Source organism: Haliotis rubra, unplaced genomic scaffold, assembly GCF_003918875.1.
Source record: "Haliotis rubra isolate DU_JTF1 unplaced genomic scaffold, ASM391887v1 Scf323, whole genome shotgun sequence".
Taxonomy (NCBI): domain Eukaryota; kingdom Metazoa; phylum Mollusca; class Gastropoda; order Lepetellida; family Haliotidae; genus Haliotis; species Haliotis rubra.
The window spans coordinates 191,187-263,275 of record NW_025766995.1 but is presented as its reverse complement, the minus strand read 5'-3'; the positions used below and the strand labels follow the sequence as shown (position 1 = coordinate 263,275).

At 40.5% G+C, this 72,089-nt stretch overlaps 1 long non-coding RNA gene across 1 annotated transcript; it reads right to left on the bottom strand.

Moving 5' to 3' along the window:
• Window positions 1-20,919: 20,919 nt before the first annotated feature.
• LOC124283868 lies at window positions 20,920-43,886 on the bottom strand. Its single transcript, XR_006900423.1, has 3 exons — window positions 43,875-43,886; window positions 29,140-29,146; window positions 20,920-21,008 (listed from the first exon to the last, which is right to left on the bottom strand). It is a non-coding gene; the product is annotated as an uncharacterized LOC124283868 (long non-coding RNA).
• Window positions 43,887-72,089: the final 28,203 nt, after the last annotated feature.

Here is a 72,089-nt window from a genome sequence, read left to right as displayed (position 1 = left end):
CATGCAGTCGTCATCACGGACACTGTTCCCGCAAGCCATGCAGTCAACATCACGGACCACTGTTCCCACAGACCCATGCAGTCGTCATCACGGACACTGTTCCCGCAAGCCCATGCAGTCAACATCACGGACACTGTTCCCACAGACCCATGCAGTCGTCATCATGGCCACTGTCGAATCAGTCATGTAGTATGTCTGCACTGTGCAAACAACTCAGTATGTAAAGTCCCATGTGGTCGGCCTATTTGAGATGTAAATGGAGGTAAACTTGAGATCTTTATTGATTAATACCAATTCAATATTTGCATTGGCTGGGAAGATGGGGCCTCTCGTGATCACTCATCTTCTCAACAGCGGACAGTAGGTTACAAGAGTGACTGGAGGTAACTCCCAGTCAAATTATACCCATTTTGGTAAATGGAAGATTTCATATCTGATGGGCAGTGTTGATTTTCATGGTAGGAGATTGTTTGCTCAAACTGTGGTTGAGGCCAACGTACAGAATATGTGTCCGAACTGATAACGACTCTCTGGCCAGTATAATCATAAGTCATATGTCAAATGTAACCAGTTTAGTTGGAATTAGGTGGGGCCATGGCTGGGTTATGTCCATTATTGACGGTCGTGAATAAGACGTGAACCACTAGTCGACATGAACGTGTTTACAGTGAGCAATTATTGATCGTCAAGCAGCTTTTCGTATTAGTTCCTAAGTATCCATAGACGAATAGAGCAAACGTTTTGTTACAGTTCAGTTTGATGAATAACTCTTTATGGAAACATACAATTTACGATTCTGTAGGCATTTAAGTTAACCAAGGTTTTTTTCAGACAATCACAGCAGGGGTTCCGGTTTGGCATGTGTAGCACATTCCCGAAACAAATCTGCAAAGCACGTGTAAGCACGTATTTGCCATATTGTAGTAAAATCGCAGTTTCACGAGGACTGGAACCCGAACCCGAGGACTGACATACTGTCACAAATGTATATTTTAAACAGGTCATTCACCCCTTCTTAAAGTATTTGACTGTTTTCAAAATGTTGTCCATATTACGTCCCTTAACAACAAGAGCTACGAACCTTTCATTTTGATTGTAATGAGCTGTATATTGTAACGACTTTTTTCAAAGATCTGTGTGTAAAAATAAAGGAGTGCTTTGCAGAAAGATGTTGGTTTCTCAGTAATGTCAACTTGGAACACATGATACATAATGGCGAGAAAGTCGGTAAAAAGGTCATCTTGAATTCAGCAAAGATATTTAACTGCCAGGAATTGAGTTGCAATCTGTGTTTAAAGAAGCTATGTCCTAGGCCTGCCATTACAAAGCAGAGAGAAATAGAAAACAGTATATCTGATTAAAAAAAATTGGTATGAACTCAAACACCTGAATACTAGACATGAAGCTCAAAACACTATCGAAATGAACGACTGGCTTGAACACGTTCGGACACTGTTTAACTTCGAGAATAAACACCCATCAGATCCGAATTCAGAGCTTACCGAGGTAATACTTGATTCCCCAATTACTAGAGATGAAATCTTAGATAGCACATTAACCAATTGAAATGTAATAAATCACAAGGAATTGATAAAACAATATCTGGTTTTTTAAAATACTCAGCAGATCTTATCGTCCAATACTTAGAATTGCTCTTTAATTTGATATTAGAAAATGGTACGTTCCCCAAATGTTGGGCAATTGGCATAATAGTTCCTATCCATAAATACGGTAATATAAATAATCCAAATAATTACAGAGGCATAACACTACTGAGCATATTTAGTAAAACTTTCACTTCCATAATAAATAAAAGACTTGTAAACTAGGGAGACTCAATGGATAAGATCAGCGAAACGCAAGCTGGCTTCAGACAGGGATATACGACAGTAGATAATATGTTTATACTGCAAAGTATTATTCAAAGGTATTTAAACTCTAAAGGGGGAAATTCTATGCATTGTTTGTAGATTTTTCAACATCTTTTGACTCCGTACAACGTAAAACACTTTGGCTCCTATTTAATACCCACGGTCTCAGTGGTAAAATGAGTAAACTTTTATGCAATATGTATGAAAATGTTAAGGCCTGTATTAAAAGTTATCATTATTTTTCAGAAACATTTGACTTGCAACTTGATGTAAGACAAGGCTGTATACTAGGCCCATTTCTATTCTCCTTTTATAAACGAGTTAGCATGACAAGTCGGACCTAATTGTGTACAGGGGATTCAACTCCACCCTGATATGGTTCATATTTTCCTATTGCCATTTGCTGATGACATTGTTTTGTTTTCAAGCACGGTTAATGGCTTACAGAATCAAATTAATGAACTTGAAAGTTACTGCGAGAAATGGAAATTAACTGTAAATAGAGAAAAACGAAAATTGTTGTATTCAGAAATGGAGGCAAATTGTCTGAAAAGGAAAACTTGTCATATAAAGGTATGAAGCTGGACTGTATTGGCTTTCATAAATATTTGGGACTATATTTCACCAGTGGCCTGTCATGGACGATGCATGTAAAATATGCAGCGTTACAGGGACAAAAGCATTAATTGGAATTATGAAACAGTTGAGTGTACTTGGTAATATTAACTACTCTTCATTCTTTAAAATATCTGATGCCAAAGTCAGTCAAATTTTATCATATTGGGCCGAAATTTGGGGAATAACAAAATTTGATGAAATTGAAAAAATCCATTTATACGCATGCAAAAAATTCCTCGGAGTTAAAATTAACACTATCAACGCAGTGATTTATGGTGAATTCGGTAGGTATCCAATGCACATTCTTACAAGCATTAAAGTTATTAAATACTGGCTAAAACTGTTGATTATGCCTTCAAATCGCTTACTAAAGAAGTGTTATAATGTGATGTTGTTATACGATAAAAGTGGTAAAAAAAACTGGGCAACTAACGTAAAAAACGTTCTATATTCTATTGGTTTTTGAATTACATGCAATACACAATATGTCGAATCACCTACATTATTCATACAATCCTTAATGGCAAGACTAAAAAATATGTATATTCAAACATAGTGTGAAAGGATATCCTTATCAAATAAATGCATGTATTATTCTTTGTTTAAAAATGCCATAGTCCTTGAGTCATATCTATTCTGTGTAAATGTTGAAAAGTTTGGAATAGCACTGGCACGATTCAGATGTTCTTCTCATGATTTGTTGATTGAAAGAGGCAGATATATGAATGTGAAAAGAGAAAATAGGTTATGTACACTTTGTAATTTAAACAAAATAAAAGATGAATTACATTTCCTCCTAATATGTCCATTTTAGGACCGGTTGCGAACCAAATATATTAAAAGATATAACTATGTCCATCCAAATGTGATAAAATTCTCCTCACTGTTTAGTAGTAAAGATCCAGTTTTTCTACAAAACATTTCAATATTCATTTACTATGCTTTGATTACCCGATCTAAATACCTCTCAAATGTAACATAACTTTATCTACTATAGGCCTGTGGCCTTTTCAGTGCAAATAAAGATTATTATAATGAATGCATCTAATTGTATTTCACAGCAAAAAAAACACTGACACTTCCCACATCAGCTTGGCGTTTCACGGATTTAAATAGCAGGAACATAGAGATTATTGTTCCAAATTGTGACAGAACCCTAATCACCATGCAGCTGGTTGTCAAAACGGCGTGAGACTCCACTGATTCCGGCGTATTATTCCCGCTGTAATGACAGGTTGCAATACTCTCTTGTATGAAAACTGGCGTCAAAATGTTCCTGAAAATTAATTCCGCTCCATAACGCTCGGCATGACAGGCTGGTGGAAACTGTAAGAGATTGCAGAGCTCGTCCAATTGCTATTTTCTGTCCGTGAAACTGTAATGTGTAAAAATTACCGAAATTGAATCCTCTTCTCATTGGTTTAAGGAATTTTACGACTTTCATAATGATCAAAGCCAGTACCATTTATTTGGTCAACAATTGTATAATCTGTCTCAAAGATGAGATATTTATTAGTAACCCTAGGCTTAATCACTGTTCTACCTTGTTCGACTGGAGATCGAATGTATTGTTTTTCTCATGTTAAATCTCCGATCTCAAGATCAAAGTGAAAAAAAATTCAAATCAGTTATGTTTTGTAACGTTAAGATATAAGTGCAGATCTTTAGAACTCAAGACACGGCTCAAGAATACTGGCTGGGATCGATCTGGAATGAGGTATGTTCCGAGACTTCAGCATCAGGCTAGTTACAATTCTCTTTACATCGAGGTGTGTGGTTCAGACTTGATTATTTACAGACCGCCGCCATATAGCTGGAATATTGCTGAGTGCGGCGTAAAACTAAAATCACTCACTCACACACGATTTTACATCGAGGAGGGCAATTAAACTAGTATCACTTTCTGAAGGCACTTTTGACTTCATGTTACATGCATAGATAATCATTCACCCCATTGTTGGTACAGCAATATTTCAGAAATGTATTTGTTCTTAAAGCACTCTATCTTAATTCATAATAAGTCTCCCCTTTTTGGTATCGACAAGTGGTAATCGCTTTGAATACATGTTGTAAAATTCCTGCCGGTTATAAGATCTTGAATCAAAAGTGCTTTCAGCGTTAAGAAAGGTTTCACTCCCGTTTAACACAGACAAACGAGAGCTGTGGCGCTAATATCGCTTTGTGGGGTCAAAGTCTAAAGTATAGTCATGTACAAAGCGGTGTCAGTGATAGAGTACTGTTAGAACTTAGAAGAGATGGTTAAATATGGTTCAAGGACCAACAGCTTTCCGTTGCCGCCTTCAACTTTTTTCTATGATATTCCGTAAGCCATTTTATCGGTAGAATGATTAAAAATGTCACATATGATGTGAGGAGAGTGAGTGAGTGAGTATGGCTTTACGCCGCTTTTAGCAATATTCCAGCAATATAATGGCAGTGGATACCAGAAATGGGTTTCACACATTGTGCCCATGTGGGGATTAGAACCCATGTCGTTGGCGTAACGAGCGACTAGGCTACCCCACCGCCCCACATAAATTAGTAGGAACATTCATACGACAACATCATGTTTGAAAAGATCTCAAAAGAACACCTTTTTAACTGTGTGTCACAATGTTTCATGAAAAAGTCAAATGAATTCACGTGATATATCTAACATATGTCAGTCACTAGGGAGACGAGTGAGCAGGTCGTCAAATTGATGATGAGTTCAGATGATTCAGGTTCGAGTCCAATTAATGCTAAACCGTTCATTTGGGTCTCCGTGTCTACATGGAATCGCACTGCGAGAACCAGACTAGTATAAATCACTGATAAGTCCGAGCTGCAAGGCAACCTTAGGTCCATGACGATCGTAAATAACGGTTTAATCATTGGAGTTTTCTGCCTGGAGTCCAAAGATCTCTTCGTGGGAAGAGCCAGTTGACCTTCCCGCAATACATAATATACGAAAAGGGATCTCAAAAGGTCACATAAAAAAAAAGAATGCAACACTTTTGGTTTCAGAACTGGCATTCACTATTTTCAATCATCTACTCCTCAGGGCTAAAGAACCCACCCTTTCAGCACTCATCAACGACTCACAACAATGTGTAACCCGGACCTAACGAAACAGTCAGGTGATAAATGACACCTGCGTTTGGCCAACACACAACCACGTCGTTTGGGAACTTCTTCTCCAAAACAGGCCAGTATTGTCAGATGATTCATCATAGAGAGCGATCACCAAGGAAACCTGACTTTATTTTTCCCTTCGCCATCTGCTTCAAGAGAACAATTCCCAGTCCTGAACTGGACCTGTTCAAGTTCAGCGACCAGCATCAGCATCCGCCTGGCGTCGCTGTTATCACTTTTGACAGTTAATATACTATATGTCAGACATCTGATCGTCTCCCGGGATACATTGCACGAATATTCCTTAACACGGTGATATAAACAGACTATTTATGCAGCTGCTTTTGGGGGACTTTCTATCTTTTTGACAACTGATGGGAACCTTAATTACATTACAGATCATTCACAACGCCGATTCAGCACCTTCCAGACAAAATATCAAAGCAAAAAGACATTGCCAGACTCACCTTAGCTGACAGAGGGATGGTAAGGGATTATCAGCCTTATCCTAATATGTATATGGAATGGATTCCCATTACAATAATTAGGGTATCTTAAAGAGGTACATACTGTGGTCCCCTCATGATGAAGACGTTCTGTGAAGTCATTTCGGAGTGTGACAGGCAGTGGTTGAATTTCTTTAACGCCACAGATTAAAATATTACGGTTTTAATAGCAGTGGTAGCATTACTTGTGTTAGAAGTAGTGGCAGTAGTGGTGGGCACATTAGTAGTAATGGTGGTGTTGATGTTGATGGTAGTAGTAGTAGTAGTAGTGAGTGAGTGAGTTTAGGTTTACGCCGCTTTTGGCAATATTCCAGCAATATCTCGACGGGGAACACCGAGCTTCACACATTGTACCCATGTGGGGAATCGAATCCGGGTCTTCGGCGTGACGAGCAAACGCTTTAACCACTAGGCTACCCCATCGCCCCTAGTAGTTGTAGTAGTTGTAGTAGTAGTAGTAGTATCAAAAGTAGTGGTCGTCTTAGGCGTGGACAATCCAATCACAGTTGCCATGGTGTTTTAGTGGTCGACGTGGTGATATACGTGTACACAATCACGGTGGGTGTAGTGCTGTTGTAGTGGTAGTAGTAGTGGTAGCTGTGATCGTTGTAGTGGTAGTAGTAGTGGTAGCTGTGATCGTAGTAGCAGATACACGTGTCCGTAAAACGTGATAATACAAAACTAAAAGGATGTTTATATACTACCCATCAAAGTTTAGACTCACTTAAAGCACTCACTATATGTTGTGTAAATATTATGGTTACTTCGAACATGAATTTCTCCACTAACATAGGGGAACCAAGTGCAAACCTTATGCAGGTGAATTGCACGAGGATCATGCATCAATTTTCTGAAAAGCATGTGCAAATATCGTTCATGTGAACAGCTGCGTTTTGGTGTAAAGCTTTGTTAAGAATGCGCCAATTTTCACTGAGTTTCATGATTTATTGAACTCATGACAATAATCTTTTCAACATTACGAATTTGTTTTACAGTACATCAGTTCATGTGCAAACAGAATCTTTATACAGTATGGAATATTTAGCAAAATCTAGTTTAGAACAGGTGGCTGAAGTAAGTGGCTACATTTAATCTGGTGAGTCTGAACTTTCGATGGGTAGTTAACATAATTGATTACGAGGGCCTCTAAAAATGCAAAGCATAAAAATATGCTATGTTTTGATTCATAACGAAATCACCGCAAAATGACTTACAACAAAAACGTTTTTAATTATCAGATTGATGACTTACAATAAACACGCTTTTATTTAATTAATATCCAGAAAATACAAGCAGCCATTGTTTTACCGACAACTTTGCAAACTCCCTGTGGTATCTCTATGTCAAACAAGAACGTGTGACTTTCCTTGTGCTATCAAAAGGTACAAAGCGTCAGTCATCAGTGGAAATCAAGAATCAGTGAAAAGATACCTTCGTCTACAAGATAATCACGCTGATGATCACGCTAGACACGTTAGATTCCACGGCAAGACATCTCCTGTTAACTCCTGTTGAGGCCCAGATTGATTTCCTTTTCATTAGCCCAAGTCCTGGGATTGAGGCTAACAATTAGCCCGATTAGAACGAGGGGTCTTCAGGAATTAGATTTTTACGACTTAGACTGTGGACCTTTGATAAAATTTACCCCTAAAATCTGTCGAAGAACCAATCCAACCACGCAACACCGGAGGTAAAGTAGGGGAAACGATGGTTGTATATTATAGCTGTCTCGAAGGAAATCTCATTACTCTCGCGAGAAGAGGATTTCATGTCCGAGATTTGGTAAGGCTGTAATTTGCATAGAGTGTCCAGCATAGTTGCTGCATTGAATTTTGGTGTAAAACCTTTAATGATGCTACTTTGCTTATTTTATTGCTAGTTTTATGTTTCCATTAAGGATATTTAATTATGAAAACATCTGTGTGCCTAAAGCTTGATGAAAGTAAGAAAATACTCTTGACTAGAAAGACGTTACCTCTTAACAATGACGTTACATACGTGTTCGTGGAAAATACAACTTTAATGGATACAAACTTCGACAGTGTCACATTCGTTAGATGTGTGAGTTTGTTCAATATTACGCTTCTTTTAGCAATATTCTAGCAATATCACGGCGGGCGACACCAGAAATGGGCTTCACACGTTATAACTATTTAGGGAATTGGACCCGGTTTTTTGGCGTGACGAGCGAACGCTCTAACCACTAGGCTACACCACCGCATCCGTCAGATGAATACTGATTAGCTTTATTGAGTAAATATATATTATTATAGATAAATACAAGCTCTCGTGCTTGGACCAGGCAAACTTAATGTTAGCCATGTCTGCGTGTTTGCGTCAACCAGGACGTACCCTTGGTCTTTACTGAGCTTGAAAAACATAAGGTCAAGGATTCTGTGGACATACCCCTCCCCAGAATATTTGTTTTTCAAAATCACCCCAAAAGGGCACCGACATATAGATAAAAAAAACATTTGTGTCGTTTCGGCGTTACACATTTCCAGAAATGTGTTTTCTCCTTAAAAGAAAATCTGCTCTGTCGGGAAAATACTTGTCTACCAGTGGACGATAACCCAGTAAATTGACGTATTTTTGCTCAACAAAAAGGTATGCCCCCCGTCCCCCCAACCAACCGTCACACACAAACACTCCGACCCCTGAAGATCCGGGTTAGAATATTGATCTTCAGTAACCCATGCTTGTCGTAAGAGGCGACTAACAGGATCGGGTGGTCAGGCTCGCTGACTTGGTTGACACATGTCATCGGTTCCCCATTGCGCAGATCGATGATTATGCTGTTGATCACTGGATTGTCTGGTCAAGCCTCGATCATTTACAGACCGCCGCCATATAGCTGTAATATTGCTGAGTGCAGCGTAAAACTAAACTCACTCACTCACACAAACACTCCTTTTCTTTTACGCTCTTTCAATAGCACGCCAATCCCTCCAAAACTTCCATTTCGTCATTGTGGCAAGTCTTTATCATTCGGAAACACAGCCACAGCTCTTGGAGCTAGCGTTAACATAAAAACATGAATTCTTCCTAATGTCAAAATGATGTAGCATGTCCTGAACAGACATTCATTCCGACACAGATCACACGGCTCATTAAGCCTCAGTCAACACGGGAGGGGACAAGAGGAACAGAAAGAGACAATGTCTCAATTCACATCTCAAGCTATCATGAACTGACCCACAACAACTGTTATAATGGACGAATAACGGGATCTGGCGGTCAGGCTTTATGAGTGAGTGAGTGAGTGAGTGAGTGAGTGGGTGAGTGAGTGGAAGAGTGAGTGAGTGAGTATGGTTTTACGCCGACTTTAGCAACAGTCCAGCAACATCACGGCGGGAGACACCAGAAATGGGCTTCACACATGGTACCCATGTGGGGAATCGAACCCGGGTCTTCGGAGTGACGAGAGAACGCGTTAATCACGGGGCGACAGAATCGCCCCGTCAGACTTCATGACTTGGTTGATGCATGTCACGTGCACCATATCCCAGTTGCCTAAATCGATAATGATGTCAATTACTTTGCTGTCCGATTTTTACTGGTCTATTTCCAGACAGCTGTCTATAGTTGTAATACTGCTGAGTGCCCCGTTAACGAGTACTTTCAAAATTTCAACAAACACAGACATTTAATATTCAGCTAAATCAAAACAGTCCTATCAACTTAAAATACCCCTTCCACGGATAACCAAGATGAACCTTACATCATTAGAAATCTATTACTTTGCAAACATGACAACACGGCTTCCTGTTTGAAACTGTAAAAGACCTCAATCACCACAGTGACATGATTCTATGTATAGTCGACAGTGGCTGTTTCCGCCGACCTAATAACAAGGCAGTTGTCCCCTTTATAACGAAAATAATAATTAGAGGGGTCTTATTTCTTAACTGAGCACCTTCTGGGGGGATTTGCCTGTTCATTATACTGGAGTTGATTCAGAGACACGTCGCCATGCTATATCCGTACGGAGGCGATTTTGTGCAAACACGTTGAAATGGATTTCGGATAAATTGGAATATCGGTTAATTAACTGAAAGTAATTTTAACCAAGCTTGTTGAAATAATTATGTTCTTTTAAGTTCGGTTAAATTAGAAGAAGGGGGCTATTGTGACTTCAGTGAGGTATTCGGGTGTATTTTCATATTGTTTTTAATAACAATTATGCCGTATTTCGTTTCAGAAGAACCTTGTGTTTGGTTAAGATTTTAACCAGATTTTTAGTTTAAGACGTAGTTGTGCTTTTCGTCAACGTTGCTGGAGATTTGCCTTTTTTTCTTCTCGGTGTTACTGGAACCGTTTCATGCTTGCAAAAGAGTGAGTGAGTATAGTTTTACACCGCCTTAAGCAATATTCCAGAAATATCACGGCGGGCGACACCAGAAATGGGCTTCACACATTGTACCCATGTGAGGAATCGAACATAACCTTCAGCGTGACGAGTGAACGCTTTAACCACTGGGCCAAGATCGTCCCGCTTGTGACAGAACCGTTTCATGTTAGTCACAGGAACTGTTTAGGCTTGTCACAAAATGTTTAGATGCTTGTCATAACAACTGTTTAGTGAGTGATTTTAGTTTTACGCCGCACTCAGCAATATTTCAGCTATATGGCGGCGGTCTGTAAATAATCGAGTCTGAACCAGACAATCCAGTGATCAACAGCATGAGCATCGATCTGAACAACTGGGAACCGATGACATGTGTCAAGCAAACCAGCGAGCCTGACCGCCCGATCCCGTTAGTCGCCTCGTACGACAAGCATGGGTTACTGAAGGCTCATTCCAACCCGGACCTTCACGGGTAACAGCTGTTTAGTGCTCGTAACAGAACCATTAGTTTATTTATCAAAGAATATGCTTGTCACAAAACCGTTTCATGCTTGTCAATGATCAGGTTAATATTTTTCAGAATACAGTTTCATGCCCGTTAAAGAATTGTTTCATTTTAGAAAGGCAGTTTTATGCCCCTCAAAGATATCGGATGACCCAGGAGTTGTATTATATCATTATGGATAAGGCCGAGTTCGAATCCCAGAAAAAACAACCTACCGTGACTCTTCCTGCGTTAAAACTACAGTATTGCAGAGCATCACTTCTTCTAAACAATGCCCATGTAAATCTTACCAAACTACACAAAAAATAACAAAATCTTAAAAGACGAGCCTCCTTTTGTCGTCATTTAATTATTCCATATTCTTTTAACCCCAGACACATAAATATGTGTAATAGCTGTGTTTACACTAATATGCCGACAACCTCTCCTGTCATTTTGTCCAGAAAGTTATTCCCCAGCAAGTTAATCGGTTCTCCACACGCACGCAGGCCATCGTGGACGCCATATGTCATTTCCTACCTTGTTTAAGACGCAAGAATCGCTGACACCGTTATTCTTCATTTATCCAATTTCGTATACTTCAATATTAGGCTTCCTGGCGAAAGGAGCTCCAATGCGTGACTGAAATCATAAAATTGACTTATTACCACTCGGGGATGGGTCCGAGCCCAGACAAAATATGCAAATGAAATGACAATACTGGGATGTAAATTAGTCGTGCTATGATTGGGGAGCGTGATATTCGTGCAAAGTGTTGCGTTGGGGGTTGTCAATATCAGGGGCGGGGATTTGATTGAAATATATAGTGATTCGTCCTCGATGACGTGGTGGGAACGTGCTTGAGGTTTGACCATGGGGAGTTTTCTGGGCGTAATAGGTCTTGAGACATAATGATAACTGTTAGGACATACTTTTCATGACTATGTTTTCTGATAGAATAGCGCAAGTGAGTCAGTGAGTGAGTGGAGTTTTACGCCGCTTTTAGCAATGTTCCACCAATATCAAGGCGGGGGACACCAGAAATGGACTTCACACATTGTACCCATTTGGGGAATCGAACCCGGCTGTTTCGTGTGACGTGAGAACACTTTAACCACTAGGCTACCCTAAGGCCCTACGCTAACGAGAAACAATTTTAACATGAGCAAATGCACAGCAGGCAAAAGGAAATGTTGAAAATAATCTAATGGTCTAACATACTCTGATTAAATCGAGAAAGGTTATGTGAAACCTAGTGATGCATATCGGCTGGGACACTTACATACAATATATTCTGGCAGTCTTGTTTGACCACGGCCTTAGGATCTCAACCGAAACGTCACAACGATATACTCTGCTTCATTTTTGAATGAGTGGGTTTATGAGTGAGTGAGTGAGTCTTTACTCCACTTTTACCAATATTCCAGCAATATCACTTGGGACACTAGAAATGGGCTTCACGCACTGCGCCCATGTGATATATGGAACCCAGGCGACTGTTTAACCACCAGACTGGCCAAGTGCCAATTGTCATCTACCGCCATAAGGCGTCAATATGTTGACAACGTCATTTTCAGTTGAAGTTACTTGTTGGTTTTGCTTATGTCACACTGACTGGACGCTGTATGAAACTCAAAACATGGGCAAGGGCTACTTGAAATAATGAAACTTGAAAGTTTTTTTTAAAGGGGATAGAGAAAGCAATTTAAACCGGGCATGTACGCAACCCATGATTTAGCTCATGCAATCACGAGTAAGTGAACGAGTTTAGTTTTACGCCGCACTCAGCAATATTCCAGCAATATCACGACGGGGGACACAAGAAACGGGCTTCACACATTGTACCCATATAGGGAATCGAACCCGGGTCTTCGGCATGACGAACGAACGCATAAACCACTAGGCTACCCAGCCGCCCCCATGCAATTATGACAAGCATCATTTCCTCATGGAATGTCAATGGGCTAGCACATTGTAATTTGCATTTGTCCGGACACTTGAAAATACACAAATTCTTAATATCATACGTACAAAAATCGTATTTTAATATTGAATGAGTGAGTGAGTGAGTGAGTTAGGTTTACGCCACACTCAGCAATATTCCAGCTATATGGTGGCGGTCTGTAAATAATCGAGTCTGGACCAGACAATCCAGTGATCAACAGCATGAGCATCGACCTGCGCAAATGGGAACCGATGACATGTGTGAACCAAGCCAGCGAGCCTGACCACCCGATCCCGTTTAATATAGGTCAGTGTTCAAAAGAATACCCAGTCTTGAATATCCTCAGAAAAATTCCTTTTGGTGTAAACGGAAATATTGCTGTGACAATTACATGAATCAATCACCGAAAATCAGTGAATCAGTTCGTTAAAAGGGTAACCCGGTCCTCCGCCATGTACAAGAGGACCCGCCATAACCCCGTTTTACCGTTCACCTCATCGTGGAATACAATGTCCGGGGGATATTATGCCCGGCTGGCCATAACAGCCAATACACCGCCCCTTGCCGTTCCGCCAACAGTTCGTAGCAAGCACAGTGTACGCTCCTCACGAAACCAAGAGATTTTCCTCTTCCAAAAGGCACAGAGCTCATCGACATGAAATATCACTTATGACTTCAGGGCAAGTGGCCTTTTTCCCAAGTCAATGCACATGCTATTAAATCTAATATTTAACACACATTTTCTACTCGCCCTCTTGCTTCTCAGCATGTTAAGACTTTTTGCGCCCTTTCATATCTTAAAAGGAGGCCGCATTTTTGCGAAAACTTTAAAAACGCTCCTTCTGTGAGGGCAAGTGTAAGAACGAAGCAGTTATCACATCTCCAAGCGCTGTCAAAGGCAATGCTTCCATGTGTAAACATCGGGAAATCGAGCGGGCTGATTTAAATGAAAATTACTCCCAATGTCCTCCCAGCAAAATTCAAAGTAATCGAAAATCCGAATGGGTACAAATTAGACTAAATGGCCAAGGAATTTGAGGATTTGCGGCTGACGTTCGATATTGGGAGAAAATTAAAGGTCCACGCAGATGCATTTTCGCTGGTTTAGATTCGTTCTGAGATTGAGATGAATAGTGCTGGTGACATAGGGTCTCCTTGGCCGGGTCACAGGCAATTGCTCGTTTAGTTACACTGATATATGGGTTCTGTGAACTATCAGTATCAGTTTGGTAAGAGCTAATAGAATACCGTGGCGGGTCGGCAGTGAGGGCCTAGGGACTTTATAAAGATTTGGTTAACAGATGATAAGAGTAAGCCCGAGAGCAGAATATAATCCCAATAAGTCAGTTAATTCTCTTGTTTAAAGTCGAAGGGCCATATGTCAGCTTTGTCAATAAGCACTCGAGTCTGGACTAGACAAACAGGGGTTTTTTAAGCCTCTGAGTGCACTGATCAATGTCGTCGGATACGATAACGAGTGACCAACCAGATCACCGGAGTGACCACAAAACCCACTAGGTTGCCTTTCAGGGTTTAAAAGTGGCACTCTTGAAGATCCGGGTTAGAATTGGTCTTTAACTCAAGCTTGTCGAAAAAGTCCACTAACGGAATTGGGTGGTCAGGTTCGCTGACGTGGTTGATGCTTGCCATCGTGTCCCAATTGCTTAAATCGATGCTCATGACGTCAATCACAGGATGTTCTGATAAAAACTCTCCTATTTACAGACCGGCGTCATATAGTTGGAATATTTCTGTGTGTGGCGGTAATTAACAAACCGTGGGTGAGTGAGTTTACTTTTACGCCGCTTTTAGCAATATTCCAGCTACATCACGGTGGGGGGAACACCAGAAATGGGCTTCACACATTGTACCCATGTGGGGAATTGAACCTGGGTCTTTGGCGTGACGTACGAAAGCTTTGACCACGCAGCAGGTGTCGACTCATTGGGACATTTTGAGGACCAGTTCCAAGATCCAGTGAGTAATATAAGTGAGTCTAATTTTACGCCGCTTTTAGCAATATTCCAGCAATATCACGGGGGCCAAGGTCGAAGTTTGCAATTGTAGAGCCAACAAAATGCCGACGTCGTTTGCTTTGAAGGGTGGTCCTCAAATATGCGTCAGCGACGTGACATATTCATGTATTGTAAACAACAGCACAAATACACATGCCGGTATCGTGACTTGAAACATCCGCACCCTGGTCGCGAGGGGAATATTAGTTTTGCACGGTAGTGTAGACGATGTCTCTGCAATGTTCCACTGTGGCTCCAATAGTATTTCTTGGGACAGCATCGTGGCTCCATCGTCAACACCATGGCTCCACCACGACTACATCACAACTTCACCGAATCAACGAAAAAGCTTCTCCATGATTGCTTTATTCATCACGTCTTACAGCTGACCCGCGGTCAAAACGTTCACACGCAACGCTCTATGTCACCTGACCTGTGGGGATTTTCAATTCATGGTGTTATAAAGGCCTGAGAGATTAAAAAAATATGTTTACTCTTTTTCCGTATATGTCGGTAGATTTTATAACAAGAAATGAATTTGAAACATCGAAAGACGTCCATCTTATCATTATATGGATATTATTTATGTTTAATTTATTTGATCTAGGCGGATCGAGGATTTTCAAAGAGGCGGGTCGAACCCCTCTCTCTCTCACACACACACACACACACACACACACATGGATCCGCCCATGAGTGGTAGTGGTTGCCGTTGAAACTGTTGTTGATGTATTTGTAGTTGTTATTTGCAGCATATAATTGAAATACCAGTAAAATACTGCTGTCGTATACACATGTTTGAACACCTCTGATTTCCCGAAGTGGGTACTACTGAAGAGTTATCTGCCCTTGTGGTGCAGATGATCATTACAAGCTTTGCCGCTCCAGAAGCTTCCAGAAGGCCGGCAGTTACTACGTCAGATAAGAGTGAGTGAGTGAGTTGAGTTTTACGCCGTACTCAGCAATATTTCAGCTATATGGCGGCGGTCTGTAAATAATCGAGCCTGTCAACCAAGCAAACGAGCCTGACCACCCGATCCCGTTAGTCGCCTCTTAAGACAAGCATGGATTACTGAAGGTTCATTCTAACCCGGACCTTCACGGGTCACGTCAGATAAGAACGATACAAGGGCGATTCGTAGGGTTTTTTCCCCCGACTTTCAACATGCTGGTAGGGAAACACCGAATTCCTCTCTTCAAACACTTTTCTAAATTCAAGAACTTTTTAAAACATTATATAAAACGTGATATTTATAGACTATTCATTGAACTTGTACAAATTTGACAATGTAGTTCAGTTCTTACGAACTAGATGATACAATTTGAAATCACCGTTATAAAAATTATATAAAAACTTAGTTGAACTTTGATAATCTGTTGAATGTTTTGGGTGTTAAAATTGAAAAAACATATTGTCAAATGATGGAAAAAGAAGATCCGGTTTAACTTTGAAAATCTGTCAAATGTTTATTATGTCATATTTGAGTATATTTCTAAATGAGGGATTAACATCTGTGTTGATGGTGTTTTTGATTGGTGTCAACAGATATCCCCACACTGAGCCTGGAATTTGCAGTTGATGTTTCTCCGCGGAGGATACTCGATATTCCAGTCAGTGCTTGTTATCGTCAAACAGACATCATCTCCTCAGCTAGTGCGTGTCCCGAGGCCCGTGACACGGGTCTACGTTCATATTGATATATCAACTAGACCTGAATGGATTCATCACCCCCTCCGCGGTCTGCCCTGGAGCCAGGGGGAAAGGTGTCGATTGGGGATTTTACAACCATACACACGTTGACCCACTTCGCGACGAGAATGAATCCGAGATTACTATTACATATCTGCGGGGCAAGTCGAATAAGATACGAAAATCTTTATTGAACTTTGAAGAATGATACGACTATTTTGTGTACCGTTGCCACCATCTCGATCATCAAGTCTGAAATGTTTGGACATTGGTCTAAATGTACTGTTAAGTGGTAAAAGTGTCTAAAGATCACCATTTATTCCGTTACTTGTATTTCATTTAACGGCTTCTGGCTGTAGGCTCTACATGGCATATTGGAATCGAACGTGGACGTGGTGCGAGGGCTAGCAAACAGAGATCCATATCCCACCACCTTGTGTTAAGGAAACGATCAGTTGATATTGCTCATAATGCGTGGGTGTGCGCGTGCATGCGTGCGTGTATATGCGTGTGTGGGGATGTGTATTTATACGTGTGTGCAGTGTGCGAAATAGCCACTGGCCCGCTAGCCCGTGGCTAGTAAATATCCAGTCGGGCCAGTAAATCTAAACAAATCACTGGCCCGATAGACTAGTGAATGTTCATGGGGTCATTTTGTAAATATAACACTCTCTCCGACTTGTTAAGTTATATTACATTTTTAAATCATGCAAGATTGTGGCCTTATAAAAATGTTCATCATATCAGCAGCCTAATGACGAAATGTTATTCTCATCTATTTTGGTAATCTTTTGCTTAGTTTCTCCATCCAAATTTCGGGCTAGTGAATTATTTTGTGGGCTGGTAACTTTCAGGCATAGCTAGCCCGATTGGCTTGCAAAAGGAAACTATTTTGCACATTGCGTGTGTGTAGAGTGAGTGAATGAGTTTAGTTTTACGCCGCACTCAGCAATATTCTAGCTATATGGCGGCGGTCTGTAAATAATCCAGTCTGGACCAGACAATCTAGTGATCAACAGTATGATCGTCGATCTGCGCAATTGGGAACCGATGACATGTGTCAACCAAGTCAGCGAGCCTGACCACCCGATCCCGTTAGTCACCTCTTACGACAAGCATAGTCGCCTTTTGTGGCAAGCATGGGTTGGTTGCTGAAGACCTATTCTTCACGGATCTTCACGGGTCGTGTGTGTAGAGGGGCTGGTGGAAAGAACAACACAAACATAACATTACTTCAGTATACAAAAAGTAAAAATGTTCAATGGCCATGCTAAATATAGAAACCTGTAACACGAACTGAACGTGTCGCTTGTCACTGAACAAACTCCATGTTTGTGGTTGCTATAGTCACCGATACTGCGCATGTCTGTTGGGAGTACATCCGTTGTTCAAAACTTGCTGAGTGTGCGTTTTTGATCGAGGACAAGCATAGTGTTTAAGCTGTTGTGACTTGACAGCCACGGTATTCATGTACGACCAGATTAAATTGGCGATTGGATGGCAAAAGGGTTTACTACAAGTGGAGAGAATATCGCCCATTTATTTTCATATCTTGTAAATGTTACCAAACAACTACAACATATCAAGTGTGAACAAAATCTACATCACAAACCGTACAGTAATCTTCCATTATCCAATGTATTAAGTCCAGTGCAATATCTACCTTGGACCTATTCGTTGGTGCAGCTTTGTTCAGGAAGTGACGTCACAATCCTCATTTCTCTTCTCATCACCTTTGTACATTTTGACTGTTGTTTCACGATGCGCTCACCAATATTTCAGCTATATACCCATGTGCGAATCGAACCCAGGATTTCGGCGTGACGAGCGAACGCTTTAACCACTTGGCTACCCACAGCCCTCTGATGTCAATAACCAAAGACGCAACCTATTGAAAAAGTTTCAAACTCTTTTGACATCGATCAATCAGCTGCATGGTAGCAATCAACGAGCTTTTCTGGTTTATGAAAAAAAACGGAAAGCCGGATTCTTGGGTTTAAACTGTGAAACAAAAGTCATCACTCCAGATCCCGTTGGCGCAATTATTAACTCACATAAATCAAAATATACTGCAGATAACATTTAACGACCACCAATATGGGAAGAACAGCTTCGCGACGATCACGGAGACCTATATCACGACACCGTTTTCCGTTATCGCCAAGGGCTGGCTTATCAAGGCGACCAGACTCGACTACAGCGGCGGGCTCATCTCCTTCACAAAATGAGTACGGAATGACTATTTGCCGATTGATTTCACGCATTCAAAACCAAGTCTCTCGGCTAACGTTTGGGTGTTTGTGCTTGAATGCCGGGACATTTCTATCTGAGAAGGCATCACATCCTATTTTCCACCCTCGCGAGTTCTTTGAAAGGAGACAGTGTGTTTGTCATCACAGCTGGTCGATACGAGATATTGGGACGAGTCGCAAGTGTCACAAATTGTTCTAAGATGAGCTATATAAAAGCGTGGCTGGCACACCGTCTAATTCGTCATCCCTGGCGTTGAATTAAAGTGCGGCCATAAACGTGGATCTTCATAACGGTGACAGCAGTTATAGTTGCGAACAGAGACTACTTCTTTTACCCGTCAAACTGTTTGCTGTTTTGTAAGAGTTATTGGGAAAAAGTGAGTTTTTGTTTTTTGGAGCATGTGCGCGTTATTGGGACGTGTACTTTGTTATAAAACGTTACATATATCATCGTCAGTTATTGATAAACAGGTTATTAATAGCTTGAATTAGTTGTGTGACTTATTGCAGCAAATCACTACGGGTTATTGATAGGGAGCGGGGGACACCAGAAATGGGCTTCACACATTGTGCCCATGTGGGGAATCGACCCCGGGTCTTCGGCGTGACGAGCGAACGCTTTAACCACTAGGCTACCCCACCGCCCCGTTGTTGATATGGGTGAATGAGTTGTGTTTTGTGCCGCATGTCAAATCAGGCCTGGATTTCTCGAAACAAACTTAAGTTTTTACTCAAATCTCAAACTGAGTTTCACAATTTGAAACAGCTGAACTCAACTGCATTTTCAAAATATAAAAGTCCAAACAACTTAAGTAATCTACCCACCAAACTCAAATTGTCTTCTATAGTTTGAGTTTAATATCAATTTAAGTTCATTCTGTGGAATGCATTTTCCTGCGTTTTCTCAGATTTGAGTAAAAACTCGAACTTAAGTCAAACTCTGAAGTTTGTTTCGAGAAATCGGGGCCAGGACGTGTATGGAAGGATTGAGCTCAGTTGTGTGTTAAAACGCATGTCAAATCAGGATTTTATAGAAGGACTGGGTGAGTTGTGGGTTGTGTTGCTTACCAAATCAAGATATGTATGGGATGACTACGTGAATTGTCTTTTATGGCGCATACCAAATCAAGATACTCATGGACTGAATGGGTGAAATGTGTTTTGTGCCGCATATCAAATCGTGTTATTTATAGAATGAATGGGTGAGTTGTGTTTTGTGCCGCATATCAAATCGTGTTATTTATAGAATGAATGGGTGAGTTGTGTTTTGTGCCGCATATCAAATCGTGTTATTTATAGAAGGAATGGGTGAGTTGTTTTGTGCCGCATATCAAATCGTGTTATTTATAGAATGAATGGGTGAGTTGTGTTTTGTGCCGCATATCAAATCGTGTTATTTATAGAAGGAATGAGTGAATTGTGTTTTGTGCCGCATATCAAATCGTGTTATTTATAGAAGGAATGAGTGAATTGTGTTCTTGCCGCAAGTCAAATAAGGATATTTATTGAATCAATGAATGAATTGTGTGTTGTGCCGCAAGAAAAATAAGGATATTTTTGAAGGAACCAATAACATGTGTTTTGTACAGTATATAGGCTGTATCACGGAGTGGCACCTGGACAACCCAAAGAGATACAGGTATTTGACGTTGAAACACTAGGTGTGCCCGGTTCTCAGAAGTGACGAGCGAACACTTTAACCACTAGACTACCTCACCGACCCTCTTGTTCAGCATCCCAAGGACATTTTAACAAGATAGCATAGGACGAGTGGCTTTTGTGAAAGCCAATTTGTCTTAAACATAATCGTCTACTCGGTACTGTATCAACAAGTTGTTGGTCGTGTACACAATACAACGTGAGGTGAAATTCAATATATAGTCTGTTTAATTTCATTTGAGACCGATGAATTGCTCACTAACACAAAATCTAATTATTGCAGCAAAACCAAATTTTGCACAGTCACATGAAATCGACAGACCAACTCAGATGATTTGTCTCATAATTTTGGACACCCGAATAAAAAAGTTGTTTAACGAACGATCATTATTTTGTTGTCACTTACCGCCATTTTCCACGATGGGCGACCACTTGCTGGTAGAACAGCCAGGTAATCAACAAGCGTATGTAGTGAAATATCAATTTCATACGTGCAACTTGCACACCTGGCTCTTCTACCAGAAAGCGGTCCCCCTCGTAAATGATATCGGTAAGTGACAACAAAGTAATGATCGTTTGTTAAACAACTTTTATATTCGGGTGTACTCGATCATGCTACAATCAGAGTTGGTCTGTCGATTTCATGCGACTGTGCAAAATTTGGTTTTGTTGCAATTATAAATTTTGTGTTAGTGAGCAATTCATCGGTCTCAAATGAATGAGTGAGTGAGTTAGGTTTTACGCCGCTTTCAGCAGTATTCCAGCAATATCACGGCGGGGGACACCAGAAATGTGCCCATGTGGGAAATCGAACCCGGGTCTTCAGCGTGACGAGCGAACGCTTTAACCACTAGGCTACCCCACCGTCCCCGTCTCAAATGAAATCAAACGGACTGTAGTGTGCGTGACTGTCTGTACTTTTCTGAATGTATGGCGGTAATTATTTTGAGCCAGCCCAATGACATACCATGCTACAGTTAAACATGGATACTACAATCAAACATCGTGACTGCAAGCCGACCAGTTCTTGTTTCACCCACAGAAACAACCTTCCAGGCCGGGTAACAACAAGTAGCATATTTTGGTACACCGCGACCATGATAGAACTAAGACCAGGTAGACGCTCTATCCACTACAACACAGAGACGGTAGATCAGTAGCAAGATTGATCAGTCAGAAATCCAAATCTGTATCGTTACTATCTATGAATTTACTTGTTGTTTAACGTCAAACTAAGCATTATTCCATCTGTCAATGTAAACATAAGTCTTGACCGCACGAACCGATGGTTGATACGATGAGCACTGCTCCAATCCTTCAATGGCACGTGTTATCTTGCAGTGTTAGTCATGGTGCGACAGTGTTCCAAGTATAATGCATCGTGGATAGTCAGCGAAAGACAGTGCTGTGCTATATCTAGACGAGCTTTATTTACAGTTGTTGTGAGTGAGTATGGTTTTACGCCGCTTTTAGCAATATTCCAGCTATATCACGGCGGGGGACACCAGAAATGGCCTTCACACATTGTACCCATGTTGGGAATCGAACGCAGGTCATCGGCGTGACGACCGAGCGCTGTAACCACTAGGTTACCCCACCGCCATTCTCAGACAAGAAGGTATTACAGAATACTATGAACCTCTGGGACTTTCCAGTATATGACCCAGGGTTTTGATGAATCTTTTGGAGTCTTTTTCCTAGGTGTCTATGGCACTGGGGGTAGCCTAGTGGTCAAAGCGTCCGATCGTCACGCCGAAGACCCGGGTTCGATTCCCCTCATGTGTACAATGTGTGAAGCCCATTTCTGGTGCCCCCCCCGCCGTGATATTGCTGGAATATTGCTAAAAGCGACGTAAAAACAAACTCACTCACTCACTCACCCACACAATTGCTGATCTTTTCGTATCTTGAGATGTACTGTGAGATGCGAGGCAATAATTAGCTTTCGATACACACCTAGCAGTGAGTTTAGTTTTACGCCGCTTTTAGCAATATTCCAGCAATATCACGGCGGGGGGCACCAGAAATGGGCTTCACACATTGTACCCATGTGGGGAATCGAACCCGGGTCTTCGGCGTGACGAGCGAACGCCTTAACCACTAGGCTACCCCACCGCCCCTTTGTGTGGGGATCATTCTTACCCTGAATACTAGGGCTGTAACGATACATCGAACTATTGATGGATTGCAACTGTTGAGTCTTCGATAGCAATTAATCGATGGCAGAAACGAAAACCTATCGATGCATCGATAGTATGTGTGACTATCGATAGTTTAGTAATTGACTTCCGTTGACAAATGCGCAGCTCAAAATACAGGACGTTTGGGTGCAGACTTGCAGCTTCATTGAGTTTTAACTCAGTCTGTTTACTTGATCTGGGTTTCAAGTTTATTGTCAGTAATTAAAAGAGACTGAAACTACTTCAACTTGTTTTTGTTTTTTCATATAAACTATACATTCAAGTAGGAAATGACTTCAAATGAGACAATTCAAGGAGAGAAAAATCTATTGCAATAGTATTGCAATAGGTGGCCGCAATAGGCTATCGCTATCACAATAGTAAAATGAACAACATTACCACACTAAAATGCACCGACACACCACACTAAAATGCACCGACGCACCACACTAAAATGCACCGACGTACCACACTAAAATGCACCGACGCACCTCACTAAAATGCACCGACGATGCTCAGATATCATGGGTACATTTCAGTCTGACGGGGATATTTCGTATTTTATGGGTGGTGCGTTTCTAATGTTGTTCAGTATCCAGTAGACTATCGCTATAGTTGTTTCCCCCCTTCAATAGTCACCCCTACTGAATACTCAGCCTGACCCTAGTTTAGGAAACTTCAGCATTGATACAGTGGGGTCAATATTGCCATCCATGTCGTGACTGCTTTAAGCTACTTTTGTATCATATTGTCTGAGAAGTTGTACTGGAACTTTGTTTTGCACTGACAGAATGTTATCTTTGTATTGATTTAAGAAGTTAATTAATTTTAGAACGCAGTTGCTAATTATATCACATAGCTCTGTTGTCTGTCAGTTCCTCACTTAATACTTTTACGGGCTTATTTCCGATTAATTACTGCTTTCGTTTCAAGATGGTAACAACAGACGCAATAAAACATGTCTAATTTGTCGCATCTGACGGACCGCCTCCGTGGCGTAGTGGTTAGAGCGTCTGCCCGGAGAGCGGAAGGTCGCGGGTTCGATCCCCGACCGCGTCATACCAAAAGACGTTAAAATATGGTACTTGTTGGTCCCTGCCTGGCGCTCGGCATTAATGGGTACAACAAGGACTGGTCGGCTCGGAGTCAGTATAATGTGTCTGAGTGGGGTATTCATGCTTCACTGCGGCATGGTATCTCAGTGGGCTAGCACTATAAAACCAGCTTCAGTCTGGGCTAGTACCAGCTGCCGCACATACACATACACGTCATATGAGCGAAATATTCTGAAGTACGACGTTAAACCAAATTTCACCTCACCACCTCACCTCTGACGACTATCATCAATACTTCAAGACCACGTCAGAATTCCCACGGATGTTAAGTTATCAATAAACGTATATGTTAACTTAACATTCCTGAATCTAAGTAAATATAATATCAGCACGAACTGTTTAAATAGACTAAAACGATGTCAGTGCCATTTTCGCAAGGCAAGTATTCTTATGTCTCCGAGAACGGACACATCTGGTCGATTCCTGTTAAATAAACATTACCTTAAACTGCTACTACCTCTGTAATCACCACTTCGGCTGTAAATTATTTCAAATAATGTCCAAATATCCCCCTCCAACACGTTCCAGACAGATTCTACCCTACCTTGTACATCTCGTACAAACTTGGGACTTAGAAGAACGATGTGAATACCCTTTGAAGCGGCTGGAGACATCGCAATGTCGATTCTTGTGGATTGTTCACATATCAAAGCAATTAGCAAACCCACATCGACAAAATGAACGCCGTGTGATTAGATCTATGCTTATTTCGCACACACTCGGGGGAAATAAAGCGCGGTCTTCTTGTGATTGTAACTAAGACAAATCGCCTGGGTGGCGAGGACCGCCTCGTGTGAGGTTCCCATGGGACGGGGAGATGGGTAACAAGCGTTAGTATACAGCGTTAGTGGGGCTATATTGGGCTTATGGGAATCTCTATAGGCTGCTTATTGCCGAGGGCTTCTGAAGAAATATAAACCAGACTACAGGTAATGTGAGATGCGACCGTTGAGACGTCTTATATTTACCACTGAATCGGGAATGTGTCGACTGCTTTCTTTGAAGGATTTCTGACTGGCGTTTGAAGTGGAGTTCGGTTTTACATGATATACGAACGATATATTCCCTGTAACGCTTATGTATGTATGTATGTATGTATGTATGTATGTATGTATGTATGTATGTATGTATGTATGTATGTATGTATGTATGTATGTATGTATGTATGTATGTATGTATGTATGCATGCATGTATTCATTCATTCATTCATTCATTCATTCATTTGTTCATTCATTCATTCATTCTTTCTTTCTTTCTCTCCTTCCTTTCCTTCTTTCTCAGTTTCTGTCTTTATTTATTTAACCTTTCTGGGTTGGAATTGTTCTCTACCATCCATGTTTGTCATAAGAGGCGACTTACGTAGAATAATGCTCATGCAATTGATCATTGGATTGTCTGGTCCAGAATCAATTATTCACAGAGCGCCGTCATACAGCCGGAATATTGTCGAGTGGGGCTTAAACAACAAACAAACAAAGCAATGACCATTAGTGTCATGAAGTCAATTTCAAACAGGTCTCAACAACAACATGAGCGATTAAAGAAACACATTTTATAACAAAAAAGATTCCTCACAATTTACACTGCCATTTCAACAAATTAAAAAAAAGCCATTATTTTGGACACCGTTATCTTTCAGTGAGAAAATATCAGGAAACGTGTAAAAACCTGTTTCAATTTGCAGTTTTTTTTCTTTGTTTATGACCCAATTAACTCTCGGGATATATTGCCACCATCCAATTTTGATTTGGAAGAGGATGATGGCTGTAAACGTGGAAATAAACCTCACCAAACATGGTTAAAATTTATATTTTGTCTTAAACACATCGCTTTTTGAAAGATCTGCCTATCGACTAACCACAACCAATAGAAAAAATCCCCATTTTAAAACTAAATTAAATTTTTAATTCTGTTAACGGATAGACACAGTGGTTGTTCACGAAAATGCTCCCGAGTATTCGCGGTATAATGAGACAGTATCAAGTATAACGGTCTGGACTATTTTGATGCCATACTGTTACAGATATTTCACTGAATCTTCACAGACCAGAACAGAACCACTGAAAACACTGTCCTCGTTGATATTGATTACTTCTCTGAAAAGACTTATCGTAAGAGGCGACTAAAGGGATCGGATGGTCAGGCTCACTGACTTGGTTGACACATGTCATCGGTTCCCAATTGCGCAGATCGATGCTCATGCTGCTGATCACTGGATTGTCTGGTCCAGACTCGATTATTTACAGACCGCCGCCATATAACTGCAATATTGCTGAGTGTGGCGTAAAACTAAACTCACTCACTCACTTTGAAAAGAACTATGTTTTCAGTTCTACGAGTACCTTTCTGAGATTGAACATCGGATGCAATAGCTACGTACTGTTACGTTTTCAGTTAGATCTCATTATGAAACCGAAGTCAGGTTTATTTACAAGTTAATAAAATTAAATCAGCAACAGCATACATTTTATATATGAGATTCAGTGTTCTTTTAAACTGCATTTCAATATTTCGTAAAAGCTAAATTTTTCCCACAATCGTAAAGTTGTTTGTGCACTAAAGTACTGTCGGAAATCCTAGAAAAATGCTTTTTGACTTACATTTCAAATTCAGAGGTATTACAGTTACTAAAATAACAAAAATCACTTTAAGAAACATCTACTTAATGTAGATCGAGGGAATAAATTTTGAGACATGCCCTAAAATGCGTTTTTACTGATGAAAATACCAAAAACTTAGAAAAATAAGGGGTAGTGGGACGTTATTTGATACAAACATTAACTGCTTGTGTTACGTCATCAGCATGCACGGTATCGACAGGTGAAATTGACACCTGAGCACACGCTCGGGCGAGGGGTCATCTCAATAGATGTTTTCTTCAAAACGTTGAATATATGTGTACGTATACGTATTGGTTATGTAAGGGATCATTTGTGTATGTGTGTTTGTTGTGAAATAAACATACGAATTACTGTACATTGGAAAGAATCCTATCACTGGTGTTATTTTATCGATTGATTGTAGAAATGTGCAACGTTTTAATAAATGTTTTGCATGTCAACAGTATATTTAGTTGCAAAAATAAGGATGTAATTCGGTCAGTTTAATCTAGTTGTGAACATTGGCCAAAACTTTAACGAAGTCACTGGTGTAGCTTCTTTAGAATATAAATTTATATATATTCTTCTTCTCATAAAGTTTGTAGACCGCCCGTCTAAGTACATGTACACCCTTGTCAAAGTTGTCAAGGATGGTTTTACGTCCCGGTTTGGCCTTTGAGGCGGTCCCTGTCTTGTCTGATTTGTTTACAATATTGTAAACTTGTTGGTAAGACATACCAACGGCTCTACAAGTTCTGTAATAAACCATTTCTATACTAATGAAAGGTTTACCTCTGTCTTTTTCAAACACAAAAACTTATAAACCTTTGTAACAATCGTCTGCAAATAGTTGGCCATAGTGGACGCTGTGATAAAGATGTGCATGCATGACGGGAAACTTATTTATCAAGACTTAACATTTTTATTAATATTTCTTCAATAAAGAAACGATAATTAAGTAAAGTAACACAAACATTCAACATTTATTTGTTTAAGAAAAACGTTAATTTACATTTTTACACCACCTGTATTATTAGCATAAATGTAAAAACAATTTCAGATTTCTGTTGTTGAACTGAAAAAATCATAAGTTGTTGTTTTGGTACCAAATTCTCTCCTGTAAACTGCCCTTAAAATGCATGGGAATGTTAAATCAACCGAAATAAAAATTAGGTACACTATAGGTGAGTTGATATATTGACAACATAATACATTTATCACCTTTCTAAAGATATTAAGGCTAAAAAGCATTTTTCTAGCATTTCCGACAGTACTTTTTTTTTTTTTAACTGACTAGTTCTAGGATTTTGTATTACAAACCTGTATTGCTAAAATCATTGCAACTCTTTTCAAACAAGTGACAGTGGGGTACCCTAGTGGTTTAAGCGTTCGCTCGTCACGCCAAAGGCCCCGCTTCGATTTTCCACATGGGTACAATGTGTCAAGCCCATTTTTGGTGCTCCTGCCGTGATATTGCTGGAATATTAGTAAGAGCGGCGTTAAACCCAACTCACTCATTCACTTTACAGTTCATTTCAATATTTTAAATATGTAAAGAATTTTTTTCACACAATCGTAATGTCATGCGAGTACTGCCTGACCAAAATCTACGCTTTTGTATTGCAAATCTGGATTATTGAATTCATTGCAGTTATTTTCAAATGCGTTCGCTTGTCACGCCGAAGGCCCGGGTTCGATTCCCCACATGTGTACAATGTGGGAAGCCATTTCTGGTGTCTCCCGCCGTGATATTGCTGGAATATTGCTAAAAGCTGCGTAAAACCCAACTCACTCACTCACTTTACATCTCATGCCATTTTTCTTTTGTAAACGCTACTTTTTTCCAAACAAGCGTAATACCATTTTTGCACTGATTGACCATATCTATGCTTAGGTATTGCAAATCTGTATTACTAAATCCATTTCAGTTCTTTTCAAACATTTGTTTCAGGCCATCAGATATCGCATAATGAAATCTACACAGTGAAATGTACACGCTAACAAAGACATCAGTCACGTGCAAAGTCACATTTCATGTCAAAGGCAAGAAGCGTGCTTGCTTTACCGCGCCGTCCCGGGGCCAACACTGTTGAACATCGCATATACTGAAGCCATTGTGTCGGTCTCACGGGATGTCGATTGCGGTCAACAGACACTTGATGGGCGCAATGTCGTCTCCAGATTCAATTACGTAATGTACAACCCCTGTCAGTCATATCAACAGGATGTCGATTTCAGTGCCGCTCCAGCAATGCGATCAGGCTACGCATATAAATCATTATTTGTGGGTTTTGACTTCGACATAAATATACTATCGCTTGATCATATTGCTGTCATAAGAAATATTGTCGATGTCATGAAAACTATATACCTACCATTAAGTCTGGTATAAGCACTGGAGGAAATGGATATTTGTTATGTGTTTCAGCTGTTTTCATTGATAAACAGCCGTCGTCTGATGTTGCCACAATCTCGTGGTTTATGCTTGGTGTATAAAACCTATTTCCAAACTAAATTCCCAGATTTGCCAGACTGTAAACCGATAGAGAAGTGTTCTGCTATCCAATGGGAAGGAACCAGTTCCCAGTGATTGCTAGCTCGTTGTATAACGCCGCACTCGACAATACTCCACCTATATGACGGCTGTGTGTACATAATCGAGTCTGGACCAGACAATTCAGTGATCAACAGCATGCGCATCGATCTACGCAATTGGGATACGATTACATGTGTCAGCGAACCTGACCACTCGATCCCGTTGGTCGCCTCTTACGACAAGCATGGTTGCTGAAGATCAATTTTAACCTAGATCTTCACGGGAAAGTCCTTAATGCGATAGGAACCCGGAAATCATCTGGACAGTTTATTGTGCATGAAAACGCTTCCTGGTGCGTAACGTATTAGTATCTCAAAACGAAACAAATACATCCTGTCATTCTTCTTGTTTAAATGGCTTCTGAATAAATGGATTGATTAAAGTTGATTAATATCAAACAGACCATTTTCGATTTTTATCAAATGTTCTTTCAGGTAACATGGCCTGTGGCCTCTTTCCGATATGTACACATGGTGCCCATATCAGTTCCTCATTTCTACAAATTATTTGTTTACTCATCAATTATAATATATAAACGTCAACACATTTAGGAAAACGAGTCACAAAATCATTATCTTCCAAGGAGGCATATCATGACATATCATGAAACGTCAAAAGAATAACGATTTTCATTTGTGCAAATATCACGTCAACAATGGATTTACTTTTCCACGTGCTGTCATTAAAGCCCTTCGCAAAATTGGTGTTTAGACTTTTTATGAGTACAGTATTGCCTGCTTCTCACTGTTGTTGAGAGCTTTCTCGCATTGACAGACAAGGATTTCCCAGGAGATGAGAGTTTCCTTAATTAAAGAAGATGTCGCACTTTCCCAAATGTGTTACGCTGAAACGACACAATACTGTCTGTAACCTTTTTCGTCAAGTCAAGAATATATTATTCCGGGATTGTCTGGTTCAGACCATTTTTTACAGACCGATGCCATATATATATATTTATACCGGACAATGGACAAAATAAGTTAGGGATATTGGTACTTTTATTATTGATATTTTATCAGTGTGTCAATGAATAATAGATCATTATTCATAATTTCAAAATTTACACATATCCCTAACTATTTTTGTCCAGTATATATATATATACCAGTTGTTCACTGGTCCCGAGGGGGACATGGGCTGATGTACCCCCGATGTTTGTTTATGTTCCCTGAGCCCGAAACAAACATCAAGGGCACATCAACCCATGGGCCCGAGGGACCAGTGATCAACGTATAAATTTATCTTACCAAACACCTCAATGGTAATTTTGAACTGTTTGAAGCACGGGTATCAGATCATAGTATTGAGTACCAGACAAGAGAAGAAAAAACAAATTTCGAGTTGTCTCCCTTCCTTCGATTTACATTCGCAAAACATCGGTAAGTTCCGTACATCATAGGCGATTCAATGCTATTTGAGATAAAGAATTACTACAACGAAGTACCAAATGAGTTCAGCATTCCCAGCAGGGTACATAGAAAATGTTACTCGCTTGTAAGTGGGGTACATTGAAAAGCCAATCAGAAACGACATTTATGTGTGAGGCAAGATAAATAACATTATTTTTCACAATTCCCAAAAGCATGTGTTTTGAGATTTGCGGGTAACATTTAAATATTATTATAAATACGCGAATGTATCGTCAGTATTTATGCAGTCTGTTCCACATCACCTTGGTGGGCATCAAATTGTCAATACAAATGGCAAGTCTGCAATTTCCAAATTAGCCAATGGTCGACGGTTCAGGTGGATCAGATGTCTGAACTCTCAGACAGTCATCATACAGAAATGAACCGTTTGCCTATGTTCTTACACCCGTGAAGATTAGAGCTAAAGCTGGTCTTAGGAACCTGTGCTCGCTGACTTGGTTGACACGTGTCATCATATCCTACCTCAGCAGATTGAAGCTCACCATTCCAATCACCAAATTGTCTGGTTCAGACTGCATTATTTAAAGACAGCGGCATACAACATCCCGTCACATATTATCATCAGTATCAAGATCTATTTTAACCTGTCTGGCTATCGCTATTTTGTGTTTGTGTGGCGAATATCTTTAACTTAATAACAACAGGCCAGATTCTATTTGAACAGAAATCACTAAAACTTAGAACTCACTGATATCGATTTTCTTCAGAAAGAAAGAAAAAATGTTTTCGGTTGAACGGGAATGTTCCCTGATTTATTGAAACAGCAACTCACTATTTCTTTCTTTACGTAATACGATATTTCCTTTAACAACTGAAAAAAATTAGATTAAATTCGTAAGTGCACTGGACGGCCTAGAATTGAGCTTGTTTTGTGTCTGAATATATTTCTGTCAACAGCAGCGTATCTGTTCCTTGCAACATTCTACATAAGCTGGTTCCGGCTCTCTTAGCGCACGCCGACATGGCAAGAAAAAGAGATACGCGAGACGGGGCCCCGCTCCTACATACCAGGCGGTTTCAGGTACTACGGAAGTCATATGACGTCATCTGTTGTACCATGACGTCATTGCATTATGATATGACGTCATGTTTTGAACAGTCGTAATATTAGTTACACCGTGTTTTGAAAGGGTGTACGATAAGCAGGGTGTGGTTCGTACACCCTGGTAAATCCGCCTACATGGTTTCGTATGCTTTGGCTATTGACCAATCAGAATTCGACAAATTTATCTTAAGGGTAATAAGTTAATATGTAAGGAGTTGCCTCCAAGCTCTGTTCTTGGAAATGAAAAAGTTGATATATTTGCAAAAGCTGCATAAGATTTTGATGCATCAGATCAGGATGAGACAATATCACCTTCTGCTGAATTATGCACCGTCAGTAAGATTCATGCTCTAACAAAATGGCAACAGAGGGGCCTCATCCTTAAAAGGACGCCATCTGGCATTCAGCCTTTTCTTTCTAAATTACTAGTATCTCGCAACAATCTTAAAGAAGAGGTTCTTTTAACCAGACCTCGTCTTGGGCAATGTGTTCTTGGTGCACATCTCAGTATTATCAATAAAGATATTTCAGCAAATTGTAAAGTGTCTAATCAGCTAGATAATGTGGCTCATTATTTACTGCATTACCAAAGATATGTAAATCAACTTAACCCCCTGGATGCCCAGTTTTTTTTCAGGCGCACATTTCCATCGGTTTGATAAAGTGAACGTTGTGCGAGAATTGCGCTCGCGTGGTCCTGGATCTACGTACGGCTATAAACTTTCACAGAAATGTAGAATATTAAATTTCCTATCCGTTGGTATAAATATAAGTGCAACTACCTCGGCGGTTTGAGAAATAGACCTTGCTATATATTGTCCAAACTTTTGTTATGCGTTGCAAAACAGCAAATATTACCGCTTTTTATCGCGCACCGATTAAAGCTACGACTTTTTTAATTTGACGTCTTTACGGAAAGTGTGAGCGAAGAAAATACTGCTTAATATCTGAACGACATAAGTGTATATGAATTGGGTTTACGTGCTTATGCATAACGTTATACGCTTAACATTAAAAATGACTCGCAATAAATGTCAAAAATGGATTTTCTTCTATGACGTCAAACGACGACAGAGAGGTCATACACCTATAATGATAAGGGGGCATAACTCCGTTATGCTGAACACTAGGTCAATGTACCTCAGACCACATGGAGAAAATTTGTTGTGGATACGGACGCTATATTTTCGTTATTTTTTGTTCACGGTGAACCAAACTATTCCAATTCAAAGTTCCCCAATGTGAGCGGATACGCTATGGTAGTTTCACAATTTATAAAAACAGATGACAATGTACTACATGTGAAAGCACGAAACAGCGATTCGGATTGCCCTATCCGGTATATTAACTTAGTTCTTAGATTCCCATATTCTCCTGTTTGTGTAGATGTATTTTGACTAATTTTGCATCTTTATTACCAGAGTACTAGCCATATCTTCAAATGTAATGGAATTGCTGAAAATAATACATTTTAGTTGACGTCATTGCCTGTTTTATGCATTTTTCGACGTTGGAAAAACACGACATTAGTATGCTGATAAGTACATATATCACCTAAGTTCGGTTAATTGTGTGAAAGGTCTCGGCTTCTATGTCAGAATTAAACACTCTTTAGACAAAACATAAAATGACTGATTTTTCCATTTAAATAGTGTCCTGAATATATCAACAATTAGACGGTCTGACTGTGTATGTTATTGTGAGCAACACGCGCACCTGTTTGGCATCAATTTAACGTAAATGAAAAATAATATTTCACAACACCCGAATATTTTGTTTAGGATAAGAATTTTCTTTGTTTATGATTATGTAGCTATTTTTCTTCATAAGTATGTAATGGAAGATGCAAAAAGATAGCTTTTATTTAAGGAACTATATATACTGAGTCAAAAAAGAAACTTCACATTCTTTCTTCAGGGCACTATAAAAGAACAAGAGATGGTAAGATGGTTAAATTGTTATTATTTCATTGCTGAGATCTGTGTGATGTACTCGATACACTGACAGTGCCATAATCAGTTCCATTAGGCTACACCGCCGTTCCAAAACATGGGTATACAGAATGTCAAGTCACAAGAATAAAAATGCGAAATTTCGCTGTTCAATATCGTGTATGGCCGCCCCGCGCATTCACCACTGCCAAACACCGTCTCCTCATCGACTGCCTGATGCTTGTGAACACGTGGTTGAGGATTCTGCGCCATTGCTCTTGCAAGGCAGCGCCAAGTTCCTGCAAATTCTGAGGATGGTTCCTAAGACCACGAAGCCTTCTCCCAAGTGCATCCCAAACGTGCTCTATTGGATTAAGGTCAGGGGACCTCAATGGCCAGTCCATGACGTTGATTCCAGCGTTGTGAAGGAAATTTCGTGTCAACATCGCGGTATGCGGCCGAGCATTATCATGCTGGAACTGTAGACCTGGGCCATGAGCCGCCATGAAAGGAACGAGTTCATGGGGTGAGCACCTGGTCGCGGTAAGCAGCAGCTGTGAGGTTTCCACGGATGACCAGAATTCGGGAACGATTGTTCCCACAGAAAGCACCCCACACCATGCAACTTCCGCCCCCGAATCTGTCGACTTCCTGTACACAACATTGGGCATACCGTTCACGACGTCGTCTCCAGACTCTATGCCTGCCGTCCGCGAATCTGAGGGTAAACCTGGATTCATCGCTAAAGACGACTCGATTCCAGTCCCTCTGGGTCCATCGGAGGTGACGTTGGGCCCACAGCAGACGTTGACGTTGATGAAACGGCGTCAATATTGGCCCACGATATGGACGTCGAGAATGGAGATTGGCAGCTCGCAACCGATTTCGAATGGTCTGTGAGGACAGTCGACCTCTAAACATCTCAGCCCTGGTTCGTGTAGCCGGCAGAAATCTGTCACGTAGGTGACGTAGGACGATTTGACGGTCTTCTGCTCGTGACGTCACACGTGGACGACCCGACCTTGGGCGATCAGAAGTGGTGCCAGTTTCTTGTAGACGACCTCGCAAGACATACACAGTACGACGGCTGCATCCCATTGCTCTTGCGACGTCAATAACTGATCTTCCCGCTTGCAACATGCCAACGGCACGTTCACGTTGCACATTTGACAATCGTGGCATTTCAAGTACCACTAGAACTGTGGTTTAAAAGTGTTTTTTTCAATTCTTGAGGCTAATGCAAACACGTGCATATGAAGAAAACTTCGATGCAAAGATCACGTGATCGACTGCACGTGCAAAACCTGATTTGGCACTAACGTCATTTGCACGACGAATGGAAGGGTTTGAGAGGGTTTTGCTAACGTTTTTCTAGAGTCGAAAGATAGGGATCCCATTTCGGATACATAGATGTATCATCAGATAAACATTATTCATTATTTTTCAAATTACATTTTGTGAAGTTTCTTTTTTGACTCAGTATATTAGAATATGGATGTAAGATTTGTCCAAACTAAGACATGACATGGTTTATATATTTTTAAACAAGTTTCATATAAATATAGTTAGAGTTTGATATCCTCTCATCACAATATCTTTTAATCGAATATGAATTGAATATACAGTCAGCTCTCGTTAATCCGACACTCATTATATTGACATGTATTATCGAAAACAGTGATAGTGAATCATAAAACGTTACCGACAAACGCGCACCTGGCCAATTAACATACATCATTGTTTTGTTTATAAAACGACACAAACATATGCAATGAACAAGACAATTCCTTGAAATATGTGCGCATATACATTTTATAACTTATATAAATAAGTTTCATTAAATATTATAAGTTTTACTTATAAGGTTGAAATAAAACGCCGTTCATTAACCTGTTCATATGAAACTGAAATATTAGTCCAAATGCATGGAATATTGTACATCATAGGAACTAAAGTAATTGCAGTTATGGCTACGTTTGATCTTCTAACACTTGTGTAAAGGTTTAGAATATGGTGTACTGCACTAAATGTGTCAATTTTTTATGTAAATATTATTCAAACAATCAATAACTTTCAAAGAATAAAACACCGTAAACCCTATATGCACGTATGATATGATATTGAACAAGGCTAAATGTAGATACTGAAGTCAGTTTCATGAAAAAGTATCTGAACTATACGCAAAATATACATCATAATACTGACAGTGTAATCGGAAGGATTGGGCGATTGTGTTTACTCTTGTTCAACTGACCTTCACCTCAATGAAATTGCCTAATATGTACAACAATGTTGACGTATGACATCACTACCGATGACCTATTTCTTACAAAATGGCGGCTTTGCTGACAAGGATACACAGGATTTTGCGAGGACCCTTCCATTGATTCAGGGATCGTTTATACATAAATATGACATGTAGGTAATCAGAATGATTCTGACTATCTGTGTATTGTTATATGTTTTTATCATTTTCACTGTAAGTAAGAGAAGAAGCCAAAAGTGCTGATAATTACAGTTGTCGTTCTGCGTGATTTTGCGTCAGTCATGGCGTCACGCTGCACGGAAACGTTGACAAATTCTTATGAATTATCAAATCGTTGCATTGTATCTATTCATAATTTCCTATTTCTTGTTATGATACTCTTTCCATGCATATTCCAAAGGCATTGAGCCATTGCAAGCAATGAATAGACGTGTGTATGTTGGAAAATTACAGAAAATGCTACGCAGTGCAAAATCGAAATTTGCCTTTGTTTACATTTCAATCAAGCGCAGTCTTTCGAGCACAGCGTTCGTTTTCACACCCAATATGTTTCGTCACATTTTATCTAGACAGTGGGTATTGGTGACAAAGACCAGTTGCAGTTTGATTCTAAAATGTATGGGCAATTCAGTGATGCATTTTTCGAAGCTTAATATGAAATATACGTGATGTAATATGCGTCTCAATACCGGCCTTCGTGAAACGTGATTTTGTTAACACTATCCAATATGGCGGAAAGCGCTCTACAGCGTTTGTGTAATTGTATTTTGGAAAATATCCCAACCGATTCTAGATTCATCGGCAACGTTTCAGAATTATCATTAGCGATTTCATGTAAAAATGATATTAGTGATCATGAATATGTTATTTTTGAAATTCAATACTCCCAGTAATTATCCGATTTTCACATTTCAAAACATACAGTAAATACCGCTGTGAATCGCAATTTCGTACTGTGTCAAAATTGGCGACATTTTCGATAAAGCCTATTTTGAAAGGTCATTTTCAGCTCTTGAGCTTTGTCTAAAATACTAGTGGATGGTATCATGCAACAGGTGATTTCCCGCAGAATTCGGAACTGTGAAGTGTATTTGTGTGCGTGGGACATTTTGATTTATATTGGACTTCAAATTGAGGGTTGAAGGGGAAGGACATATATGTCCCTGTGGCATCCAGGGGGTTAAGGCGATGTTGGAATCTCGTACAGCTCTCAATATTGGCATCTCATTGGCTGAACTGTTATGTTCAGGGAGAATCGTTCGCCATGAAGTTCTGAATGCCATTCTTGATTATATTAAAGCGTGTGGCAGCTTTGCTACTTTAAAAACTTAGCAAACCTTTATGATGGGCAAGGTGTAAATGGGCCCAGATGTCCGAACACCTATTAAACTCGTAATCTTATCCAATCAATCCAAGCTGAGCAACCAAATCTCCACAGAGAAGTGAATGTACATATTATTATTTATCATACGTGCATATGGAAATACATTACTTCAAAATTTCGTGACAGAATCGAGTTGGTGAGGTAGCCTAGCGGTTAAAGCGTTCGCTCGCCACGCCGAAGACCCGGGTTCGATTCCCCACGTAGGTACAATGTGTGAAACCCGTTTCTGGTGTCCCCAGCCGTGATGTTGCTGGTATACTGCTAAAAGCGGCGTACAACTAAACTCACTCACTCACTACTACTACTACCATCAACACCAACACCACCATTACTACTAATGTACCCACCACTACTGCCACTACTTCTACCACAAGTAATGCTACCACTGATACTAAAACCGTAATATTTTAATCTGTGGCGTTAAAGAAATTCAACCATTGCCTGTCACACTCTGAAATGACTTCACAGAACGTCTTCATCATGAGGGGACCACAGTATGTACCTCTTTAAGATACCCTATTTTTTGTAATGGGAATCCATTCCATATACATATTACGATAAGGCTGTTCATCCCCTTACCATCCCTCTGTCAGCTAAGGTGAGTCTGGCAATGTCTTTATGCTATGATATTTTGTCTGGAAGGTGCTGAATCGGCGTTGTGAATGATCTGTAATGTAATGAAAGCTCCCATCAGTTGTCAAAAAGATAGAAAGTCCCCCCAAAGCAGCTGCATAAATAGTCTGTTTATATCACCGTGTTAAGGAATATTCGTGCAATGTATCCCGGGAGACGATCAGATGTCTGACATATAGTATATTAACTGTCAAAAGTGATAACAGCGACGCCAGGCGGATGCTGATGCTGGTCGCTGAACTTGAACAGGTCCAGTTCAGGACTGGGAATTGTTCTCTTGAAGCAGATGGCGAAGGGAAAAATAAAGCCAGGTTTCCTTGGTGATCGCTCTCTTTGATGAATCATCTGACAATACTGGCCTGTTTTGGAGAAGAAGTTCCCAAACGACGTGGTTGCGTGTTGGCCAAACGCAGGTGTCACGTGACTGTTCCGTTTCGGTACTCGGACGTGACAGAATCATATATAGCATCTATAACAGCCTGTATCTGTTTCTCCTTCACAGCGATGCACTACTTTATGTTTCATGACAACCGCATGCTTCTGGTGCCTCATACAATCGATCCGCAGTCCACTATCCAAAAGCAAGCCATTCAAACGCATACCATTAAATAGGGAAAAGTGACTCTCTGTCATCTACTAACCCCTACTACTGCTGCTGCTACTACTACTACTACTACTACTACTACTACTACTACTGCTGCTACTACTACTACTACTACTACTACTACTACTACTACTACTACTACTACTACAACTGCTGCTGCTGCTGCTACTACTACTACTACTACTGCTACTGCTACTACTACTACTGCTACTGCTACTACTACTACTACTACTACTACTACTACTACTACTGCTGCTACTGCTACTACTACTACTACTACTACTGCTACAATTACTACAACTACTGCTGCTACTACTACTACTACTACTACTGCTACTGCTGCTCCTGTTTCTACTACTACTACTACTACTACTACTACTACTACACTACTACCACTGCTATTGCTACTACTACTACTACTCCTGCTGCTGCTACTACTACGGCTGCTGCTACTACTACTACACCCCACCGAGATAGTATACACATCTACCATCACGATGACCACTACGATTTTTCTACCACCACACTACAATACAACCACCACCGAGTCTATCGACAATCACAGCAATCGCTACTATTACCACTACTGCCACTGCGGCAGGACCACTGCCTCTGTAAACGTCTCCCGCTACGACGACCGCAACCACAACTACCTACCTATCAGTACCAATTACACCGATAGTCATCGCTTGTCAACATGACGCCTTCAAATGACCTCACGCATCCTGCCTGGCGTGTTCGACGTATAATGTATATCACCAGAGGAAAAGAAATTGATTCCTGTTTTGTGTGTTCGTGTTGGAGTGAAACTCGTCCTCATTATGTAACTGACAACTAGCATCAGTAATCCATTACATGTAAATATATCCGACATCGGGGAACGCTGCCTTTGACAGAGGATATTGTTTGGAAGAGTGGGGAAATCGCTACCAAAATACACGGGGACAGTTTGCGGGAGGATTTATCGATCAAATGTGGGCGTGTTTACACAACCACCGATTTAGTTATGTAATCGCGAGTCTCTTGGAAAAACAAACACAGACTGACTCCGACAGTCCGAAAACTGTCTATTTTGTCGTCACAATGCAACACATTTCCCGGAAGGTTTGACATCTTTGTGCATGGAATAGCAGCCAATACTTAAAGTGAAACTCCATCAGCTGGGAAATACGACACATTTTCCATAAAGTGAGACATCGTTGTGCATGACGTCGCATTCAGTGCTGAACGTGAACCTCAATCAGCTGAGAAGTCGTTCACGTTGACGATAACACAAGGATAGTGATTAATTCCCGCCACAACTTTTCTGTCAACAGTAATATAGGCATGCTTCGACGGCCTATCACGATCGAATCTGGACCGGGCAAACCAACCGTAGATACACTAAATATGAACGCTGTCTGAATACTTTATGATTAAGCGCAATCAGCAATGTTTCCTGTTGTGAGTGAATATTATTTTACGGCGCTTTCAGCAATTTTAGAGCTATACCACGGTGGAAATACAAAACTGGGCTTTACACATCGAATCACTTGGAAACGAACACGGCGGGACGAGAGAGCGCTCAAATCATGAGTCGCGTTGACAGATGAGTGTGAGTGAGTTTCGTTGAACGCCGTTTTTAGCAATACTCCAGCAATATCACGGCGGGGACAGCAGAAATCGTATTCACACGTTGTACCCACGTGGGGAATCGAACCCGGGTCTTCGGCGTGACGAGCGACCGCTTTAACCACTAGGATATCCAAACGCCTTTGACAGAGTAATGTAGGTTGTCCCTTCTTTCAGTCTCAAGACAAACTTGAGAGGATTTGATCATTTCAATTTTTATCTGAACCTTGACAAACCGCCGCCATATAGCTGGAATATTGCTGAGTGCGGTGTAAAACTAAACTCACTCACTCACTGAACCTTGAACAAGATTTTGTAAGGGTAAGTTAATTTTTATTTTATGTTTTCGAAAAATATTCCACACATGCTCTGGACAAGCACTCAATATCTGCATCTAGTGTTTAAATCTGTTGTTGTTTTTTTAATGTTTCTTGTGTTTTTATCTCGCGTTAATATACATTCAAAATTAATTAACAAAAGCGTATTGTTTGTATTTTTTTTTTGTATTTTAAAGTATAAATATTTCAAACTATATGCTAACATACTATCATACGTCTCGATGGGAAGTGAGGTTTGACATTTAAGATCTGCGCACAGATAAATGTTGTTTTGTTTCCGAGAAGCAGATGGTTCCTAAAACTGTCGGATGAAAAAAAAGTTCAACTTGAAAATTGGAAGTGGCAAAAAGTGCAAATCATTCAAAAACGTTACTTGTTGAAGAGAGTCGGCGGACTAACTCGCCGACACATAACTGCAACTCCAGAAGCAACTGCATCACCATCAAATATTCATTTGCGTGTTCTACTCCAGACGTGTGTCGGTTTTATAGAGATAGCCCACTGAGAGTCTATGCTGGAGTTAAACATGGCACTCTGACCCAGTATAGTTTGTCATCAACCAGTCCGTGTTTTGTCCCTTTTAGCTGGCCGAGGCTGTGGGGTGGCCTAGTGGTTAAAGCGTTCCATCGTCACGTCGAAGACCCGGGTTCGATTCTTCCTATGGGTACAGTGTGCGAAGCCCATTTCTGGTGTCCCCTGCCGTGATATTGCTGGAATATTGGTAAAAGGGACCTATAACTAAACTCACTCACTCACTTTATGTCGATCGCCAGGCAAGGTGACAACAAGTCCCATCTTTTAACGTCTTTGATAAACGTTAGAGGCGTTCCAACGTCTGACCTTCCGCGGGGCGGTGGGGTAGCCTAGTGGTTAACGCGTTCGCTCGTCACGCCGAAGACCCGGGTTCGATTCCCCACATGGGAAAAATGTGTGAAGCCCATTTCTGGTGTTCCCCGCAGTGATATTGCTGGAATATTGCTAAAAGCGGCGTAAAACCATACTCACTTACTCTGGCCTTCCGCTCTCAATCGAGGGGTCAATATAATTTCTTGAATTCTGCAATTGACAAATTAGTCTGTCAAGTTTGCACAAACCACACGAGCAGAACGTGAACGTCTCATCTGTGATTGACAACATATTGAGTGTGGAGACCTGATGGGTGTTATCATGTCATTAGGTGGAGGCGTCTTAAGGTGTCGTTATGGCAATTAGGTGACACTGAAGGCGTCTTCAGATGTCGTTATGGTCATGAGGTGATATCGACAACTGTTTAACAGCATCGTGAAGAGTGTTATTTAGTCAAAATTAGGATTCTTATAATTTCAGTTGTATTCTGGTCAATACGACATTTTGTTTTTGAGTTCAAGAATAGGGTGAGTGAGTGAGTGAGTACGACTTTATGCCCCCTTCAACAATATTCCAGCAATTTCCCTGCGGAGAATGAAGATGTTTCGACAACATTTACGGTTCAGTGAACAGATTATCTACTACCTGTTACCTACACATTATAATGGAATAGTCCAAATAAAAACACAGGAACAAACTGAAACTATATTATTTACTTTGAGAGATGGACGAAAAGACAGTTATTTGAATTTTTATTGCAACAATATAAAAACAGTTTATTTTCATTTCGGTTTAACCATCTGGTCTAACTGGAGTCGACATCATCATATTGAAAACATTGGCATAGCTATTAGAAATTGCGACACTGTTGTATCATAAAAATCAAATAAAGACAAATATGAACCTAAATATTATTCATATGGAATAAAGAAGTTATACGTTTTGCACACAATAATAAGATATATGACGAGTGAACTTAATTACGATTTATTTCGAATAAATATTTAAAATATGACGCATCATGTAAATGTGGCCATGGATGTGAGAATGTTTTTTCATTACTTCCTTGAATGTCCATGGTATACTACTCAAAGACACAAACTGTTATAATCTTTAGATTGAGCCTTCGGGCTCAAGGAACATAAACAAACATCAACCCATGCCCCCCTCGTGATTAGTGAACAACTTATATTGTAGCCATCGCTAGATTTTGCTGACAAGAAACACAGATTGAGAGTTATCTCCCCTTCCATCTATTTGCATTCGCAAAACATCGGTAATTCCCGTACATCATACGTGATTCGATGTTATTCGAGGTAAATAATTACTACCACGAAGTACAGAATGAGTTGTCATTGACAGCGGGGTACATTGAAATGTTACTCGCTTGTAAGCGGGGTACATTGAAAAAAAATAATAGAAGAGCGCTCAGCCAATCAGAAAGCGACATTTATGTGTGAGGTAAGATAAATGCTATTATTGGGAGGGGTCTTTTCTATCAATAAACACAATCAAACCTCTCAGTGACAAACCTGTTTTATATTCGATAGTAATTGATAGTAAAATCAATTTTGAGAAGAGAAATCATTTATTATTTAATCACAACAAAGTTCTATTTACCCACAATCAAACTTCTCAGTAACGAACCTGTTTCAGGCTCTTCTCACCTGACAGTGGACTGTTCCATTATACCCATAGGTGTTACCCTAATTAACCTTCTAGTTCAGTGTCTGTCAATTGGGTGTCTTTCAATTGGGAGATAACCTTTATGACTTGCATCGCTTTCGACTTCAATCCCTATAAACCTACAGCGAATTTTGCCTTTGATGTGCAGGTTCGTAACATTTGATGAATAACCCCTTTGGGGAATTTATCGTGATGTAAGTCTCGGGGAAGTTTACATTTTGGTCTTTCTCCAATCAGGAGCTCTCACATTCCGGAAACTACTTAATTGTGTCTTTACTTTTAGATTTGTCAACATTGTTAACTGTGTAACGCCACACTCTGAAACTTTGTACTTTGCAGAGACCTATAGCCGCTTCCATTCGTAACTACTCGTCCCTTTCCGTAACCTGAAAGAAGACCCGTACCCCTCTCGCAGCCATGTTCGGGAGAAATGTTCCCCAAGCCAATCAGAATGCGCGCATGTAGAGAAGAAATTGGGTCAAAATAGTTAGTTGAAATAATTTTCCTTTCGGCGTGCATAATTTTTTCCTAGACACTTCAAGTATATTTGAATTATTGCATAGTCCTCCTGGGTTTCCTGCATTTTGATAATCGGGATATATGAACATTATGGCGCAGGAAAGTATTGAAGCATGTTGAGGTAATTTCCTTGGTGTGGACGGGATCGGTTGGTCAGGCTTGCTCACTTGGTTGACACATGTCATTGGTTCCCAATTGCGCAGATCGATGCTCATACTGTTGATCACAGGGTTGTCTGGTCCAGACTCGATTATTTACAGACCGCCGCCATATAGCTGGAATATTGCTGAGTGCGGCGTAAAACTAAACTCACTCACTCACTCCTTGGTGTGGATGCTATGTTTGTTTACCAAGTGAACTAGAGTTACATGCCCTTATAATTCCAGTTCGGCGACTAGACTATTTCTTTCTCTCTCCGCTTTTGCGCTCAGACAGAATCAAGTTCAGTAAAATGGCTACGAGAGGGGTACCAGTCTTCCTCCAGGTTACGGAAAGGGGCGAGTAGCTACGAATGAGCCGTTTCAAGCCAGCTGCATAACGGATGTTTGTAAATAATCGCATTTGGACCAGACAATCCAGTGATTGACATCATGAGAACCTGCACATTTATACGATGACGTGCATCAACTAATTCAGCCAGCCTGACCACCCCACAAGGATGGATTGCTGAAGACAAATTCAAACCCGATTCTTCACGGGTCTGATACTTTTAGAAAAACCGAAAATATACTACAAACAAAAAAGGCATGGGAACACCCTAAAGTTTGATAGACGTGTTTGCAAGGATTAGAAGGAACGTAGTGTTGCAACATACAAGTGATTAGATGTATCAAATAATACTGATAAATATTTATATATCCAGTTGAATGAGTTCGTCTAAAAATTCTGCACTGGTTATTGCACTAAGTTGCGCAAAATGACGGAACCCAGTCAGCAGGAAACGAGACTGTTGTGTAATCTATGTTTTGACTTCAGTTCCATATAAAACAGGTCTCTACGATGCAAAACAATATTACTCAGTCCTCGGTCTTACCTTTCCGACACCGTCTTGTTCGACCTTACTTCCTCCACCACAGGTGAGGAGTCGTTCTTTAACCTTCACATCAAGCAGACAACGTAATATAACTTGCATACTTTTCAAACCGGCATTGCACAAAACCCACTCAATCCTTACAGGTTGAAAGTACTTTAATTACTTTTCATCAAATCGAGCCACATTCGTGTACACTAAATACAACCTTCGACACTCAGAACCATAAATACCTAAGAGCATTTTCGAGCTGAAAATAGCCACTGAAATTAATTATTTAGAACTGTTAAAAATACACAGTTAGTGGGGTGAGCCTTAACAAATCACGACCAAGCTCATAAAAATATTTCCTAAAATGACCTCAATAACGAATATGAAATAAAATAATATGGTTTTAACCAAACGCAGTGCCGGTTGAGCCTGATTGCCCAAGTCGTAACTCTTAGCTCTGCCTCGTGATTTGAAATTGACAACGCATGTTTTGCACGAAATTCTCGTCAGTCTTACTTTCAACTTAACTGTCCACGTGTCGGGTTTGATGTTCGGGGTTGTTGATTATTGAGTGCGAGGCATTAAATGTTACAGTGATTGATTGAGCTGGTGCATGTTTATATTACACAGATACACCGATCTCAATCAAGATTGAAGTCGCTTGGTATTTGTATAGAGACATCAACTGGTAGCTTTCGTGTTAACATCAGATAAATCACACGGAGCAATTGTCAAGTCGTCAAACATCCACTTATCCTCGTAGGAATTCATCATTGCGGGATTTAGGGATTATAGGAGGTGTGTTGGGATGGAAATGGTATCTTCGAAGTCAGTCTTTGTGACAGTTTCCATGTCGGTCATCAAAACGAGTTCGTGTTTATTTGCCAATTAAAACAAAGGAAAATTTTGTTGTAATTTATTTGTGATTTCCTTACTGAAGGGCTGTGTGATAATGGGGATTTTCTCCGGATAGATATGTTTTCTTGAGTATATGAGTATGATCCTACGCCATCTTTATGTACATTTCAGCAATATCACAGCTGTGATTACCAGAAATAGGCTTCAAGCATGGTACCCATGAACCGGGATCTTCGGCGTGATGAGTGAACGCTTTAACCTCTTGGCTACAACATCATGCATTTTAAGCCGTTAATAACAACGATATTGATACAACTTTCCAATAGGAACATTAAAAATAATACATTGTGTAATAGTTGCCGAATCTATATGTGCACTAGAGAGAAAATATGTTTGATATGCTGAACTAAATGTATTAGCCGCTTAATGAAGATTTGTTTCTTCACATTTAACGAATGATGTGGGTTTTGTATCATTGAGTGCGTATAGATTTGCCCCGCTTCTGAGAATATTTCAGCAATGTCACGGCGGGGGACACAAGATATGAGCTTCACAAATTGCATCTATGCAAAATCTTATTTATTTATTTATTTTATTTATTTATTTATTTATTTATTTATTTATTTATTTATTTATTTATTTATTTATTTATTTATTTATTTATTTATTTATTTATTTATTTATTTATTTATTTATTTATTTATTTATTTATTTATCTTATTTATTTATTTATTTATTTATTTATTTATTTATTTATTTATTTATTCGTTGGTGAGCGCAGAGTTAAACAACACACAAAACAGCAACTGAACAGATGAGGCTCGCGAGGAGTGACGTAACTTAACAAGCAAATCCATTGTTTCATGGATTGCACGACCTCATGCCCACAGATTTGTATTGTAGCAGTTGTGACGCTTCCAATATATCTTCACAGCAGGGTTGAGGAGTCCAACAATTCACTCCGGATTACACCGCAGTTTGGCGGACGTTCGTCCAATCAATTCCACGTGTTTTATGGAAGCTCCACCGCTCCAGCTGACGGGAATCTCATATATTTACACAACTGCTTCATCTTCACAGAAACACCGGGCAGTTTTCTAATGCTGCCATTTCCTTTGATAATTGTTATTCCGGGAACGACGGTGTCCCATCCGGTCACGACACCAACTACTACAAGCGCGACATCGTAAACAGGGAATTTTACAGGGACACTTGTACACGAAGAGCGACGACAGGAGAGTCAAACAGCAGTCCGAACTTGGCCAGACAGAGGAGTGAGTGAGTATAGGAATACGCCGCTTTTAGCAATATTCCAGCAATATCACGGCGGGGGACACCAGAAATGGGCTGACACATTGTGCCCATGTGGGGAATCGAACCCGGGTCTTCAGTCTGACGAGCGGACGCTTTAGCCATTAAGTTACCCCACTTTCCCACCAGACAGAAGAGATAGAGCTGCGCGAACAAACTTTATAGCACTGGAGAGGTGAGGTGAGGTGAAATTGGGTTTAACGTCGTACTTGAGAATATTTCGCTCATATGACGACGTGCATGTGTGTGTATGTGTATGTGCGGCTGCTTGTACTAGCCCAGACTGAAGCTGGTTTTATAGTGCTAGCCCACTGAGATACCATGCCGCAGTGAAGCATGGATACCCCACTCAGACACATTATACTGACTCCGAGCCGACCAGTCCTTGTTGTACCCATTAATGCCGAGTGCCAGACAGGGACCAACAAGTACCATATTTTAACGTCTTTTGGTATGACGCGGTCGGGGATCGAACCCGCGACCTTCCGCTCTCCGGGCGGACGCTCTTACCACTACACCACGGAGGCGGTCCAGCACTGGAGAGCTCTCCATGACTTGTTTGATTTATATCCCAATATGCATTTCAAGCCATCTACCCACAAAACGGATCAGACAAGTCATCATGGGAAACATTTCGCTGAACATATCTTTGACCCTGCCTCGTGACGTCATGGACATCAAACATGCTGTTCTGCCGTCTGCTTGTGGTCTCAATATCCACCTAAGTTTACATATTGACTTTTCATTTGTTGAGAATTTACAGTGTACATTTTAGTGTCAAGCATAATTTTATTACGACATAGCTTACAGCATCACCCTAAACTACAATTAATTAAGTTCGTAAAATCCTGGGCCTAGATTTTCGAAGCTCTCTTAGCGCTTCGATAGTCGTAAGTGCCATACATTAACATTAACTTACGACTGTCTTAGCGCTAAGAGAGCTTCGAAAATCTAGGCCCAGGTCATTCCAATAACCCTTTCGATTTGGGGCCGCGTAAGTCTCGTTTGAACTGCCTCTGAAGTTATGTTCGTCTCTTCGACACTGACATGGGACATACATGTTTTTTTATGTCACAGATAATTCCATTTTTAAACGATTACGATGTGTATGTTGTATTCAACGGCGAAAATGAAAATTACGTGCTTTTAAACTTTCTATATAATGTATGTAAACAAATAATTTATCATCCAAAACTGTCTTCCACAGGAGACATTATCTTTGATAGTAGATTTTGTACAATGCCCTGACAATGCTATGACGTCATGAACTTGATGACGTCATAATGCTATGACATCGATGCACTGCAAGTCTAGTGTTCAGAGATGTAAATTTTTCATTGAAAACTTATGAAGAGTGACTTTTATGATAAATAGAATCTCACCCTCGTGTCTTCTGATATCAAACACATCAACACTCGTTGATAAAAGTAAAAATATCCTCGTCAAGCCTCCGATATTTGTAACTTTATCAACTCGTTTTGATATATTTGACGTCAAAAGACACTCGGGTGACATATAGAGATTTTTACACGAGCAGGTGTGTCATACGATTTACACGAAAAGAGTGTGGAATTGTGTATTGATAATAATTTTGCATGACTTTCGAATAAATCGCATATCACACGTCAGAGTGTAATAATTTCTCTGTTATCCATTTTATTCATGTACATTTGTGCAGTAAAACACGGTAGGCAAGTGTGACTGCCCCTGTGCATTGACGTCACGTTCAGTTGTTTAATGACGTCACAGACGACGAAATACAGAAACAATGGTTGCTAGGTAAAAGTGATATGTGCACTAGTTCACATATTGAACATATGGCATGACTTATGTTCCGCCATATGGATAATAATCTCTATATATTTTACATAATCTCTTTATCGATGAGGGGCGGTGGGGTAGCGTAGTGGTTAAAGCCCATTCGTGGTGTCCCCCGCTGTGATATTGCTGGAATATTGCTAAAAGCGGCGTAAAACCATACTCACTCACTCACTCTTTATCGATGACAACGCCCTGTCACCGTCACCTAGAAGCGTTAAAGAACACACCAACTGTATCACCGCGATGAGAGGGATTAATTTCTTTTACAAGATACTAATTTCAGCTTTGAGTCTTCAACAATGCATCAAAGGCATAACAACACAGACAGACATACCTTTCAACTCCGTCGCAATAAAATATGTCATAATGAATTTATCACGGTCACTTAAGCGATCCACTTTAAGCGGCAGAACATTCTTTACGCGATAACTTGTGTCGGGGCTGTTTCCCGTCTCGCTGCAATACGTGTTTGTGAGCGATGTCCATGGACAGCTAATAAACCTGAAGCTCAAAAAAGATTTCCCCTGAGAAATTTTGGCGGCAGACATATGTAATCTTAAGGTGTGTAACCTTTTGAAAAAGTATAACGCGCAGCGCTAACATTTCACACCAATGGACACTGTGATGGGAATTTGGGAGAAAGATGTATGAAAGTGACAATGAATGGCGTTCGGGAATACTGCTGCCACAAATTAAATGTTTTAGACACGGAATTGAAAATAAGGATACAGAAAAAAACAATGAAAGATGTCTTGCGAATGTCCTTATATAATTACGAGCAAGTAAATTTCTATAAAACATACGTTTGACATTCTACTTGGCAAAGGTCCAAAGACAAGACATATTAAATGTCAATTAAAAAAATATCGTTGGGTTTGGAAGTTTATAATCCAATAGTCTTACCTAAATCATGAAGAAGTATGTTGAACAAAACTTTCACTTTCTATCTGTCTTTTCCTTGCTGAGTTATGTTTCTTCCTGCACCGGCAATGTTACTATTTTCTGTGCGCATTTACGTAGTGCCAAATTTGCACCAAAAGTCAGAATTTTGCGTACAGCGTGTCCTGAAAAGGCATTTCACTGTAGAGTATTCAGACCATGTGTTAGCTAGTTTCTAGCCTAGTGGTTAAATCGTTCGCTCGTGTTGCTGAGTATGGCTTTCAACAACCAACCAACCAACCAACCAACGTAAATGAGATTTCGGTGTTATTCGAAGTGTGTGAGTGAATTCCAGCAATATTCTGACGGGGGACACCGGAAATGGCCTTCACTCATTGTAGAATCGAACAGAGGTCTTCAGCGTGACGAGAGAACTCTTTACCCACTAAGCTACCCCAACGCCCCGTTCAGTGTACGAATATTGGTTTCATCGTTAGAGATTCCTACTAAAAGTTAGATTCCTATACGTATGTTTGCACTTTGCTCGCACAGAGGGACACAAATTGGACACAGAGGGACACAGGCATCCTCTCCGCCCTTAGACACATCCGAAACCTGTGACTTTGAATCACGATTATGATGACACAACTGATCCGTATTTTCTAAACACGACATTTTCGAGCTGACAATAGTTTGCACCTACTTCGGGCTTTCTTCCCACATTAAGCAGGCAGGTCATGGTATGACGGGATTATTGTTAAAGGGGGCATCAACACAGCTAGATTTCTCACCCACTCTTGACACTTTTGATTCATAAAAGTTTCTATTATTTTCCTATCTGTATCAAATGGCCACGAAACAAAACTACAGTGGAAGCTGTCAAAACCGGCAGCTGTCCAATCCGGCAAGTTGTCAACATCGGCATAAAATCTCAGTCCCGTCCATGGCTAGTACATTCATCATCATTTAAAGGCTCTGCAACCCGGCAGCTGTCAAATCCGGATCTCGGCATGAAATGAGCCGCCCGAATATGTGTTTATACAGTAATCAGCACTGTTTAATCCGGCGTGTAGCAAGGAGTCAGTAATCTTGTGTTGAAACTACATGGTTGCCGACAAAGATAATTCAATCTTGGTTCAGTATGGGTGTACTTGTACATGTAATTAGTGAGTTGAGAGAGACATTGAGAGAACCACCTTATACAACAATGTACATGAGAGTAACATATATTGTGAGTAACATAAATTGTTGATATCTAAGATTGTTATTATTCAGGGATATAACTATTATGCACAACATTACGCATAAATGTGAACTTGTACTATGGAGATATAATTAATATAAGCCATTTATGCTTGTTTGCCAATCCTAGTCCTTCCTTTTGAATGGAATAAAATATGTTTAAACCAAACTTAAGAGTAATAGTCCAGTAGTCGATCCGGGGAGCGGAAGTTCGATGGTTCGGTTCTCGATCGCGACGTAGTGGCCGACGTTAAAACATGGCACATGTTGTTTCCTTGCCTGACATTCGACATTAAGCGGCTAATATAAACACTTGTCGCCTCGGAGTCCATTGCTACTTAGTGGGTGGGTTATTAATAATAAACTACAGCACATAGTATATACGTGGGTTAATACTACGATATCAACAGTACTCCAGACTTTTGCAAGTAGCTACAGACACGCGCGCGCACGCATGCACGCATGCACGCACGTCACTACATATATGTAATAACCTTGAATACTAGTTCAATAATATTCCCAGCAAGATTTCAGCATTCCATGCATTTCAATTTTGTTACAAAAACAATAATGTTAGAATTTAATTTTAAAATATTTCTCCATTATCTGTGCTCTCTTCTTTTGTTGCAATCATTGTTACAATCATTCTAACTTATTTTCCCCTCAGATACAACAACTTGGCGCCGTGGTAGAAAGACTATGTTTTAAATCACAACAACCAACAATTATCTCTTACCTATTTTATCTTTCTTTCTTTCTTTTTTTTTCTGCCATAGTCATTCTTTTGCCTCCATTCTTCTTACTGTAATTGTGGGGCGGTAGGGTAGCCTAATGGTTAAAGCGTTGGTTCGTCACGCCGAAGACCCGGGTTCGAATCCCCACATGGGTACAATGTGTGAAGCCCATTTCTGGTGTCCCCCGCCGTGATGTTGCTGGAATATTGCTAAAGCGGCGTAAAACCAAACTCAGTCAGTCAGTCAGTACTGTAATTGTGATTTGCAACGGAGTCAAGTCTACAGCGAATCAATACCAGTTTGTGATAACATATTAAAGTGAGCGAATGAGTGAATACAGTTTTACGCCGCTTTTAGCAATATTCCGGAATACCACGGTAGTGGACACCAGAAATGGGTTTCACATACTGTATGTGGGGAATCGAACCCGGGTCTTCGACGTGACTAGCCAACGCTTTAACCACTAGGCTACCCCACTACCCCTGTAATATAAATAGATTACCCAGATTACTTGGCATAATTGGTGGCGAGGTAGCCTAAAGGTAACAGCTTTCACTCTTCCCGCCAAATGTATGGGTTCGAATCTCAACATGAGTACCACTTATGGAGCCTGTTCATGGATTCCCTTGCGGTGATATTGCTGGGATATTGCTAACAGAGACGTAAAACCATATTCACTCACGGATCAAGTCAAATATACGTGATTTGTATAGTTTAGCTAGCAGTCAAGTGCACAATACATACGTCATGTTCAGTGTGGGATTGGTTTAACCTTATGTCTGACTAGGCTGGCCTTGACATTAACTTTAGGACTTACAACAGTTTCCAGACGTTATAATGTATTCCATCATTCAGATTTGTTGGTGATTGCATGATGAACATACTATGGTTCAAATCACCTTAATAAAGGAGGAGGGGCGGTGGGGTAGCTTAGTGGTTAAAGCGTTCGCTCGTCACACTGGTGACCCGGGTTCGATTCCTTACATGGGTACAACATGTGAAGCCCATTTCTGGTGTCCCCCGCTGTAATATTGCTGGAATATTGCTAAAAGCGGCGTAAAACCCACTCTGGTATATTCCTTAAAGTTTAAACCAGAATTATGGGAACTATGAATCTGTGAGAGTGAGCCCGCGACTCATCTAAAAACGTGTTTGGAAAACCGCAGTCTCAGTCTAAAGGGGATTGTGAGATTGGGGTGGTGCGCGGTTGGCCCCGTTGTCTACTGGGACGCAATTTGCTGTTGTCTCCCTTAGAACTTATGATCTCGGGTTTGAATCTTACATTTTGTCAGCATCTGCTCGCCGAACCAGTGCAATCGCCTTGTCGTTCGTAATTCGGTTAACGATGACATATACGAACGTCGTACTGCTACAAAAGCTTTCCGCCATACAGGTGGAATATTGCTGAGTGCGGCGTAAAACTAAACTCACTCACTACAAAAACTCTGGGGATCGTATGTAGGCAGGGTGAGGTGGACTTACGACTGTCGCTTTGTGACTCGATAGATTAACATATACTTTCGGTATTCGTAAAGCTACGTCCTCTTTGTAAGTCGTATCTCTAAAGATATATTCTATATTGGTATAGGTATTCGACTGTCGTAGAGATCCGGATTTTCTCAGTGGATCGCATCTCGGTGGTTTAACAGTGAATGACACATTCGACTGTCCTTCAGCTCCGTTCGCTGTGTGGATCGTAACTAGATACTTTTACAGAGACCCAAACGCACGAGTGGTGCAGCTCAACATACGTACCGTAGATCATAAGGGTTCACTTTCCCACCACCCTAAATAGACTGATAAACCTTATCATAAGAGTATTTATGTTTATGTGATACTTAATGTTGAATATTCTGGGGGGTCTTATTGCATACGGATCAACATTTAAGAGACACCTATTGTCGAAGTGATCATTCCGCTTCAGTGATTTGTCCACCAAGAACAGAAGGTGGTGGGTAAATGAGAAGATCCCGTCATAAGTGGCAGTTAACCGTTAAAGTCACACGTAATAGGGATTTAGCGCTAAGAACACACTGTGGATCGTAACTTTACAGTTTAAGGCACGCACACTCAAACTAGCCAGTGCTGGGAGTGAGTTAGTGAGTTTAGTTTTACGCCCCCTCAGCAATATTCCAGCTATATAGCGGCGGTCTGTAAATAATCGAGTCTGGACCAGACAATCCAGTGATCAACAGCATGAGCATCGATCTGCGCAATTGGGAACCGATGACATGTGTCAACCAAGTCAGCGAGCCTGACCACCCGATCCCGTTTGTCGCCTCTTACGACAAGCATGAGTTACTGAAGATCAACATTCTAACCCGGACCTTCACAGGTAGCCAGTGCTGGGAAAGCATGGAGAATGAAAAGAAATGAGGAGGATCTTACATGTGGATGAATACTGAAAATGTTACAATCTCATACGCGGTGCTGACAACAAGTGAGTGAGTGATTGAAAGTGGTTCTACACCAGTTGGGGCAATATTCCAGCAATATCACGGTGGGGGACACCAGAAAGGATCTTCACACATTGTACCCATGTGGGGAATCGAACCCGGGTTTTCGGCGTGACGAGTGAACGCTTTAACCACTTGATTTCATTATCACTGCTGACGGAAAGAAGAATCATAGCCTAATCCAATCTCAGATTCGAACCAACGATCGGAGTGGATAGTTCCTCGAAATATCAATTACTAGTTTGTCTCGTCCAGATTTGTACAGACTGTCTCATATAGCTAAACTTCTGCTTGGTGCGGCTTGAAAACACGTTTAAATCTACCAACAATGAAATAATTCTAAGTATTACGGATTGAGAATTACGGGATCGTCTAAATTGCTCACATTCAGCGCGCCTCATCACTTCGTGGTTTCATTCCTTATCAAGCTCACCCGAGAAAACTGTTAAAAGTGTCGTTAAACATAACTAAAGTACTGTCGGAAATAAGAAAAAAATGTTTTTAGGCAATTACTCTGTATCCTTAAAATTTACCCTATTGCAAATAGCATTTGTCAAAATAACCCACATCGGCCTAACTGGGCGTTCAGTGGGATGCGTAATAGGATATCCAGAAAAGCATGTTTACTCGTAAATTCGGGCAAAACTTAGAAAAAATACGAATAGCTGCTGAAAACAATAGATAAGACTATAGATGGCAATTAGGTCGCTCAGCCACGTATGACGACGGACCGTCGACTCACCTGGCACAAGGGGTCATCTCAAAGCTATTCGATGTCTTTTCTTGTGTGTTGAACATGTCGCCTCTATTGATTAACATCTTACGTGTATTTGTTTCATAAATTTTATGTTCAGATATGTAAAAGAGTGTGATACCCGTAGAAAAGCATAATCAGTCATCGTATTAAATGTCTCAAAATATATAGGTGGCATAACCACCCGAAGATCGACAGGACTGGGTATTGTTTGTAAATTGTTATGGCATGCCGTTTACTTTCCCAGTTTAATTCACCTGAAGAATCATCTTATCTTAGCTGATATGTCTATACCCCAGCCCGACCCCAAACCACCGACATCCGTCCTTGTTTTGCTTTTGACACGACCCCTCCTACCTGTTTCTTTTTATAGTGATAGTGAGACTCCATGGTAGCTACAGCCTTATAGTTTCAGTATGAAAGTTATTATTGTTTTACGCCAGCTATCGTTTATAATCAAGCTAAGTCTAATTTCAAAAAGGGTATTTAAAAAGTGTCCTTTGTAATACAATACCACCCCCCTCTAATTTGCATAAAGCCATGGCCTGTTCCAAATAAGTCGATGTGGACTTAGAAAAAACCCGCATTGCTCATTTCTGCAGTAATCTCTCCTGAGTAAAGTCCAATTGTTACGTTTCCTATGTCCCTACCACTGAGACTATAGTTAGGCCGAACTTAGATTAACAAATATTTCACACTTTCACATATTATCTACATAAATTGTAGATGTAAATGTGAAATAACAGTTTTTTTCTATTTCCGACAGTACTTTAACTCACTCGCCAAAATGACAACGCCGAGCGTGATAAAACTGCGCCCCGGGAAACACAGTCCGCACAAAATCCGGCCTTGGATGAGACATGAATTAGGGGACTTCGATTCTTCTTCAACAAATTAATTACCCCCCATACCCTGCCTGGAATACAAATTTGCAATGGACGAGCTTTTAGCCCCCAAAGAGAATAGAGTGATCGGTTGAAATTGAAAGAAGGCTAATTCTGGGAAGCGGTGTTTGTTTGCATACTCGTCCATTTGCAGGAGGTAAAGGGACTGATTCGACAAGAATAACAATGCGTTTTAAAATTCATTTAAGATTGATTGCTTTAAAGTTGCGAGAGGCAAGTTTGGACAAAGGCTGGCGGGATTATAGTTTCCAGCGGTCCATGCACGTCACGAGGCGTTAACGAGTTTCATTTGTTGGCAGTGTGGCAATAACGGTACCTGCAGCTAAGAATCTGAGCCCCGCTTAGTTTTAATAACATTCCGTCGTCATTGTGTGCGAAAATGACCCGAAGTGGGGATTAATTTCAGGGCAGTGTTGCTGTTTGCCCTGATTCCATGAGGGTCATTCTGCCGATTAGAATGTTTGTTGTTTAACGCCGCACGCAGCTAAATGGCGGCGGTCTGTAAATAATGGAATCTGGACCTGAAAACAAGTGATTGACATCATGAGCATCGCTCTAAGCAATTGGGTACGATGACATGTAACAGCCAGGTCGGTGAGCCAAACCACCCGCATTCATTGCCTCTTATGACAAGTATGGGTTGCTGAAGACCAATTCTAACCAGGACCTTCACTGGTCGCGGACTTGATTGAGCGTGCACCGTTGTTTACCGACGGCGTGAGTGAGTGAATGAGTTTATTTTTACGCCGCACTCAGCAATATTCCAGCTATATGGCGGAGGTCTGTAAATAATCGACTCTGGACCCGACAATCCAGGGATCAACAGCATGAACATCGATCTACGCAATTGGAATACGGTGACATGTGTCAAACCAGTCAGCGAGCCTCACCAAACGATCCTGTTAGTCGCCTCTTACGATAAGCATGGGTTGCTGAAGATCAATTCTAACCGGATCTTCACGGGTAACCCACGGCGTGGACAAATGTTGATACCATTAGCTAGAGGTTGACCTTCAGCAAATGCAATTTATCAAATTTATCAAACTCGCCGCCGAGAGTTCGCTGAAACATTGTTCATTGCGGTTATAATGTTAATGGTGAGAATTAAAAGATCGCGTGTAATATTAAGTAGTTCATTTATTGTCAAGCTCGGGCGATAAGATGTTCGAAACGTTTGTGTGGAGGGTCACGCTGGTATGAGTAGGAAAAACGTATCAATTCGCCACTGTTATCTTGAGAAAAGACAATAACGTGTGCTATTCGATGTTGAAATTATGCGATGTATTTGTGTGTATTTAGTTTTACGCCGCTTTTAACAATCTGACAGCAAAATGGGACACCAAATATGGACTTCACACATTGTATCCATGTGGGGAATCGAACCCGGGTCTTCGGCGTGACGAGCGACAGCTTCAACCATTATATGCTACCCCACCGCCCCTAGTGCTATGTAGGGTGTGTAATGAAATATTAAAATGAATTAATGAAAAAAATTAAATATATAAAATTGAGTGAGTGAGTGAGTGAGTGAGTGAGCGAATGAGGTTTTATACTAGTTGCTGGGTAGGGGTTTGGAAAGGTCTTCAATAACCCATGCTTGTCGTAAGAGGAGACTAAAGCGAACGGGTGGTGAGACTCGCTGACATTGTTGCCACGTGTCATCAATCCCCACAGCGTAGATTGTTGCTCATGATATCAATCACTGGATTGCCAGGTCCAGACTCAATAATTTACAGACCGCCGCCCTATACCTGGAATACCGTTGACTGCAGCGTAAAACAACAGATAGTGAAACAAACCAGTTCTTACCTATGACTCACGTGAAATGGTATGGCGTAATATTTATATTATTTAATAATATATATTTTAAACGTAACTCGCCATGCACGTATAACTGCCACGTCAGAGAGTAACCGTATGTAACCATATGGGGAATCGAACACAGGCCTTCGGCGTGACAAGGGTATGCTTTAACCACTTGGCTATATAATTTTAATTTTAATTTTAATTTGTTATGCGCTGCCTCTTCGGCGAGTAGTTTTTAAACTGCCCTTGTTTCGATGGCATCGCATGTTTTTTAGTCCTCTCGTAAATAAACATCCATGGAGCACATATTAGCATCCTCATCCGACATGCCTCGACTTTAAAATCCGTAGTGGAATAAAAACATGAAGCTAACATGCCATTTACTCGAAATAGTTATACAGTTCGTGTTCGGAGATCGTATGTTTCCGGAGAGGATTATATGCCTTCGGATAAATCATAGTGTTTTTATATTTTAAGAGGTCGATTAACGCTCTAAAAGAGGAACGCGGCAGTGGTGGAATTATACTCGAGAGTTCTCGCTATTTAACAGTGCAGCTTGTCTTAAAGAAAATCCTAGTTTGGTTGTTGAGCAGCTGGTGGCTGAAAGCTAGCTCTCGAGGTGATACTCTTGAGAAAGAAGAATGTCCAGTCTTGGAAATCGAAGGAAAGTTTAAATGACTTGCTGACATATGCAGATGCGATTTGGTTTTGTTCCCTCATTGAAAAGCGTATATTATTATTGTCCTTGGAAACTGCATGAACAGAATTTCAGAGTTCGATCTTTGGGAGAAAGGCAATGTAGGCCCGAACTATAAAATAATGTGCAGACTTATGAAAAACCCGTCGTTTGACTTAAATGAAAGGTGACCCTCACAGCACCTGGATAAACATGCTGGCTGGGGAGAAGGAGGATTTTTTAAGGATTTGAAACATTTCTCCAGATTCAAATAAAAAACAGATACAATAAACTAGACAAGAATCCCATATGTACCGGTCCATGTACTTAGATTAAACACGTTGCCCCGATCGAGAGGGTCAGCCCCAGCTCTCACCGCTAGTGTAAATGCCAACATTGAGGAATTAATAGTGTTTTATTGGGGTGGTTGTCAGAGTGACTTTAGATACTGGCAAGGGTTAAGACCAGCGACCGTTCCAAATAAGCCTTTATCGTCCTTTCTGCAGTTACCGGGGAGATTACTACGCGTAACCGATCAGAAGTGGACATATTCGCCGACCCTAAGGCATTAGGTGAGAACATTAAGTCTTGAACTGTTGCATGGCGACCAGCGCTGGAGATTATGTTCAGAACTATGTGTATGACATCATCGATCTGTTTGTTTGTTGTTTAATTTCCCAGTTTTCAGGCGGCGGTCTGTGAAATAATCGATTCTGGACAAGGTGAGGTGAGGTGAAATTGGGTTTAACGTCGTTCTTGAGAATATTTCGCTCATATGACGACGAGCATGCGTGTGTGTGTGTATGTGCGGCTGCTTGTACTAGCCCAGACTTAAGCTGGTTTTATAGTGCTAGCCACTGAGATACCATGCCGCAGTGAAGCATGAATACCTCACTCAGACACATTATACTGACTCCGAGCCGACCAGTCCTTGTTGTACCCATTAATGCCAAGCGCCAGGCCAGGACCAACAATGGTACTTGTTGGTCCTGGCCTGGCGCTTGGCATTAGAGCGTCCGCCCGGAGAGCGGAAGGTCGCGAGTTCGATCCCCGACCGCGTCATACCAAAAGACGTTAAAATATGGGACTATTTTAACGTCTTTTGGTATGACGCGGTCGGGGATCGAACTCTGATGACTATTTTAACGTCTTTGGTATGACGTGGTCGGGGATCGAACTCGCGACCTTCCGCTCTCCGACTATTTTAACGTCTTTTGGTATGACGCGGTCGGGGATCGAACTCGCGACCTTCCGCTCTCCGACTATTTTAACGTCTTTTGGTATGACGCGGTCGGGGATCGAACTCGCGACTATTTTAACGTCTTTTGGTATGACGCGGTCGGGGATCGAACTCGCGACCTTCCGCTCTCCGACTATTTAAACGTCTTTTGGTATGACGCGGTCGGGGATCGAACTCGCGACCTTCCGCTCTCCGGGCGGACGCTCTAACCACTACACCACGGAGGCGGTCGAGTCTGGAAAAGACAGTCCAGTGATCAACTATGCACGTCGATCTACGCAATAGGGATACGATGTTGTGTGTTCATCACTGTGAAATACATGTGAAATACATGAAATACATCAACCTTAACATTGCCTTCGTTCTATGCTGCTATCTTGCAGCTGCAATGCAAATGGGTAAATAAATGCCTCTATACCACTGTTTCGCGTTTTATTTATTATAAATACAGAATATCTATACTAGTTCTTCAAGACTGAATAAACTTGACATTAGTTAAATCAGACGAGGAATAAACTTTGCACATTTGGAGTTATGTCTCCTTTGTTTGTTTGTTTGTTTGTTTGATCCAGGTAGCCTTGGAACATCGTTTCACCGATGGTTTGGCTGCTAAATATGAAATTATGAAATTATATAACGTTCACTCCAATAATTATATATTCTCTCTGTATTCGATATATCAGGATCTAGGAAGGGTCTAGCTTCATGCCTCATCCGGATTAAGGAGGTTTCGTTCTAATGTATGTTATGTAACATGTGACACTCCAAAATTTTGTTTTATGAAATGCCATTATGACAAAAGTCCTTGTTTCACCGTTTCACCATCTTAACATTGATGAAATATATTATTATCCATATATCAGAAAAAGTCTGAAAAATTATTATTAGCAATCAATCACCCAGCAGAGATCTGCATGTCGTCAAGCACATAAAACATGAAATCAAAAACGAAATGAAATAAACAGTGGCATTTTAAAAGTCACAGCGTTTTATGAGATCTCAATGGCAACAGGGAAGGAAAACGACAAAGATTAGACGCGTAAAGCTATTAACACCCCACATAACCCATTTCACATCTTCAAGTTCCATTTAGCACGTGCAAACAGTCAGAGGTACCATGTTGCAAGGGAGATAATCAATTCCCATCGTCTCAGTAAGTGTCGACTTCTTGAAAAGGTCAACTTGAAACTTTAGTGGAGAGAAAGCACTCTATGTTGTGGGTCTGGGAGTGTTTGATGTGAAATTACTTCTTTATTTATGAGCGGCATATGGGCAGATTGAGCGAGGAACATAGAGTTCAATTGATCTCTCCAATTACTATTTCTTTGTCGACTGCAGTTTGACATTGATTTAATTCTGTCATGTGACATATGACTCGGGCTTACGGCCACATAAATCGTTTGATAGTTCTCCAACACAGTAGAAAGTCAGCTGTAATGGGTATTGTTAACTTTTGTTCGTAAACTTGTTGTGTATACCGCATTATTCATGCTATATGGTCTGCAAATAATCGAGTCTGGACAAGACAGTCCAATGATTGACATCATGAGCAAATCAAATATCAGGGATTTCTGTCATGGATCTTCACAGTGTAACCTTCTATATGTGTCTTAACTCTTTATATATAAACATCCATTAGTAACATTATTTTTTAATGAGTGAGTGAGTGAGTGAGTTTAGTTTGACGCCGCTTTTAGCAATATTCCTTTATGATTAAGCGCAATCAGCAATGTTTCCTGTTGTGAGTGAATATTATTTTACGGCGCTTTCAGCAATTTTAGAGCTATACCACGGTGGAATTACAAAACTGGGCTTTACACATCGAATCACTTGGAAACGAACGCGGCGGGACGAGAGAGCGCTCAAATCAGATGAGTGAGTGAGTTTGGTTGTAAGCCGTTTTTAGCAATATGCCAGCAATATCACGGCGGGGGACACCAGAAATGGGCTTCACATATTGTACCCATGTGGGGAATCGAACCCGGGTCTTCGGCGTGACGAACGAACGCTTTAACCACTACGCTACCCCACCGCCCCGATGTTTTTATGATATCGACAAGCAAACTATACAGTCCTGTCGTCAATGAATGATTTGTCCTGACATGTCGAGTTAAGTACCACAAATCCGCCGTTTCTTGCGTCAGGTTTTCTCTTCTTAAGTTTCTGGAGCGACACATTTGAAGAATATGTTTTATTGCAGGTGATAACTATCTTAACCAGAGAATACGTGCAGCACGGAATTCCAGTCAAATAATCCTGTTGGTTTACACAAGTTGTATTGTTAGTGGGAAGTCCTTTAAATCATCCCTGAAAGTCCATGTTCAACGGAGATAGATTTGATACTGCTTAAATACTTGATTTATCGTTCGAGATTTAACAACACGAATAAGACTGGTCGGAAATACCTGTATGACGTCATAAGATCTTACCAAATGATATTCAATGAATTGCTCGTGCATCATGTGCATAACGCCTTCACATAAACACCTGCCATTCTCGAGCCTCTGCTTACAGGAAAACTAATTAAAAAGCACTGTGGTGTGTCCAAAACTATTTGTTGCCTTTCATCACCAAACGACCAGACACTTGGAATGGACCATTGCTACTGACAAAAACTATTTGTGGGGTCTGTTATGGATTGACCAAGAACTAGAATAAAGACATTCTTGGTAGACATTTTCCAATGCCGATGTGTTTCCAATGCTAACAGATGTTCGAATGAGTGTGCCATATCGGTTTTCAATGCCGTTTATAATCCTATCTCCGATTTTCTCTGCAGTAAAGTAGGTTCCTTCCAGAATCGGGTAGACCTCTGCCGTGACTTTGCACCGATCATCGTGGAAGACCAGGAATGAGTTAGTCTCAATGTATCCATGAAAGAATCGAACACAACTTACGGTGGGACGACCCAAAGCTGGCTACATAGTGGCCCCACTGTTGTCAAGACAGTGTTTCACGAGGGATAGCTAACCACTAACTTCACGTTTCGAGTTGACTTTTCAAAATATGACACATTGGTATTTCAAGAATGAAAAGACGAAACAATTACGAAACATATTAAGAAAACTATACTATACATCAGTATGTCACGTCATATACAGAATTGATGGGACGCCATAGTACATCAGCTCACTAATCAACACTATGTTCATGGGGCCCTCCCTTAGCCATTAAAAACTTCCACTGCAGATTTAATAGAAATGGGGTGCCTGTCGCAGAAGAGAATTCCAAATACCACCAAACAAATACACACGGTTTATATTATTTCTTTAACTTAACATGCCGTGCACTGCCTCATTGGAGAGTAGTTGTTTAGCTGCCCCTGTTTCAATGGCGTTGCATGTTTTTTTAGTGCTCTCGTAAATAACCGTCCATGGAGCACATATTAGCATCCTCATCCGACAGTTGTGGCCATCTACAGATTAACATGCCTCGACTTACTGGAATAAAACATAAACATGCCATTTACTCGAAATAGTTTACAGTCCGTGTTCGGAGATCGTATGTTTCCGGAGAGGATTATATGTCTTCGGATAAATCATAGTGTTTTTATATTTTAAGAGGTCGATTAACGCTCTAAAAGAGGAACGCGGCCATGGAGGTATTATAGTCGAGAGTTCTCGCAATTTAATAGTGCAGCTTGTCTTAAAGAAAATCCTAGTTTGGTTGTTGAGCAGCTGGTGGCTGGAAGCTAGCTCTCGAGGTGATACTCTTGAGAAAGAAGAATGTCCAGTCTTGGAAACTGAAGGAACGTTTAGAATACTTGCTGACATATGCAGATGCGATTTGGTTTTGTTCCCTCGTTAACAAACGTTCATTATTATTGTCATTAGAAGAGTTTCTTAGCGTGAAAGGCAGCATAAGGCCACACTGGAAAATGACGTGCAAACTCATGAAAAAGATTTAACCCGTCGTTTGACTTAGATGAAATGTAACCGTTACAGCATCATGAAGATGATTCTAGTTGCCTTGGAGATGGATGTTGACAATTAAAGCGAATTTGCCATATTTGTTTGTCAGTCAGATTAACCACTCTATTTTACAGCTATATGTGAAGGCGATATGGTAATATCCGAGTTTGGACGAGACAATCCAGTGATTGACATAAAACTGGGACAACAAAGTAAGCGAAACTGTCAACCCGATCTCGTTAGTCACCCCTTACAACGTTGGTTGTTGGAGACCAATTTTAACCCGGGTATTCAAGGGAGCGTGTTGGGTGAATGAGTGGAATTTAACCCCCTCGTGAAAGATATTTATGGTATCGCACTACATATCAGCTTAGCATGAGAAGATTGTCTCTCCAGCAATCTGAGTGAAAGAGGTAGCGTGAAGAGAACTTTCAGATCAGCACGTGTGACCCGACCACCAATAGAGTGAGTGAGTGAGTTCAGTTTAGCGCAGCATTTAACAGAATTCCAATTATATCATTGGGTGTCTGCTTCAAGAGGGAGGAATGCCCAAAGTGATGTAGGTGATAGACGTTAACCACTTTTGAAAACCCATGAGGGTATTGTGCTTACAAAGCTAACAATGGAATTACTGTCAATCAGGAATCGAAAACCATGTGTCGCATGTCTTCACGGGAAGTTGAATCGTCCAAATCAACCCCTGGCCCCACCATCTAAGGGAGAGTCATCAACTTTGGAAAAGGGCACAGCTCTTATCTGCCACTATATATTTCCAATGATTACATCCCGATTGAGAACATACAGAAGTGATATACCAAAACTGCGATAGTTACATATCCAAAATGACAATTCTGTCAGAGTCAGCCCAAACTTACAATATTTCAGAGAACCTTGATCGGCTAGTCCCTAAACCTTAATATATGTAGAAGTATTCTATTCGAGCTTTAACTAACAAAAAGCTGAGGAAATGTGTCTCGGAACTTAAACCAATTGAAGAGACGAAACGTTTGAACCTCAAAGCTTTATTAAGTACAAGAACTTATGAAAAGGGCACAGCTCTTATCTGCCAATTCCATGACAGTGACGATAAAGGATTTAGCCTTGACATGACCTCTGCACTTTAACGGACGTTCAATGGAGAAACATGCAATCTGCATATTTCTGTGACTTCTTATTCCAGCAGATCCTTTCAAGAAAGCCATTTTAGTCCTGGAAGGATCCAAGCTATCTCTTTTAATGGAAAAGTCTTTTGATATATGGACTTGTAGGCATAACTTTGATTTGGTCTTTTGTAACCTTCTGTAGCTATCTGATTACTAATTGAAGGTTATGGAATTGAACAGAGCTTTCCTGTTTAATCGCAAAGTGGGGCAGGTCTTAGACTTTTAACACTATTGTAAGAAAGGTGAGGATTGATATGGTGCTTAGAAAACTAGAAACGGAATTGGTGAGAACCTGGATTCAAACCCACAGTTGTAGATTTCCGCCACTGTATTGGCGTTGGGGACCAGGAATGAGTTTTACTCATTGTATCCATGTGAGAATCGAATCCAATCTTCGGTGTGGCGACCCAAAGCAGGCTACATAGTGGCCCCACTATGTCTTTCACAACGGATAGCTAACCACCAACACCACGTTTCGTGTTGACTTTTCAAAATATTACACATTCATAAATCAAGAATGAAGAATAAGATATATATTAAGAAAACTCTACTATACATCAGTATGTCACGTCATATACAGAATTCATGTGATGCCATATTGCATCAGCTCACTAATCAACACTATGTTCATAGTGACCTCCCTTAGCCATTGAAAACTTTGAAATTTTGTAAAATTCGTAAATGTTTGTTGGAATATTTGAAATTTTCTTTCACTCCATAATTTTATGCTCAATTTGGAGTTACATGACTGTAGATTCGATACCAATGGATTGCCTGTTGCAGAAGAGAATTCCAAATACTGTAAACAAATAGACACGGTTTATATAGGTAATAACATTAGGAACGCACCACACCAAAATTGCACCGATGATGCTCAGATATCATGGGTACATTTCAGTCTGACGGGGACATTTCGTATTATATAGGTGGTGCGTTTCTAATGTTGTTCAGTATATTATTTCATAATTTATATCTTAATCTTACGCTGCCCCTGGTTCAATGACATCGCATGTTTTTCAGTGGTCTCGTAAATAAACATCCACGGAGCAGATATGAGCATCCTCATCCGACAGTTGTGGCCATATACGAAATAACGTGCCTCGACTATAAAATCCGTAGTGGAATAAAAACATGGGGCTAACATGCCTTTTTTACTCGAAATAGTTATACAGTTCGTGTTCGGAGATCGTATGTTTCCGGAGAGGATTATATGCCTTGGTATGAATCATGGCGCTTTTATATTTTAAGAGGTCGATTAACGCTCTAAAAGAGGAACGCGGCAGTGGTGGTAATATAGTCGAGAGATCTCGCAATTTAATAGTGCAGCGTGTCTTAAAGAAAATCCTAGTTTGGTTGTTGAGCAGCTGGTGGCTGAAAGCTAGCTCTCGAAGTGATTCTCTTGAGAAAGAAGAATGCCCAGTCTTGGAAATCGAAGAAAAGTTTAGATGACTTGCTGACATATGCAGATGTGTTTTGTTTCCCTCGTTAAAAAACGTTCATTATTATTGTCTTTGGAAACTACGCATGAAGAATTTCAGAGTTCTATCTATTGGAGAAAGGCAATATAGACCCAAACTGGAAAATAACGTGTAGATTGATGAAAGAAAATATTTAACCTGTCATTTGACTTAAATAAAAGATGTCTCTATATATATTCTATTTCAATGTCAAGTGTTCTCGTCACAATATGGCTGAAATATTGCCGATGTGACGTTAAATAATAACTCACTCACTCACTAAATGAAAGGTGTCCCTCACTGTACCAAGACGATGGTGCTGGTTACTGTGGAGGACGATTTTCACAATGCTAGCGAATTTTGCATATTTGTTTGTCTGTATGCCAGTTTAACGCCGCACAGTATTTTCTAGCTATATGTGCAGGCGGTCTGTGAATACTGGAACCTGGACGAGACAATCCAGTGATTGACATGATCTATGAAACTGGGACAGTATGACCTATATCAAGAAAGTAAGCAAGACTGACCCCCAGATCCCATTAGTCGCCTCTTAAATCCTTGGTCACTGAAAACCAATCCAACTCGGATTTTCACGGATGTGTATGGTGGGGAGGGGAGTGATTTGGATTGAGCATTGCTGTGAAAAGTATTTTAAATATCTCAAGGCAGGTCAGCTGCGGATAGGAAATGGGCGAAACAGATTTTTCACCCCTCAAATTTCATTCAAATTCTTGTGCAAAATATAGAATCTTTGAAATATTGCTTTCAGTTTATTAGGATTTTAAACCTTTCTCGTGGCTGAAATAGTGAGTGAGTGAGCGAGTTAAGTTTTACTCCGCACTGAGCAATATTCCAGCTACATGGCAGTGGTCCCAGGTTGAAATAAAGAACAGATGCAATAAACTAGGCAGGAAACCTTTCTGCACCGGTCCATGTACTAAGATTAAACACGTTGCTCCGATCGAGGGGGCCAACCAGATTGAAATAAAAAACAGACACACTAAACTAGAAAAGACTCCCATATGCACCGGTCCACGTACTTAGAATATACACGTTGACCCGATCGAGAGGGGCAGTCCCAGCTCTCACCGCTAGTGTAAATGCCAACATTGAGGAATTAATAGTGTTTTATTGGGGGTGGTTGTCAGAGTGACTTTAGATATTGGCAAGGGTTAAGACCAGCGACCATTCCAAATAAGCCTTTATCGTCCTTTCTGCAGTTACCGGGGAGATTACTACGCGTAACCGATCAGAAGTGGACATATTCGCCGACCCTAAGGCATTAGGTGAGAACATTAAGTCTTGAACTGTTGCATGGCGACCAGTGCTGGAGATATGGTCGTGTTTATGACTGTGTATGACACAATATCATTGCTGTGTTTGTTTGATGTTTAACGCTGACTAAACAATATTCCACCTGTGTGACTATGGCGTGTAAATAACTGAGTCTTCGCTAGACAATCCAGCGATCAATTACATGTGAGTAATCGATAAGGTGTTATCCGGATTAAGAAGGTTCCATTGTAATGTAACGCCGTCGTTATAATTTTGTTACATTAAATGCAATAATGACTACAGTAGTTTTTTAAACCGTTCCATTGTGTTAACATTGAGTCAATGGCTAATCATAAAATACATTATTATCAATTTATCAGAAAATTCCATTATTATTGAAAATCAGTCATCTGACTCAGCTCTGCCTGTTGTCAAAAACATTAAATTTGAAATCAAAACAAAATGAAATAAACAGTGACATTTTAAAAGACACAGCGTTTCATGAGATCGTGATTATAAGGAAAACGACAAAGATTAGACGCGTAAAGCTATTAACACCCCCGTATCACATCTTTAAGTTCCATTTAGCACTTGCAAATAGTCAGAGGTACCATGCTGCAAGGGAGATAATGAATACCTACGTCACCGTAAGTGTCGACTTTTTGAAAAGGTCAACTTGAAAACTTTAGTGGAGAGAAAGCACTCTATGTTGTGGGTCTGGGAGTGTTTGATGTGAAATTACTTCTTTATTTATGAGCGGCATATGGGCAGATTGAGCGAGGAACATAGAGTTCAATTGATCTCTCCAATTACTATTTCTTTGTCGACTGCAGTTTGACATTGATTTAATTCTGTCATGTAACATATGGCCGCATATATCGTTTGATTGTTCTCCAACACAGTAGAAAGTCAGCTGTAACGTGTGTGTTTGTTAACCTTAACTTTTGTTCATATCCTTGTTGGGTATGTCGCATTGTTCATACTATATGGCTGTGGTCTGCAAATCGTCGAGTGTGGACAAATAGTCCAGTGATTTACATCATGAGCATCGATTTACGCACTCGGGATACGACATGCATCAACCAAGTCACCGCCCGATCTCGTATGTCGTCCCTTGAGACAAGCATGGGTGATTTCTGTCACATTGTAACCTTTTATATGTGTCTTAAGTCTTATATAGACATCTATTAGTAACAGTATTTTTTTTTTTAAAAATGATATTGACGAGCGAACTATACAATCCTGTGGTGAATGAATGATTTGTCCTGGCGTATGTAGTTAAGTTCCACAAACCCGCCGTTTCTTGTGTCAGGTCTTCTTTTTTAAAGTTTCTGGTTTGACAGAACTGAGGAATTTTTTTTACTGCAGGTGGTAACTATTTTAACCAGAGGGTACGTGCAGCTCGAAGTCCCTAAAGGAATTCCAGGCAAATAATCATGTTGGTTTTGAAAAGTTCAATTATTAGTGGGAAGCCCTTCGAATTATCCCAGAAAGTCCATCTTCAGAAATAGATTTGATACTGTTAAAACACTTGATTTATCGTCCGAGATTTAACAACACGAATAAACTTGGTCGGAAATACCTCAATGACGTCATAGGTTGTTGCCAAGTGACATTCATAAATCTTCTTCCAGAACGCCTTCACCTGAACACATGCAATTCTCGACCCAAATGCTTACACGCCAACCAATATAAAGAGCACTAAGGCGTGGTCAAAGTGTAGAATATGATTGTTATATTTTTCGGAGTCTCATCACTAAAAGACCTGCCACTTGAAATCAACCAAATCTAAACAATGTGTGGGGTATGTTGTGAGATGACCAAGAACTTGAATAAAGATATTCCATTCATTGTTTCCCCAGTGCTTGGAAGACATTATTCCTAGTCAAAGTGTTTGGCATGCTATCAGAAGTTCGACTGAGCGTACCATATCTGTTCTCAATACCGTTAAACTGGTGTTGCCTTATGTATTGGTTTTATTCTCGTGTGAGTGAGTGAGTGAGGTAAGTTTGTATTGTATTTGCATTGTATCCATGTGGTCAATCGACTTCGGGTTTTTGTGATGCCGTGACGAGGGGACGCTTTAACGAATGGCCTATCCCCCTGCCCTATTTCTTGCGTGGCAATTTCTTTAATGACAAACTTAAATGTCAGTCGAAAGCCAAACATATTATATTTCCAATGATTACATCCCGATTGAGAACATACAGAAGTGATATACCAAAATCGCGCTAGTTACATATCCAAAATGACAATTCTGTCAAAGTCAGCCCAAACTTACAATATTTCAGAGAACCTTGATCGGCTAGTCCCTAAAGCTACATGTAGAAGTATTCTATTCGAACTTTAACTAACAACAAAGCTGAGGAAATGTGTCTCGGAACTTAAACCACTTGAAGAGACGAAACGTTTGAACCTCAAAGCCTTATTAAGTTCAAAAACTTATGAAAAGGGCACAGCTCTTATCTGCCAATTCCCTGACAGTGACGATAAAAGGATTTAGCATTTACATGACCTCTGTACTTTGCCGGACGTTTCAATGGAGAATGTGCAATCTGCATATTTCTGTGACTTCTTATTCTTGCAGATCCTTTCAAGAAAGCCATTTTAGTTCTTACGGGATCGAGGCAATCTCTTTTAATGCAAAAGTCATTTGATATTGGGACTTGTAGCCATAACTTTGATTTCGCCTTTTGTAACCTTCTGTAGGTGTCTGATTAGTAATTGAAGGTTATGGAAGCTGAGGTGAGAGTTGGATTGACCAGAGCTTTCCTGTTCACCCAGGGCGTGTCTATCATCGTGCGGTTGGAATATCGACGTGAGGCAGGTTGCAGACCGTTAACAATTTTATAAAACACATCAGCACAGAGGCGGAATTCGGGAGAACCAGGATTCGAGCCAGAATCGTAGATTTCCGCCGTGCTCTTTTATGAAAGTATCATTGGATCGGCGTGGGGAACCAAGAAATGAGTTTTCCTCATTGTACACATGCGGAATCGAACCAATATTTCGGTGTGATAAGCCAAGGCTACCCAGCGACCCACCGTTGGCAAGACATACAGGACTGACTGACTGACTGAGTTTGGTTTTACGCCGCTTTTAGCAATATTCCAGCAACATCACGGCGGGGGACACCAGGAGGAATGGGCTTCACACATTTTACCCACGTGGGGATTCGAACCCGGGTCTTCGGCGTGACGAGCCAACGCTTTAACCACTAGGCTATCCCACCGCCCCAGACATACAGGAAGGAAGGATAGCTAATCACCAATTCCACGTTTCGAGTTGGGTTTTCAATACATTACTTACTGATATGTCAAGAATGAAAAGATGAACACCATACGAAATGTTACTTCTATAAGGAAACTATCCTGAGGACGCCATCAATAGGTAACGTCATGTGACGTTATGTCGGAACAGCTGACTAATCAACACTATTTTCAAAGTGACGTTAGGTAGTATCTGACAGGTTGTGAACGACCAACATGTTTTAACACTATTTATACGTTCAAATTAAGCTTGTAAAATACTGACAGAATCAGGCAGCTTCTACATTTTGGCAAAAGGAACACAATTTGTCTAGATTTCACAAACTAGTTAGCTGTGTTCTTGGGTGCGAAAAACACTGGTTATGATGACAGGCAATCTGAGAACCAAGCTATCACACATAACTGTTGCGTTGGAAAAGCTCAAACTTTGAATTCGTCTTTTAAGATCAGTTGTCAGCTTTCTGTAGATTGCGTCAGATGTATTAATGTAAGGGTGACATTTGTGTTTGAAACCTTCCTGTACCTTATCATCCTCAACACTTTGTATCCAAATGTTTTTCTTCTGGAAAGCTCAGTGACGCACTCAGCAATATTCCAGCTAATCAATTATCTGACGGTACTTTACCAAGAATTTAAGAGGCATTCAGCACTGTTCTCAATCGATGGTAGTTGAAGGGTGTCTTGGTTTGAATTCCAAAGACTGTCATGTCGTTCACTGGTCTATCCCACTGATTTGTACAGACTTAGGTATTTGTCTACAAACTGATCCGAGTATTGGTCTGTGTTGACGTTAGTGTGTTGTATATTAGAAAGGCAGGGCACTGATCCGGTTTGTTCACTCCTGGAATCGCTGGTGGGGATTATGTTGTAAATTTTGAAAAACTTCTTGGAAATTAATACAAGATATCGTTAGAACGGCAATCGTATGGTCGACAGAAGACCTCTTAAAAGGGAAACGCCTTAATAAGCCACGAGATCACACTATTTTGACTGTTTGTAAAGCTTAAAACTGGAAGATTGATGAGTTGTCGTTTCCAGTTTGACACTCAGAAAATAGTTTGTTCGATTTGGATTTTTTTGACTGTTTGTAAACGTTCCCCTTGTACCACTTTACGGAAATTCCGTTAAACACTTCCATGGGAACTCACAACTACATCAGCTATTTTGGTAAGAAGAAAATATGGTTTCCCAACATCCATATTCGTATCGATATCTCAAGCTTTAAAAGTCGTCTAACGTTTGATTGCTGGAATTAACTAGTGAAATCCAAGGACATTAAACCCTATACAAACCAGCATCCGGTTCATGAAAGGGGACATAATTGCAGGGGTGTAAACAAGTAAAGTGCTGTGTAGCCAGGTGATAGATCACCTATCAACTGACACAATGTTCCTGGCATTAAGTTTAAAGGCAGGTGTTTATCTCAGTTGCTCTGGGCAAAAACTCTTAATCATGTCGAATGGGACAAGCTTCCATGGACAGAACATCATGGAATAAACACATTGAAACACTTAGCTATCCACGTAAACTGAACCCTCGTAAGTCTACAAACCCGGGGTTCTGGACTTTACGAAGGGGTACATATATCTAAAGGAATAAAATTCGTCTTAATGACTTTTTAAAACTGTTTATTCAATCAATTTCACTATGAAACGAAGAACTGCGTCTCCTGCATTACCAAGTGACAAAAGAAAATGGAATACTGCCTCAATTTATGAACGTGTATTTACATTACGTACTGACGGTAATGACTTCAGTGATATGGCATTATGCTTTTCAGTGTGTTAATTATAAAGGTTCTTCCGAAAGCAAATAATAAAAGTGTTCAGGATCAACTGATTTTATTTTCAAGGACAGACTGACAAGACAGATTAACAACAGCTAAATGGAGGAATCACTTACTTTTGTTCACAATATATAATCATATATATTTTCGAGAAATCAATGTAAGTGAGTGAGTGAAGTTTGACTCCGCACTCAGCGCACTCAGCAATATTCCAGCTATATGGTGACGGTCTGTAAAT